Genomic DNA, 54,583 nt, shown 5'->3' on the forward strand with positions numbered 1-54,583 from the left:
TCATAAATAATGTTATTGGACTTGGAATCAGGAAAACTTAGGTTCAAATCTTGCTTCATATATTTACTACCTTTGTAACTCTATTTCCTCATCTATAAATGGGGACAATAATGGTACCTACTTCACAAGTGATGATGAGAATCAAATGAGATAATAAATCCAGTGCTTTGTAAGACTTAAAGTGCTATATGTGATGTTGTTGTTACAATTGTGAGTATATCAAGACCATATCTTGTAGGCTGTTGGCCTGACATCACTCAGAGTTTGTGATGTTACCACCTCACACTGACCCCTGCCTGAAGTCCAGCATCACCTCAGAGAGAATATTGATGGATGTAACAACATTTGTCAGCCCTAGAGTCATTATAGCACCTTGCTGAAATAGGGAAAGACACAAAACACCCAATTAGGAGGAAAAAACTCAATAAACTGGGAAAATAAGCATCTTAAGAAATTCAAACTTTCTTTGGTCCCATGTGCTCTGCTAGGAACATGGAAAGAGATTCCAAAACATATTTTTCCACTTCTATGTTGGTTCTCCCTTTAGACTCATGGATGGAGCTGCAGATGCCTCAGGCAAAGATTATCCCCAGAGCTTCTCCCTGGTGGAGGGTGGAATTGATGTGAGGGAAAAGCCAGTCACCTGTCCACTCTCAAAAGCAAGAGCATTAAAAGGGAAAATGTCCAATATAAGAGACAGTAATGTTTAACTATCTCTTTCCATCACTGCCCCAAACACAGGTGTGACTCCCATTCAAACATACAGAGTAGAACTTGGCACAAGGAGGTAATGTTTCAGCTGCTGGATAGTTCTCCATCAGAACAAGACCTAAGACAGTGCCATTGGGCAAGTGCTAACTGCTAGATGATCCCCACCAGGTTTGAAATTAATTCATGTTACTCATGTTCAGAGTGATGCTGCTAGACATTCAGAAAAAAAATTTTCCAGATGATTGCTGTCTTCCTGGTAATGCTCTCACAGCTCTCACCTTTTGTGCCTCAAACCAAGAAGCCCCCTTGTTTCCCAAAAACCAGTCCCAGTCTCTCCAGAGATGGAGACCTGGTGATTGGGACTTTTCTCTCCCTGTATTCAGTCGAAGTTAGCAGCGTCAGAGGAGCAGGGCTGTTTGAGAGTCATCCTGACAAGGGCTGTAGGGATTACAGGTAAGTACCTGACTGACTATATGATAAAGGGTTCGTTTTCACTATAATGATTGCAAAAAGGTCCTGAGAAAAGGGGCCCCTTCCTAGTGTCTCTAACATTTTCTCTGGGATATCTGCCAGATGTAGCTGTATCTACCACATGTAACAATCTTTGGTTTCGCTATTTGAGATTGTGGATGAAAAACATTTTGTAAACTTCAAAGGACCACACTAAACCCCTGTGGGCATGTTTCTTTACCATATAAAATGGAGATGATAATATCTCCAACCTCCAGAGTATTTTTGAGGCTCAAATGAGATAATATATATAAAGAATTGTACAAACTATAGAAATACTAGTCATTACTATTTCTGGGTCTCAGTTTCTTCTTCTGTTAAAGAGCACCTACCTTTCAGGGATTTAGTGAGGCATCTACTGTCATGCTCAGGTCTCATGAAGCATTTAATGGCTCTGTGGATGGTACAAGTTAATGGGTTTTTTTTTCTGATTTTGCTGCCACTGGGAAAATATGTATACTAGTATAGAAAGTATAGAGATGGAAATTCAAAAGAAAAATATTTAAGAATATTCTTTCCAGAACCAGAGTTTTGGTTTTACAAATCTAGACCCTTCAGGATTCTTGTTCTTACAGTGTGATGATAAAATATCTGGGGAGTCCTAGAGTTGACAGATATGTGTCCTAGTACACTGAAGTGGAGTGTGAGTGGAAAATGTGTGAAAATGATCAATGGGAGATTGGACCTCCCCTCATGAGTCTCTGTATCTGTGTGTCTGTGACTACCTACCTTTCTCTCCCCGCATCCATCGATTACTCTCTACTTTGGGTTTTCCCCAGTTATCTGCTTTTCTCTGCTCATAGATCTTCATTCAACAGTCAGAATATGGAAAAAAGTTTCTTTATTACATTTAATTTCATTGTTTCAATCTCTTTTAATGTTCTTCCTTGGCTTTTAAGTTTATTTTCACCTACTGCTCAGAGCTGATTCCAGTTGATTACTAGGGATGAAGAGTACAGCTTCCTCCACACATGGTGAATTTTTAAAATGTTCCTGCAAAATCTCCATTTTGATTGAGTTGTAGATAAGGGGAGGTCAGAGGTGTTAAATGGGGAGAGAAACTGTCCAATGGAAACTCTAATAGAAAGGAACAAGAATATGGGAATGGTGAAAATCAATTAATCATCAAATATGTATTTTAGATTCTTGTGAACTGTAAACCTTAAAATTTAGGGGGGAAACTGATAGAGGTAGAAATTAGTTTCTCTCTGCAAGGAGTATTATATTTTTAGAGGTTTATTGAAGATTAAAATATAAAGAAAATAAAAGTAAGAGAGGCACGTGTCTAGGCCCAAAGAGCCTATTCGCAACCATTCACATCTTGCCTGCTAGGTGGAGAGCCATGTCTGCTCCCAAGTGGAAGTAGGAAAAAAGGGCAGAGCCTTTTTACAACCAGGCTAAATACCCCATCTTGCTCTCAGCCCAGGTGAGGTTACAAGGCATTCTGGGGAAGTGGAGCAAGGACTACTGGGGATTAAAGTCCTGGATTCAAGTCTCCATTTTTACAACTCCCATTTGATCCTCTGGGAAGAAGGACTTCACCAAAGGATCATAAAAACATAATCAATTTAAAGATTACAATAATTTGAGGATAAGAGGAAAAAAGCAAAACCAATAATTGCTGGACGCATTGACAAAAAGCCAGTTAGGGGGCAGTCCCCTTTGGCATGAAAGTATACATACAAATAAATGTTCAATCAACCACACCCAAAGTTCATTTTTGTGCAGCTTGTGATCTGGAGGCTTCTTCATGGTGTCTTCTCCAACAGTTCTGTTTCTGGATTCAGGGAAGTATTGTCTTTCTTTACCTAAAATTCTTCTCAAAAGGAATTTAAACTTTGCAATTTAAAATAATGATATTTTTACATTCCCCCGTTAAGAGGGTGATTGAAAAAAAACACAGGATCACTTAGGGATGCATGGCTGAGGTATATGAATCAATTGGTAAGAGAAATTAAAAAGACATCAGAAAAATCCAAATTAAAAAAAAAACGTCTGGATGAAAATATAGACTATCAAAGTCTTATGTGTAAAAATTCTAAGTCAAGGAAAAATAAATCTATAATAGGTCCTTGAATCAGGGCCCAATTAAATGATATAAGCAATGATGTATTTACCCAGTCAGTAGCCAGGACTACAGAAAGTTACCAGACTATGAAAGACAGAAAAAAAGGACCAAATTATAAAAGCCAAGTAGGAGCCAAGTTTGAGATACTTGGTAGAATGGTGGAACAAGGAAGACCTGCCTTTAACACATGTTAAACAGCCGCAACCTCGAACCCCAAACATGTTCAAGTCCTCTTTGTCTAGGCTCAAAGTTACATAAGTTTCACTAGGATTGGTTGGTCTCTTTGACCTTGTGCTCGATTGGCACTATGCAATGGCTCTTTTGTGTATATCTTGTCCTGGAATTAGATAGAATCAAAGTCCCATAATTTTTTTTATCAATTAGTGGCTTCATATTTATAGTCTCTAGCTTTGGGGGCATGCATTGACAAATGTATTTTAAACTTGTAGTACTGAAAAAATCAAAAAGTTAAAGAAAATCTTAATGCTGGTGACATGTGCTTCAAATATAAAAAGGAGAGAAAAAATAAAAAAAACTGAAATAGTATATTGCACATGCAAGAAAAATATAATAATAAAAGCGCTTTAAAAAATTCAAAAATATAGCTTATAATCATTGACACACTGTGTCAGCTAAGAAAATATAGAATACAAGGCTTTCTCACCAAAAATGAGATCCATTCCCTCTTCATATCTGGCCATGATCCACTGTAAGTATAAGCAAATGAATTGAACAAGGTAATATTTTTCATTTTTAAAGAACAGTAGTACAAATATTTAGATATCAATCTCCCCAAAATTCTCAATAGCCCAATTAATTACAATAGCAAATAAACACACAATCATTTTTACATGAGTTGCGGTATGCCATTTTAAAAGCCTATGAACCGATGGATATTTGTCACAATTTTTACAAATGTAGGAAATCTTTCAACCTTGGTAATAAACATATTTTTAAACAAAGTAAAACTCATTTTGGGTTTAGAACATCATGAAAAAAATATCATTCTGGTGGAAGTAAAGTAGTTAGCTGAAGAGTATAAATGAGAAGTGCTCCTTTTTGGGAGGCTTTTTAGGGGTACAAATGCCCTGAGATTAACTGCCCCAACTTCTATTCACATATTTAGAAATGCGAGAAGGTTGGAGGTTATAAAATGTATTTTACTTCAGCTACTAGAATAGGCCTTATACCTCGTGTTAGGGGGCAGGCAAAACTGACCAGAGATTGTTAAAAAAAAGTTCCAAAAATCATATTTAAAAAACCCTTAAAATCAGTTGAGATACTTAGCACATTAAATTTTATAAAAGTTGTTACAGCAATTGTAACCAGTTCTGATGAAGTCCATCTATCCTCTATATGACAATTTACAAAGTCAAAATAGAAAGGCTGTTTTTTTCATATATGGGCTTAATTACAATGATATTTGTTCAATATAGTTATAGGGGGAAAACAACAGAATATAACAGTAGTCAACCCAGTATATTAAAATGATTCAGTATAACAGAATAATATTGAATGCAGTAATATATGAACTTAAAATCACAAAGTTAAATCTTAAACAAAGCAAATAGTAAAATGCAACAGAAAACAGAGATTTTTATAAACCATTGGAGTCTGAAATGCCTTAAAATTATATAACCTCCAGTCTTTAAAGTTCCTTGGGTTATTATCCATTTAAATGTCTATTGTCTGAAGGCAAATTGATAAGGGGTAAGCAATGAGGTCTGAGCGATGTGCTCAGGGCCACACGGCCATGAAGTGTCTCAGGCCAGATTTCAACCAGAGACCTCCCGTCTCTGGGCCTGGCTCTCAGTCCACTGAGACACCCAGCTGCCTCCCCAAAGTTAACTTAAAGGTTCTACAGAGCTGAATATTTTCCCTGACATGCAGGTGAAGTCAATAAAAGGATCAATGCAATTAAAAGATATCCTTGTAAAATAGCCATGCTTTTAAGTTTCTGCTTGAAAAACCCTTTCTTCTTTCTTGTCTCTCTCCCTCCTATGCTCCAATCTGCCCATGTGGAGCCCAATCTGCCCATGTGGAGCCAATATCCCTGTTTGTTACCAGCTGGTAGAAATGAGTCTTGAGTGATGAGTGGATCTGCTCCAAGGCTAGAGTTTGTTGGGCAGGCAGGTCACCAGGTGATTGCAATCTAGGTTGAATCAGGTGGGCCAGGTGAGCGAGAGAGAACACCTGAGTGGTCAGGGCCAGGAGCCAGAGGGTGGGCAGGTTAGCTGAAATCTGGGTCAAACAGCAAACCAGTCTGGAGCAGATGGCTGCAGGCAGGCAGGCAGGCAGGGAGAAGTAGCCGAGTCTGGTGGGGTGAGCTATCTAATGGCTAGAATGAGCAGCAGCTTTGTGAGGATAAAAAACCTTGGCTAGAGAAACGTGGCTTAAAAAAATTCTAGGCAGTAGCTATGAAAAGCTGAACTAAAGTAGAGAAAAAGAATCAGAAGATTGAGATATTTCATTTTCCTGAAGTGGTCTCCAAAATGTAAAGATTAAAATTTAGGGGGAAACTGATAGAGGTAGAAATTAGTTTCTCTCTGCAAGGAGTATTATATTTTTAGAGGTTTATTGAAGATTAAAATATAAAGAAAATAAAAATAAGAGAGGCATGTGTCTAGGCCCAAAGAGCCTATTCATGACCACTCACATCTTGCCTGCTAGGTGGAGAGTCATGTCTGCTCCCAAGTGGAAGTAGGAAAAAGGGCAGAGCTTTTTTACAACCAGGTTAAATACCTCATCTTGCTCTCAGCCCAGGTGAGGTTATTAGGCATTCTGGGGAAGTGGAGCAAGGACTTCTGGGGATTGAAATCCTTGATTCAAGTGTCCATTTTTACAGTACCAGGCATTGTTATAGGAGTAATTAAGAATATAAGCAAAAAATAATAATAATAAACCATACTACTTTACCAGAATTTAATGGAGACAACAATTATACATAAATGATAGGTAACAAATTAATATTAATAATTATAATATTATTGTTTAGGTATTTTAGTCATGTTAAAGTATTTATTCCATTTGGCGTTTTCTTGGCAATGGTACTGGAACACTTTTCCATTTCATTCTCCATCCCATTTTACAGATAAAGTAACTGAGGCTAACATGGGTAAGTGACTTGCCCGGCATCACACAGCTCATCTGAGGTCAAATTTGAACTCAATTTTTAGTGACTCTAGACCTGGAACTCTGTATACTCATTTTGAAGGGAAGCACACATTAATTGGAAAGATTTAGATAAGGAAAAACTCCATGAAGATGATCATGTTTTACCTTGAGCTGTATCTTACATGAAGAGAATGACCCTAGGAAGTGGAAGTAAGGCTGGGATATATTCCAGGGATGTGGGACTGCCAATGCAAAGGTACAGAGACTAGAGATTCATCACTTCCATTTGAAATTTTAGGAAGATTCTGAAGATCACTTGGCAAGAACAGGTATTAGACAGTGAGGTTCTACATAGGGCTGACCTTCCAAATGCTCAGGCTCTACTGCAGAGAGATCAACTCCAGTGGGCTCACCAAGTTGTTCAAATGTCAAATTTTTGCCTGAAAGATTCTTTTATGGAAAAATCATACAAGGCAAGAATACAAATGGAGTTCAAAAAATAATATAAGGACATTCTCAAAGTCTCTCTGAAGAACTCTGTCCACAATTGTGAGACATGGGAAGCAGTGACACTGCACCATTTTATGTGATATTTTGGCATCAAAGAGCTGTTGTCCTTTATAATCAAAGCAGAATTGTAGTAGCTCAAAAAAAGTGAGATGCACAATTTTAGAAACATTTCTATTGGAGGGGAGGAAGGGGCCACAGCTCAGTGAGAGCCAGGCCTAAAGGGTTCTGGGTTCAAATCTGACCCCAGACACTTCTTAGATGTGGATCCTGAGCCAGTCTCTTTAATACCATGACTTATCCCTTACAGTTCTTCTACCTTGGAATCTGTACATAATACTTATTCTAAGATGGAAGTAAGGGTTTAAAAATAGAGACATTTCTAACCCAAATGATCAGAAGAGTTATTTGTACCTAACCTGTGGTACAGTTTTATGAACTCCTATTGGTCTGACCAGCCAAACAGATACACTGTTGATTGATTCCAACATAGCAATGCTATTTTGGTCCTCTCTGAGTATAAAAAACAACCACCACTTCAAGAACCTCTTACTTGGTCTCCATATCTCAAGTGTGTTGAGGATATACTTCTGTATTTGTTCTCTATGTAGTTTATCCATAAATAGTTATTTATATGTTGCTTCCCCTATTAGATAGTGAATTTCTTGAGAGCAAGCATTGTCTCTGGCTTTTCTTTGTATGTCCCATACTTATCACAGTACCTAGAATGTAGTTGGTACTCAATATAAATATTTATTGACTAACTTACCCATCTCCACTTAACAACCAAAGTATTATTCCTAAAGAACAATCTGACCATATTCCCATTCTCAATGAATTACAATGGCTCCCTAATAACTTCTAAGATGAAATATATACATACCTCTTTGAATCAAAGTCACCATATATCTGAGAGAGTAGGTCCTTGTCAGAGATACTTCTTATAAATTTTCCTAATTTGTTGTTTCCTTTCTAATCATAGTTGCAGTTGTTTTGTTTGTATAAAAACTTTTTTAATTTAATATAACCAAAATTATGCATTCCATTTTTAATGGTTTCCAGGTCTTCTTTGGTCATAATTTCTTCCTTTATCCATAACTCTGACAGGTAAACATTTTATGTTCCCCTATTTGTTTGTTTATGCTTTCATCCTTTATCTTAAGATCAAGTGAGGGAGCTGGGTAGTTCAGTGTGGATTGAGAGCCAGGCCTAGGGACAGGAGGTCCTAGGTTTAAATCTGACTTCAGATACTTCCCAGCTGTGTGACCCTGGGCAAGTCACTTGACCCCCATTGCCTAGCCCTTACCACTCTTCTGCCTGGGAGCCAATACATAGTATTAATTCTAAGACAGAAGGTAAAAGCTTAAAAAAATCAAGTGTCAACTCTATTTTTGTATATGATGTGAAATGTTGGTCTATGCCTAGTTTCTACCATATTTTCCCCAGCTTTCCAGCAGTTTTTTGTCAAATAATGATTTTACTCCCCAGTTTTTGTATCTTTGGGTTGTCAAACATTAGATATCCCTGAGAAAGTCCTAATCTCTCAAATATAGAGAGAACGGGTTTACACAAAATGTAGTTTTCCCCAACTGATAAGTGGTCAAAGCATATGAATAGACAGTTCTCTATTTCATATGAACAAATGCTGCAAAATCAGGGTTGATTGGAGAAATATAAATTAAAACACATTGTAGATCGACTAACATGACCAAAAAGGAAAAGGACAACAGTTGGAGGGGATACGGGAAAACTGGCACATTAATACATTGTCGGTGGTACTATGAACTGATATAACAATTCTGGAGAGCAGTATAGAACCATGTCCAAATAGCTATTAAACTATGCATACCCTTTGACCCAGAATACCACTACTGGGGTTGTGTGCCAAAGATATAAGAGATAACAGAAAAGGACTCATCAGGACAAAAATATTTAAGCTGCCATTTTTGTAGTGGCAAAGAATTAGAAACTGAAAGGCATCCATCACTTGGGGGTTGGCTAAACAAATTGTGGTACATGGTTGTAATGAAATACTATTGTGCCATAAGAAATGACCAACAGGATGAGTTCCGAAAAACCTGGAAAGAGTTATATGAAGTGTGCAAAGTGAAATGAGCAGAACCAGGAGAACAATGCATACAATAATAGAAATTTTGTATGATGATCAGCTGTGGACTAAAACATTATCAGCAAAGCAAGTTTCCAAAATATCTACCAGAGATATATGATGAAAAATGATCTCCACAGTCAAAAAAGGAGTTACTAGATACTGATTGTCAATCAAAACACAATGTTGCATTTATTTCTTTTGTGAGTTTTTATTGCTTGTGAGTGCAAATCCACATTACATGAAATCACTGGTATAATCTATATCAGACTATATACTTCCTGGCTTAAGTGTAGGAGGGAGGGAGAGATTCTTCATTACAAAATGTCAAAAAACAACTGTCAAATTTTGCCTCCACATGTAATTTAAAAAAGAAAAAGAATAAAAATCTCTCCAAATCTCAATCCTTACCATATTTCCAAACTTTTTGCATGTTACTCCACCACTCCCCAACCCATGGATTCTACAATCTATCAATGATGCTTTACTTGATGTTCATCTCCATGGCTTTGTACTGATTGGATTTCTAAAAGATTAAGATCAAAAGATATCTTCCAGAAAGAAGTTTTTCTTAATTCTCCCTCCCAAATGAACTTCAATTAGGGCTTTCACTCCTAAGGTTATTTCCCCTCTATTCTGAACTAATTTTGTATATAAGTATTTATTAAAAGGTTGGTTGTTTTGTTTTTAACATGGAAGTTCCTTGAGGAAGGGAATGTTTCCTTGTATCCCCAGTATTCAACATAGTGTCAGATACATATCATTGATTGATTCTAATGCTTCATCTTCGAATGCTTTGTTCTTGGTTTCCTACTCTCTGTCCTTCAGGTGGCTACATAAAAATTACCAGCAAGTTCTGGCCCTGGTATTTGCTGTGGAGGAGATCAACAAAGATCCAAATCTATTACCAAATATTTCTTCTCTGGGATTCCACCTCTACAATGCCTACCACAGTGATGAGAGAACTTTGGAGAGCTCCTTGCATTGGCTATCTGGGCAGGGCCAGCTTGTTCCTAACTACAGCTGCAAGGGGCAGAAGAAGTCTGTGGTTGTCATTGGAGGAGCCACATCAGCTCTGTCTGTCCAGATGGGGACACTGCTTGACCTCTACAAGGTTCCACAGGTGGGGGATACTGAAACTACCACTTTCTGTACCTTTCTCAAACTTCTAAGTCTAAGGAATACTAGGTTTATCTTTTAGGAAAGACCAGATTATGGACTGATGATAGAATTTGTTGTCCAATTTTTGGCATGCCTATGGGTACTAGAGATAAGCTAGACCCATATAATTGGAAAATAAAGGGGCAAAATGAGAAGTATTTAATACTGTGTGCTAGGCCCTGGAGATAGAAATATGGAAACAGTACTTGCATTCATTGAGATCACAGTCAAAGAGGGAATACAACAACCTGAAGATTTTTATGGGATGAATTGGAGATAAATTCAGGGAGAATACAATAGCTCTAAAGGGGTTAAGGATGACCTCTTATAGAAGTAGAGATTTTAGATGAGAAATGAAAGAAACTAGAAAAACTAGAAGGTAGAAATAAGGAGGGAAATCATTCTAGGTTGGGCAGTCAGCCAGTAAAAAGACACAAAGATTGAATATGGGTGGAGGGTGGGCTTTGTGGAACAAACAAAAAAAGTGAATGTTACTCAATGCAGAGTTGCGAAGTGGAATAAAATGTCAGAAGCAAAGAATTATAGGAAAAGATCAACTTATAAAGTGCTTTCAAAGCCAGAGCATTTTGTTTTTGACCTTAGAGGTAATAGGGAGCCACTGGGGTTCATTGACTAAGAAGTGAATATAGTGCAGTAATTTTTCTAGAGAGGCAATATTTCTTAATTTTAAAATAATGTATTATTCAACCAGTCAAGATACCCTAATTATGATGAAATGACTCTCTCAACCATCATAAGACAAATGGAAACTCCTGGCTCATGTACCTCAATAAACTTTGGGAAGCTCATTATTCAACTCTTCCATCAAACATACCAAGACATCTCTAACTGGCAATCATCTAATTAGGAGGTGGTCAACCAGATCCTTACTTCTTCCCCAAACTGATAGGTGAAGTTTTGCACATACACCAGAAAAGTATCATCACAGAACTTTCCTCTCAGCCAGAGTCTATCAAACGGTCATATTCTTCAGGACTAGGAGAATGAAAAAACCTCTAGTCAGAATGAAGAATTCTCCCTAATATACAGAAACTGATTTGGATCCTTCATAATGTAGGATCCTTATATATAATAATACAGTATATGAAAAACAAATTCTCCCAATAGTTAGAACTGAATTTAGGAAGATTACTTTGGCTGCTATAGAGAGGATGGAATTGAGTGGGCAAAGTCCTGAGGCAGAGAGACCAACCAAAAGGCTATTCAAATGGAATAGATGTGAGCTAATGAGCATCTCTACTAGGGTGCTGGCAGTGTCAGAGGAAAGTATACAAAGAGATTAGAATGTTAGGATCTACAGGTCTTGACAACAGGTTAGATATGGAAAGGTGGAGGAGTGAGAAAGGGATGAATCCAAAATAACAACTAGGTTTAAAGTCCTTGGTGATTAAGGGGATGTTAGTTAGTGTCCCCAACAGTAACAGGCAAATTAAGAAAGAGGAAAAGGATCAAGGAGGGGAAATTTTATTTTGAAGGGCAGCTAATGAGTTCGATTTGAGATCCATTGGATTTAAGATGTTTATGAGAAATTCAGTTCACAATGTCTAATAGTCAATGGGAGATACAAGACTAAAGGTCAGGAGAGAGACTAAGGATGTATAAGTAAATCCAAAATGCAATGAAGGCAGAACAATTAAGACTTATCCACTAATAGGATATAGAGAGATTAAAGGAAAGGTTCCAGTCAAAGATGACTGTGAGGTTATGAATATTAGTGCCAGGGAGGATGAAATGGATGACGTTAAAAGAAAAAAGAAAGTATGGAGGAATTTGGGGCTAGGAGAGTAGTGAGCCCCATTTTCTTTTTTAAAATTATTTTCCATTATTTGTAAAAGCATTTTTTTGTTAAAGCAGCTTTAAATTTTTTTTAATTTTGTGCCAAATTCCTCTCTCCTTTAGTCCCTCCTTGAAAAATCATTCAATTTGATATAAATTGTACATGTGAAGTCATGAAAAACATATTTATGTACTAGTCCTGTTGCCAAAGAAAACATTTTCCAAAGAAAATAAAAACAAGAAAAATTAATTTAATTTTTTACTTTTGCTTCTATCCATATTGAGGCTCAATCAGTTTTCTCTGGAGCTGATTATCATTTTTTATCCAAGGAAATTCCAAATTGTTTTGGATCTCTGTATTGTTGAAAATAGCTAAGTCGTTAACAGTTGATTATCTTACAATATTGCTATTACTTTATCCAAGGGTCTCCAAGTTCTGCTTGCTTCACTTTGTAACAGTTCATGTAAGCCATTTCAGGTCTTTTCTGAAAGCATACTGTTCGTTTTTCTTATAGCAAGATAGTATTTCATCACAATCATATATACCACATCTTGTTCATCCATTCCCCAACTGATGAGCATGCACTCAATTTCCAATTCTTTGCCTCTACTCAAAGAGCTACTATAAATATTTTTGTATATTCAAGTACTTTTTCTTTTTAAAAAAATATCTTTGGGATATATACCCAATAGTGGTATTTCTGAATCAAAGGATATGCATGGTTTCATAACCCTTTGGGTACAGGTCCTAATTCCTCTTCAGAAAAGTTGAATGAGTTCACAACTCAATCAAAAGAGCTTTAGTGTCCTAATTTTCCCACTTCTCCTCCAATATTGATCATTTTCCATTTCTGTCATATTAGCCAATCTAACAGGTGTGAGGTGATACTTCAGAATTATTTTAATTTACATTTCTCTAATCAAGAGCTATTCAAAGAGATTTTTTCATATGAATATAAGTAGCTTTGATGTCTTCATCTGAAAATTGCTTGTTCATATCCTTTGACTGTTTATCAATTGGGGAATGTTTTGTAGTCTTGTAAATTTCCTTCAGTTCTCTCTATATATATTTGAGATATGAGGTCTTTATGAGAGAAATTTGCTATAAAAATTTTGTCACAATTTTCTGCTTTCCTTTTAATTTTGGCTGAATTGATTTTGATTGTACAACCTCTTTTTAATTTAATGTAATCAAAATATATTTTACATCCCATGCTCTCTCTTCTTTGGTCATAAATTCTTCATTTTTCTTGATAGTGGATATATCCCATATTCCCCTAATTTGCTTATTGCATAACTCTTTATATCTAAAGCCACTTTATATCTAATCCACTTTAATCATATCTTGGAAATACTGTGAATATTGGTCCTTGCCTAGTTTCTGCAAAATTGCTTTCCAGTTTCCCCAGCAATTTTTATAAACAGTGATTTCTTGTTCCAAAATTTTAGATTTGGGGTTTTATCAAACACTAGATTAGTACAGTCATTTATTACTGTTTGTTGTGTACCTAATCTATTGCACTAATCCACCACTCCATTTCTTAGCCAATAAAAGATTCATTATCATCCTTTGTAATACAGTTTGAGATCTTCCAAGTCACCTCCCAACACATTTTTTCATTGATTCCTTGATATTAATTCCTATTCTTCTAAATTAATTTTATTTTTTTAGATTTTTAAAATAATTTATTAATTTCATTGGTATGGTATTGAATAAGTAAAATTTAGGTAGAATCATGATTTTATCATATTTGCTCAATTATTGACAAGCTATTAATATTTACAATTGTTTAGATCTGACTTCATATGAAGTGTCTTTTCTTAATTGTGTTCATATAGTTCCAGGGTTTTTTCTTGGCAGGTAACAACCCCCAGATATTTATAGAATTTACAATTATTTCCAATACAATGTCTTTTTCTATCTCCTGCTACTGGACTCTGTTGGCAATATTTAGAAATTCTTATGATTTACATTGGTTATTTTTATAGCCTGCAACTTTATAGAATTTGTTCTTTAAACTTCTTGCTTTTTAATTAGATCTATTTTTACTTTTACGTTTGCTAAGATCATGATTGAAACCTTAGCTTTTTTCTTACATCAACTGAAGCATAATAGATTTTGCTCCAGCCTTTTCCTTTACTCTGTTATAAGGATATTGGAAATTAAGTCTTGCTATATTCATTTAGAGATAAGAAGTAGTGAAGCTGACTTGAGAGCATGAAACATATCTGAGATTTTCAGTTTCAAATATTGACAGTGTGAGTGGGAAGTTTAATGGTATATCTGTGGAAGTTACTCTCTCTTGGTGTGACTGTTTCTCTGGGGGAGTTGGAAGTGGATCTTTCAGAGTGCTGGGAGCAGGTGACATCTATTCTCTCTCTAGCCACACTATCTAAGATAGATAGAAAGGAGGGGAAAACCTGAAGGAGCTAAGTGATTTTATTTTCCAACTTGAGAAATACTAGTGACTGTCTATTGTTGTTTCATAAATTGTTTTATATCTGAGAAGACCAAGGAAAGACCTGGTCTTTGATTTGGGCCCTGAGTCTGCTCAGGCATAATAGATTCTGCTCCAGCCCTTTCCTTTACTCTGTGTATATCTCTCTTTTTCAAGTGAATTTCTTGTAAACAATACGTTGTTCAGTTCTGTTTTTTTATCTACTCTGCTATCGATTTCCATTTTATGGAGACATTCATCCTAGTCATATTCACAGTTATGGTTTCTAACTGTGCATTTCCATCCATTTTCCCAATTGTTCTTCCCTTTCTCTCTCTAGTATTTTACTCTGTCTTTCTTTAAAATTGTTTTGCTTCTAAACATCACCTTTCCAAATCTGTCCTCCATTTTATTAGCTCCTCTTTCTCTCATTTTTATCTTTTGCTATTTCCCTGTAATTCAAGATAGATTTCTTTATCTAACTGAGTTTGTATGTTATTCCGTTTTTGACCCAATTCTGATGAAAGAAAGGTTCAAATTTTACACACCACCCTCAACTTCACCTCCATTGTAAATTTTTTACTCCTCTTATAAGAAGTAATTTACCACATTCTAGCTCTTCCTTCCCCTTCTGACAGTGCCTCCCTCTTTCTCACCTTCTATTTTTTAATTTTTTTAATCATCTTATTATAGACAACATAGATCCATGCCTTCTATCAATGTAATAGTAGTAGTCTCTTGGTAACTGAGGATGACGATTGTCTTTGTGCGTTTTCATCTATGGTGAATAGATGAGTGTGCACAAAGACACTTGTGCATGAAAGAGATTTAAATGGAAAAGTCGGTGCACAGACAGTCCCACTCTCTCGGCATTGGAAGCCTGGGTCCAGTGGCACAAAAAATCGTTACGCCTGGAGACTTCCTCAGCTGCATTGAGTGGCCGTGTTGTCTTTTGTGCTCCAACACGCCCTGAGCACTCCACAGTGCTTTGCTGCATCGCCATCTCAGTCGTTGAACCTTCTTATTGGTTTCTTCCATCTGTTCAGCTGAAGCAGTATTCACATGCTGGGTGAGCAAAGCCTTAGTTCACCAGGGGTCTACGACCCGATGGCTACCCTCACAAGGTTTAGCCTGCCTGTCGAAGCCATTGCCCGGGCTGTGGACACTGCTGCATGCTAGCAGCTACTGGGAGCCACAAGTGAGATCTGGGTTTCAGGTGAGGGTCAGAGGCTGGAGAGCTGCCCTAGGAAGGCACGACAAGCCCTCCATACCAGAGATACTACCCCTCCCTGAGCACCCCATACACCCCACTCTATCAATATAGATTCCTTGAAACTGCACTAATAATAACAAAGTTCCTGGGAGTTAAAAGTGGCATCTTCTCATGTAGAAATATAAATAGTCTTTGCAACACTTGCCATTTTCTTTCATTGTTATTTTTACCAACCAGAAAATTATACGATGGAATGACATGGTTGCTTTCATTTACATTTCTCTAATTATTCCTAAGGTAAAAGATTGTTTATCATGGCCTTTTTAACAACTAACATTTTATCTTTTAATTATTTATCAGTTGGGGAATTAATATTATTCTTATAAAGGTGAATCTACTCCTAGGATATCTTGAAAATTAGACTTTTAGCCAAAGAAAATGTTTCAAAGATTTCCCAATCATTTATCTATTTCCCTTCTAATTTTATCTGACTTTTTTATTGTTTCTTCAAAAGCTTTAGTTTTATGTAATTAAAACTGTTCACTTTATCACCTGTGATCCCCTTTATTCTATGATTAGTCATGAATTCTTTCCTGATCCATATATCTGAAAACTATTTTACCTTTGTGCCTCAAATTTGTTTTTATTTCATATCTTATGTCTAAGATATGTACCTGTTTGCAGTTATATTGGTGCATAGTATAAGATTTTGGCTTATACCTTGTTGTTGAACAATCTGTTTTCCAGTTTTTGTTAAAGAGTGAGTTCTTACCCTAGTAGCTGGGGTCTTTAGGTTCATCAAACATAAGGTTACTGTTACCATTTGCTTCAGTGTGTAATGTAGTTCATCTATTCCACTGTCCAACCTAGATTTCTTAGATAATATTAAATTGTTTCAAGAATTACTGCTTTGGACTTCTGGTCAAGATGGCAGCTTAGAAGCAGCAAAAGTTCAGACCTCTGAAAACCCTTCCTTACTGATCACAAACTGAATGCTCCTAGGGCACTGAAATTCAAACTTAATGACAGAGCTGGGGGACCCTCCTTCTGGACTTAAATCAAAAGGTACACCCCCCAAAATCCAGAATCCTAGAACACTGGGTCTAAGGGAAAGGCAGAAGGAAGGTCCCAGGACCCCTCCCCCCAACCCAGAGAGCTGAGCCCCCAGCAGCAGCAGAAACCTCATGGCAGGCAAAGGTGCTGTTCTGAAAGCTGCACCTTGAAAGCAACCTGGGCCAGGCTTGGGGCATCCAACACTGAAGGCAGGGAAGCAGCCTGAGAGAGATGGGGGGAGCCTGTAGCCCCGTGGATGGGTCCTTTCATTGGAATTTCACTGGAGGTTTTTGCCTTGGGGCACATCCAGACCAACCAAGTTGTACTTAATCCCATCAGGAGCCCTCAGAGCTCAGGGAGGCCAGGACCCCTCTCCCCTTTGAGTGCAGGGCCTCCCGAAAGGACAGGGAAAGCAAAGGCACTGGGGTACCTTGAGGACAATGCTGTGCCAGGCTCAGCAGTAACACCCAAAACGCTGGCAGGCAGAGGCTTCCCCGGGAAGTGCAGATAAGGAGAATGGACAATTTGCCTGGGGCTAAAGCCTCAGATAATCAGAAGCATACACTGAGAACCAGACCTCCTCACTCAGATTTCTGACTGGAAAGGGGAGGAAAAGCCATAGAGATGGCAAACAGTGCAGAGGTGCAACAGCTCCCAAACACCAAGAAAAGCAAGAAGAAGGGGGTGACTTTGGACACATTTTATGGAGCAAGAATGCAAAATACAGAGGAGATAGAAAAGGAAACACAAACAATGGACAACATGGAAATTCTCCACAAGCTCTTGAAGAATTTAAATTGGAAATTATCAAAAATATGGTAGCCTTCTGGCAGGAAAAATGAGAAACAATGCAAAAGGAACTCAGCAATCTGAGGGACCAAAATATGCAAATGCAGAAACAGCTTGAAGCCTCAAAAAACAGGTCAGACCAAACTGAAAAGGAAAACCAGTCTTTAAAGGTCAGAATCAGGCAACTGGATGATAATGATCTTGCAAAAGAGCAAAAATTAATAAAGAAAAGTCAAAAGACTAAAGAATTAGAAGATAACATAAAATATCTCACTGACAAGGTGACAGACCTGGAAAACAGGAAGGAAAGCCAATCTGAGAATCATTGGTCTACCAGAAAAGTCAAAAGTAAGCAGTAATCTTGATATCATAATACATGATATCATCAAAAAAAAACTGTCCAGAGATTCTAGAACAAGGGGACAAAATATGCATTGAAAGAGTTCACAGAACACCCTCTACACAAAATCCCCAAAAGACAACTCCCAGGAATGTAAATGCCAAATTCCAAAGCTTCCAAGCAAAAGAAAAAATCTTACAAGAAGCCAGAAAAAGATAATTTAGATATAAAGGAACACCAATCAGGGTCACACAGGACCTAGCAATTTCCACTCTGAACGACCATAAGGCATGGAACATGATTTTAAGAAAAGCAAGAGAGCTGGGTCTTCAACCAAGAATCAGCTATCCATCAAAACTGACTATATACTTCCAGGGGAAAGTATGGGCATTCAACAAAATAAAATATTTCCAAGTGTTTTTAACAAAAAGACCAGAGCTCTGTGGAAAGTTCAACATCCAAACACAAAGAGCAAGAGAAACATGAAAAGGTAAATATGAAGGAAAAGGAAAAAGAGAAAAATGTTATCTTTTTCTTTTATTCAAACTCTCTTCTATAAGGACTACATTTATATCAAATTATATATATTAATATGTGGGGGAAATGTAATGTGTCATTCTCAAAAATTGCACGCATCATTAGAGTAGTAAGAAGAATCATGCATAGGGAAAGTTTGGGGCGTCAAGACAATATGGAGAAAGGGGGGATAGAAAGAAAAAGGGAGGGGGGAATTATTGATGGTACTAAGATATACTTCAAGAAATAGAAAAAAAACAACTAAAGAGAATAATCTTTCTCACACAAAGATAGACATGGGAAGGGGAGGGGAAGAATTCTCCTATAAGAAGGAGAGGAAGAGAGTTTTTACTTAAACCTTATTCTCAGTGAAATCAACTCTGAGAGGGAAGAGCATTGAATTTTATCTTATCCAACAGGGAAAACCAAGGGGAGTAGGGGGGAGGGAACACAAAAAAGGAGGTAAGGAGAGGAGGGAGGGGAAGGGAAGAAAAAGGGAGGGGCTAGAAAGGGAAGCATATCAAGGGAGGGGACTAGGGGGACTGACCTAAAGTAAATCACTGGTTCAAAAGGATATGGCTAAAGAAGAAAGGTCAGAATTAGGGGAGGATATCAAAATGCCAGAGAATCCACAAGTGACAATCATAACTTTGAACATGAATGGGATGAACTCACCCATAAAATGTAGATGGATAGCACAATGGATTAGAATCCAAAACCCTACCATATGTTTTCTTCAAGAAACACACATAAGGCGGGTAGATATTCATGAGGTCAGAATTAAAGGATGGAGTAAGATCTTTGGGGCCTCAACTGATAGAAAGAAGGCATGAATTGCAATCATGATATCTGACAAAGCCAAAGGAAAAATAGACCTGATTAAAAGGGATAGGGAAGGTAAATATATTCTGTTAAAAGGGAGTATAGACAACAAGGAAATATCACTAATCAACATATATGCACCAAATGGCATAGCACCCAAATTTCTAATGGAGAAACTAGGAAAATTGAAGGAGGAAATAGACAATAAAACCACATTAGTGGGAGACCTAAACCAACCACTATCAAATTTAGATAAATCAAATCAAAAAATAAATAAGAAAGAGGTAAAAGATGTTAATGAAATCTTAGAAAAATTAGAGTAAATAGACACATGGAGAAAAATAAATAGGGACAAAAAGGAATACACCTTCTTCTCAGCACCACATGGCACATTCACAAAGATTGACCATACACACAGAAACATGGCATACAAATGCAGAAAAGCAGAAATAATAAATGCAACCTTTTCAGATCATAAGGCAACAAAAATAATGATCAATAAGAGTACACGGAGAGCCAAATAAAAAATTAATTGGAAATTAAATAATATGATACTCCAAAATCGGTTAGAGAACAAATCATAGAAACAATTAATAATTTCATTGAGGAAAATGACAATGGTGAGACATCCTTTTAAACATTATGGGATGCAGCCAAAGCAGTACTCAGAGGAAAATTCATATCCCTGAGTGCATATATTAACAAATTAGGAAGGGCAGAGATCATTGAATTGGAAATGCAAATAAAAAAAAGTGAACAAATTAAAATTCCAAAGGAAAAAACCAAACTAGAGGTCCTAAAAACTAAGGGAGAAATTAATAAAATCAAAAGTGATAGAACTATTGAACTAATAAATAAGACTGGAAGCTGGTACTTTGAGAAAACAAACAAAATAGACAAAGTACTGCTCAATCTAATTTAAAAAAGGGAAAAAGAAAAGCAAATTAACAGCATCAAAGATGAAAAAGGGGAACTCACCTCCAATGAAGAGGAAATTAAGTCACTCATTAAAAACTACTTTGCCCAATTGTACGGCAATAAATATACCAATCTAGGTGATGTGGATGAATATTTACAAAAATATAAATAACCTAGACTGACAGAAGAAGAAATAGAATTCTTAAATAATCCCATATCAGAAAAAGAAATCCAACAGGCCAACAAAGAACTCCCTAAGAAAAAATCCCCAGGGCCTGATGGATTCACAGGTAAATTCTATCAAACATTCAAAGAACAGCCAATCCCAATACTATACAAACTATTTGACATAATAAACAAAAAGGGAGTTCTACCAAATTCCTTTTATGACACAAACATGGTACTGATTCCAAAGCCAGGCAGGTCAAAAACAGAGAAAGAAAACTATAGACCAATCTCCCTAATGAATATAGATGCAAAAATCCTAAATAGGATACTAGCAAAAAGACTCCAGCAAGTGATCAGGAGGGTCATTCACTATGATCAAGTAGGATTCATACCAGGAATGCAGGGCTGGTTCAATATTAGGAAAGCCATCCACATAATAGACCATATCAATAATCAAACCAACAAAAATCACATGATTATTTCAATAGATGCAGGAAAAGCCTTTGATAAAAATACAGCACCCATTCCTATTAAAAACACTAGAAAGTATAGGAATAGATGGGTCTTTCCTAAAAATAATAAATACTATATATCTAAAACCATCAGCAAATATCATCTGCAATGGGGATAAACTAGATGCATTCCCAGTAAGACCAGGAGTGAAACAAGGATGCCCATTATCACCTCTATTTTTTAACATTGTACTAGAAACACTAGCAGTAGCAATAAGAGAAGAAAAAGAAATTGAAGGCATTAAAATAGGCAAGGAGGAGACCAAGTTATCACTCTTTGCGGATGACATGATGGTCTATTTAAAGAATACTAGAGAATCAACAAAAAAGCTAATCGAAATAATCAACAACTTTAGCAAAGTTGCTGGATACAAAATAAACCTGCATAAGTCATCAGCATTTCTATATATTTCCAACATATCTCAGCAGCAAGAGTTAGAAAGAGAAATTCCATTCAAAATCACCTTAGACAAAATAAAATTGGGAATCTATCTCCCAAAACAAACACAGGAACTATATGAACACAACTACAAAACACTCTCCACACAATTAAAACTAGACTTGAGCAATTGGAAAAACATTAACTGTTCATGGGTAGGACGAGCCAATATAATAAAAATGACCATCCTACCCAAACTGATCTATCTATTTAGTGCCATATCCACTGAACTTCCAAAATAATTTTTTTACTGAATTAGAACAAAACATAACAAATTTCATTTGGAAGGACAAAAGATCAAGGATATCCAGGGAAATAAAGAAAAAAATATGAAGGAAGGGGGTCTTGTAGTCCCAGATCTCAAACTATACTATACAGCAATGGTCATCAAAACAATTTGGTACTGGCTAAGAGACAGAATGGAGGATCAGTGGAATAGACTTGGGGTAAATGACCTCAACAAGACAGTATATGACAAACCCAAAGACCTCAGCTTCTGGGACAAAACCCCACTATTTGACAAAAACTGCTGGGAAAACTGGAAGACAGTGTGGGAGAGATTAGGTCTGGATCAACACCTCACACCCTACACCAAGATAAACTCAGAATGGGTGAATGACCTGAATATAAAGAAAGAAACTATAAGTAAATCAGATGAACACAGAATAATATACATGTCAGACCTTTGGGAAGGGAAAGACTTTAAAACCAAGCAAGACAAAGAAAGAGTCACAAAATGTAAAATAAATAATTTTGACTACATCAAATTAAAAACGTTTTATACAAACAAAACCAATGTAACCAAAATGAGAAGGGAAGCAACAAATTGGGAAACAATCTTCATAACAAAAACATCTGACAAAGGTCTAATTACAGAAATTTATAAAGAGTTAAAGCAATTGTACAAAAAAATCAAGCCATTCTCCAATTGATAAATGGGCAAGGGACATGAACAGGCAGTTTTCAGCCAAAGAAATCAAAACTATTAATAAGCACATGAAAAAGTGTTCTAAATCTCTTATAATCAGAGGGATGCAAATCAAAACAACTCTGAGGTATCACCTCACACCTAGCAGATTGGCTAACATGACAGCAAAGGAAAGTAATGAATGTTGGAGGGGATGTGGCAAAGTGGGGGCATGAATTCATTGCTGGTGGAGTTGTGAACTGATCCAACCATTCTGGAGGGCAATTTGGAACTATGCCCAAAGGGCGATAAAGATTGTCTGCCCTTTGATCCAGCCATACCACTGCTGGATTTGTACCCACAAGAGATAATAAGGAAAAAGACATGTACAAAAATATTCATAGCTGCACTTTTTGTGGTGGCCAAAAATTGGAAAATGAGGGGATGCCCTTCAAGTGGGGAATGGCTTAACAAATTGTGGTATATGTTGGTGATGGAATACTATTGTGCTAAAAGGAATAATAAAGTGGAGGAATTCCATGGAGACTGGAACAGCCTCCAGGAAGTGATGCAGAGCAAAAGGAGCAGAACCAGGAAAACATTGTACACAGAGACTGATACACTGTGGTACAATGGAATGTAATGGGCTTCTCCATTAATGACAATGCAGTGACCCTGAACAATCTGCAGGGATCATGGAGAAAAAACACTATCCACAAGCAGAGGACAAACTGTGAGAGTAAAAACACCAAGGAAAAGCAATTGCATGACTGCAGGGGTTGAGGGGATATGATTGAGGAGAGACTCTAAATGAACACCCTAATGCAAATACCAACAACAAGGAAATGGGTTCGAACCAAGGACACATGTGATACCCAGTGGAATCACTCATCAGCTATGGGAGGGGTGGTGGGAGGGGGGAGGAAAAGAAAATGATCTTTTTTTTCCAATGAATAATGTTTAAAAATGACCAAATAAAATAATGTTTAAAAGGGAAAAAAAAAGAATTACTGCTTTGTAGTAAAGTTTGATATCTTGTACTGTTTGATCCTTCCCATGTTTATTTAGTTTATTTCCCTTGAGATTGCTGATATTTTATACTTCTAGGTGAGATTAATTATTGTTTTTTCTACATAGATGAAGTGAGCCTTGATAATTTGCACTACATACGTGAAATATTTTTTATATTGTAAACATAAGTAGCGAACCATGACTTCTCTTCTAACACAAAATAGCTTGCTGCTAGTTTGTACTTTCTTAAAATTTCTTCACCAATATCAAAGATGCAGAAACCAAAATGTCCCATTTTTCTTTCACATCCAGATCAGCTATGGTCCTTTTGATTCTATCTTCAGGGATAAGAGCCAGTTTCCTTTTCTCTACCAGCTGGCCCACAAGGACTCCTCTTTGCACCATGGTATGGTTCAATTAATGGTATATTTTAAATGGACATGGGTAGGTCTGGTGACCACAGATGATATGAGAGGTGAGCAATTCCTCTGGGACTTAAGAGGGGATATGGTCAAGCATGGCATTTGTCTGGCCTATGCTGAGAAGATCCCAGTCAGTGAGAGAAGACACACAGAATCTCAGGATATGTTCTTGATACGTATCATAGAATCCTCTGTCAGAGTCATTGTTATTCATGGTGACACAGATTCACTGATGATCCTTAGATATTCACAGCTTGTTCATATCTTCCTATGGAAGGTCTGGCTCTCTACATATCATTGGGACATCATCATGAGACCCCAGTGGCACTATGGCTATAGTTTCCATGGGGCACTTTCATTTTCACAGATGACAAAAGATGTGCCTGGTTTCAAGACCTTTATTAGAACCGTGAACCCAAACAAATACCCAGAGAACATTTTACTTAAGGACTTCTGGTGCTCAGCATTCAAAGATCAAGAGAAACTTGAAAATCAGGAGCAGACAGAATGTTCACCAAATGCCTCTTTGGCATCTCTACCTCTGTATATCTTTGACATGACCATGTCTGGTCTGAGTTACACCATCTACAATGCTGTGCATGCTGTGGCCAGGGCCCTCCATGAAATGCTCCTGATGGCATCAGAGAAAGACTCTATAAGAGATGGAGAAAGTTGGACTCCTCAGCCATGGCAGGTAACATTTAGGGCTCACTAGTTAACCATTACTATGGTAAGCAATGGATATACATGCATCAAGAACCTGTCATTTCATCAGTTTGGAAGCATCCCTCCTCAATTCAGTTCACAATTTTTCTATAACACATACTCTTAGAGTTTTCTTATACATCTATTAATGAATATGCAAGTATTTTTTGGTCTTAATATTGGCCAAGTACTAAGATAGGTGCTACAGATATAAGGAAAAAAGAATAAAATAATTCTGACAAGATAATAGAATCATGCTGACAGGACATTAATAGTTTGGAGGGGGAAGAGATCACCAAAATTGGTATGGAGAAGGAGATGTTGGGATTGTAACACGTGAAAGGGTTAGATTTAATGGTTGGGTAATAATTTTATGAAATTATGTGGTTGCCAATATTTATTATATCTTGAGTCAGAAAATGTATTTACAAATATTTACAAATAGAGAGAAAGCAATAAAGAAGAGAAATGTGAGGGAGATAGAGAAGTTATCTATTCTATCTTAATCCAAACAGAGATGAATTAGCTCTCAACCAGGAAGGCAAGCAGTGAGTAACTTTGGCCTCATCCAAGATGGAAGCTAGTCTCTCCACAAACTAGGAAAGGAGTCAGCCTTTCACTCACTCCAAGAAGTAGTCCAGGAATCAGAGGACAAATTGAAGCTTAGCTCCAAGCCCATGATCTAAGCCAAAGTCTCTAACAAAACTCCCCTCAAAGGCTCTCTCCAGTCAGGAGAATATCTCCTCAGGACTCTGTCAAACCTAAGTATTCATGGCTTTTGTGGTCCTACAACTGCCCAGGGGCCAGTGTTTGTGGGAACCAGTTCTCACCTTCTGGAGGGGTATATACTCATCAAAAGGGTTCCTGGCTGGTAAGAGTTTCTGAGGGTGTGAATTCTCTAAGTGGTTTGCTAGCTCCTCTACCTGGTTCAAGCTTTTGTTGATTCAACCAAAAGGTAGACAAGGGAGAGGTAATCCTGTCTTCACAATCTAGAGAAGTACTAAGTGATGGTATTTAAGTTATTGTTAACCAAAGTTTTAGCTCCAACTAAGCAAAGAGAATAAAGGATTCCCTTTCACAAGTAAACTCAAGGAGAAAAAGAATTCCCTTTTATATGTGGGAGGGATGGGATTCTGTGTGAAGGAAGTGAGCAGGGTATGAATTCCAGGCATGGGAGGGGATAAATCAAGTTTACTAAGGTCTAGAGATGAGAGACAAAATGTCTTGTGTTCAAAATGGGGTTGCAATTTGTTGAGAGAAAAGAGTGCATGAAGAGTCCCATCAAATGATACTGGAAAGATTAGTTGGGGTCAGGTTGTAAAGTGCGTTAAATGTTCAAAAGAAAAATTTACATTTTTTTGGTAAAAATAATGGGGAGCTACCATAAAAGGGCAAGGATGTGATGGTTGATGTGTGCAAGAAGAAATGTCAAGATTGTTAATTGATTGGCTAAGGATGTGGAAGAAAGTCAACCATCTAAGAATTATTCCAATGAAACAAACCCGAGAGCTTGGATTTGGCAAAGGGTTGTGATCTGTGGAGAGGGTAATATTTTCTATTTTATTTACCTCATGAAGCCGATCAATTAAAGAAGTGTTAGAGAAATTTTGAATTTGAGTCTTCCTGACTCCTTTTCCACCATTTTCCCAACTCTGCAGTTGCTGTGGATAACATGAAGAATGCATAACAACAAAAGAAATTAAGTCTTTACCTTTGTGAAACAGGATAAAAGGGTACAATGATGAGTAAATAGAAGATCATTTAATGTTGGCAAAATCCTAACATTGAGGGGGGGAATGTCAGGAAAAGTTCACAGAGAATACAGTTGATGAACTGAGACTTAAAGAACTCAAGAGTGGAAGGAAACTTTTTAACACCATACTTTGATTTTGAGGCACAAGACTACTAGAAACACTTTCATTGAACATTACTGGAAATCCAGCCATTCTAGTTTAGAGAGAGAAAAATCCCAACTGCCATAGTCTGCCTATGCTCTCAGACATCTCTGTCCCCTAGACAATTTCAGGAGATATCTTGAAGGAGTCTTAAACCAGAAAAAATGTCATAACATGTGAAATTACAGTTTGGGGTTAACACTGTGGAACAATATAGCAGATCCAGGTTAAGATGAATAAAGAATCTCTTGAGGAAGTGTCATGATTCAAATATGCATTTTTCATTTACTGGAAGTAATTACCATAATTTAAATATAACCACAGCATCAAAAACTGAAAATATGAATTTTCATTCATTGGACACCTTTATGTTAAGCAAGACCTACTTGTACTCACTACCCTATCCATTTCTTTTGTGAAGAGAGAATTAGATGCTCTTAGTTTATTTTTAATGTAATCAACAAGTAAATTTTAATTTAATCAAATCAAGAACTTAAAGTACCCCTACTTAGCACATAGTTAGCCATTAAGTAAGAGAGTTTACTAGTCACTTACTAAGAGAAAGTTCACACCTCCAAAGACCAGTGCCTTCTCCCCCTTCCCTGGCAGTGCTAGGCAAATTAGGAGCCTGTGATTGGTTCCCAGGAAAAGGGGGTGCTACAGGACTTGATGTGTAGAAAACTTTTAAAAAGACTAGTCTGAGGATTCATTCATTGACTCTGCATTGGTGAGCCAGGCTGAAGGGAGACTCTTGGAGGCTGGAGCATTTTTTCATGAAGAGGGTTGCTGAGTGAGTGACTCAAGCTGAAGGAAGAGGCTTTCCTTGGTGGATTTCTGGCTGAAGACACCACCAGGACTTCCAGTTGGAGATTGGGACTTGAGGGAGCCCTTTCTGGGGGCTGAGCCAGGCTTCACTAGAACAGCACTTAGACTGGTAGATCAGGCAATTCTCTAAATCTTTCCTATATTTCCCACTTTAATATCTCTATCTTGTCGTAAATAAAAGCTGCTAACAGTTTTTCTGACTTAAGAGTTAATATTTTATAAATAACAACCATAATCTTACTTTTATAACTCTCATATTTAGTCAAACCTAATTTATTTTTTATTTTTTTGTTATTGTTTATTCATTTCAGTCACATCTATCTCTTCATGACTCCCTCTGGGATTTTTGCACCAAAAATACTGAAGTAGTTTGCCAATTCCTTCTCCAACAAGTCTTTGCCTTTATCCATTCTAATGGGTTATGATGATTTATTTTTACAACAAAATCTGAAATAATCATAATGCAACATTTTCTGAGATATGTATTGAATCTGTCTTGAGTCTTAAAAGGCAATCCTAAACTCTATTCTACTGAGACATGCCATTCATTAGCTTTCATTTCTTTGAGAGTATTTAGAAAGCTTTCCTGATGATCTTTGGCTATGGGACCATTTACACTACATTCTTTCTACCCCTCCAAAATTCAAAATTTCAGAATGATTTTTTGCTTCAAACTCACATTGCTCTATTTCTTATCTAGCATTGTCTAGAAAAATAACTTCAAAAGGGCCAGATCTGTGTAATTATTTCTAGGAGAAAACTCAACAATAGGGAAATGTTAGGGGATTGGCCCAAGACACAAAGTAAATCAATTACAGACCTATTATTTGAACCTAATTTTTTTTAAATTTTATTTACTTAATGTGGTCATTCAATTTTCTTTGTGGCTAGCTATTTATACAATATTCTTCTCTGTCTGATTCTGACAATATCAGGATTAAATTATCTGGTATTTTGTTTCAGAAAATTTTGTGCCTTTTTTGCTCTGTCCTCTTCCCAGTTAAAAAGTTAATATATATCAAAACATACACATGTATATTTACATATAATATATGTTAAATATGAACATATATGTTATGTATACATATAAAATAAATATGCTGAGAGAGAAAGAGAGAGACAAACCATTGGTTGTTTTGTCTACATGATGCTAAACATCTGGTTTGATGGATTTTCCCTGAATCAACCACTTGTTCCATTCCTATAGACACAGCCATTTAGTCAGTTTCTGTTTCTTGTTCTCCCTCCGTCATACCTCCCTCTCCCAATCAAATATGCATGCATTATGCAGTACTTACAACCAGAAAACCTAGGCATGTTGACAAGCATGCACTACAAATAGAGAATATTTACAAAGATGGGCAAAGTGCCAATCTACTCTGGGCACATGGGTTTACAAATGTTAATGTGTCACTCAGAACACTGAGGAAAGACAAAGAAAGGTTTCAAATCATCTCCTAAAATCTTTAAGTTAAATTAGTTGATCTCTCAAGTATTCTTCTGCCCTGAAATACTATGATTCTCATGAAAATCTTGCTCTTTGGATAACAATAACAATTAGTAACCCACCTTAAGATAATATTGCAGTTAATAAAATGCTTCATCTGCATTTTAAAAGTTTCATTTCATAATAACTTGCATATAGTATGTGGTGAAAGAGTTATTCATCTCATTTTACTGAGTAGAAAACAGAGAACTGAAAATTAACTCTCTAACGCTACCCAAGCATTTGGTAGGTACCAATAACTGAATTTCTACTCTAGGCTTGTTGGTCCATTCTCATTATTTTTATATCATGATTTATATAAAAGGAATTCTAAAACAAAATAATACATATCACTTGCTCTCTTATACTGTGAAAATGCAATCTTATAGATTCAAATTAGATGAGCAAATCTGAAAGATAGATTTGCTAAAAGATTACTAACTACCAATCTCTATTCATGCCACAGATTATTTTTCTGTGGGGAATTGTGTAAACAAATATACTGACTTGGTTCATAGAACTTTTGAGTTCTCATGCTCCCAGAAATTATTTTCATTTTCTCATCTTTTATTCCTTTTATTTTTGCTAATTTTTTTCTTGTCTACTTCTAAATTAGACTTTCCCCTCAACCTTTTATGTCCCTTGTGCTTCCTAGTAGAATTCCTAGTACATAAGAACAATTTCCAACTAACTTCTCCTATCATTGCTCCATTTTGACTTATCTTTGACTTAATTTGCCTCAAGATCTTAGACTTCTTATGTAGTAAGAGGAAGGATAGAACCTGTCATGAGTAGTCATCATAGAGTAATATATTTCTTAGAGTAGGAAGTTACTTAGAAATAATATAGTGTAACTTCTCCATTATATCAAGAAACGTAGTCTGAGAGAAATAATGTGATTAACTCAAGACCAAATGACAATTTCATGGTACAGCTAGAATTAAAATACAGAACTCTAAAGTTTCAGTCCAGAACTACTGTAACACACTTGCCATGGACTTGTGGAATGAGAATAAGGAGCTGAAGCCCTGAATTACTGGAATGTTACCCGAAGATGATATGACAACTCTGTAATGATCCTTCATGATTAGGGGCACTTAAAATGTAGTCTTTGAGTAAAATTAAGGGTAATGATTGAGATTCCTTGACAGAAGTCCAAATTCCCTGACTCCATCACTAGTCGTCTTTGAGATAGTTCCCATTACCATTCAAGCTGCATTAGAAATTCACCATAAAAATCTAAGATCCCAAATATAGTGGATAGGGCTTTCATGCAGACCATGCCAGAAGTGATGATACTTCTTCAAACCTTCTTACAATAAAGCAAAAATGATCAGAGAACTGCATTTACTGGACTGGGTCACTTCACATTGAACAGTATATGTACTCTTTTTCATTGTTGAGGATTATGAGCCTTTCTGGGATGAAAAAGATGATTGGCATCTTTTGATGATTCTCTTGAGTTCTGTGCTTGGGCATCAAATTTTCTGTTCAGGTCTGGTCTTTTCTTTACAAATTCTTGGAATTCTTCTATTTTGTTGAATGACAATATTTTCCCCTGTAAGAATATAGTCAGTTTTTCTGGGTAGTTGATCTTGGTTGAAGACCTAGTTCCCTTGCTTTCTGGAGTATCATATTCCATGCCTTTCAGTCCTTCAGTGTGGATGCAGCCAGATCTTGTGTTTTCCTCACTGTGGTTCCATGGTATCTGAATGACTTCTTCTTGGCAGCTTGTAATATCTTTTCTTTGGTCTGATAGTTCTTGAATTTGGCTATAACATTCCTGAGTGTTGTCAGTTGGGGATTAAGTACAGGAGATGATCTGTGGATTCTTTCAATCTCCACTTGTCCCTCTTGTTCTAGAATATCAGGGCAGTTTTCTTGAATAATTTCCTGTAGTATTATGTCCAGGCTTTTTCTTTTGTCATGGTCTTCTGGTAAACCAATGATTCTTAAATTATCTCTCCTCAAACAATTTTCTAAATCCTCTGTTTTGTGAATGAGATGCTTCATATTTTCCTCAATTTTTTTCATTCTTTTGATTTTGTTTTGTTGTGTCCTGCTGCCTTGTGACATCACTTAATTCTAGTTATTGTATTCTGGTTCTTAAAGACTGGATTTCATCCCTGACTTTTTGGTCATCCTTCTCTTTCTAGTCTGATTTTCTATGGAGGTCATCTTTCATCGTCTTTACCTCATCTTTCATCTTCTTTGCCTCATTTTCCAGCTGCTTGATTTTAGCTTTCAAGATACTATTTTCTCATTTTAGTTCAAGTACCTCTGTTTCCAGATGACTTATTTTAGTTTTTAAGTTCTTTTCCCAATTGTCTTCAGCCTCTCTTAATTGTGTTTTGAATTGCATTTTGAGTTCTTCCAAAGCCTGTATCCAATTTGCTGGCATTTCTGATTTATCACTTGCTGATCCCTCCCCCTCTGTTCTGTTCACTATATAGAAGCTGTCTATTGTAATTTCTTTCTTCTTTTTCTGTTGGTTGCTCATATTCATCCCTTCTTTGCTCCCCATATTTGTCTGTGCTCTTGCTCCTCTAATTTTTTTGGTTTTGGGGGCTTTTGTCAGTCTCCCCTCTTGGAGCTTTGACAGAAAATCTCTTGGTACAATCTGTGGAGGAGGGTTGTTGGGGTTTGAGCTTCCCTGTCCTCTGGAGGCTTTTGATTGGATTAAAGTCCAGCAGTCAATGAGGGAGGGGTGTAGATTCTGGACTTCCCTGAGTTCTGAAGACTTTAGATGGGATTAAGTTCAGCTGGGCTGGGCTGGTGTGCTCTGAGACTAAAACCTCCTGGAAGGGTGGTGTAATATAGTGGATCTCCACAGCTCTGGCCAGGCTTCCAGCTCTATGCTCCCTCTCCAGCTCCTTCCCCACTGTCTGTGTTCATCGCTCTGAGCTTGGCACAGCCCTGCCTACAAGGTAGACCCTCCAGACCAGCACCTTTGCCCGCCCAGAGGTACCCACTGCTGCTGGAGGTTCAGCACTCTGGGTGGGCAGGGGGAGGGGTCCTGGGACCTTCCTTCTGCTTTCCCCTTAAACCTGAGTGTTCTTGGATTCCAACTTGTGGTAGGGCATACCTTTTGAGTTGAGTCCAGCAGGAGGGTTCCTTGGCTCTGTCTTGTTGTTAGGTTTGATTTCCAGTCCCCTAGGAGCATTCAGTTTGTGATTGTTAAGGAAGGGTATTCAGAGGTCTGAACTTCTGCTCCTTCTAGACCACTATCCTGACTCCCTCAAACCTAATTTTAAATGTTACATTAATTGGTGTACCACAAAGATTTTGACAAGTACTCTCAATCTTCTGATTATTTTCTTCACTTTTTACTATCTCTAAAATGATCCTTAAGTCAGTTCTTAGTAGCTAATTTTGGAGTTGGGAATTAAGGTAAGGTAAGCCATAACCTTCATCTGTTGATCTGTTTCCTGTGTGGAAAGGTAAGTTCTAAATACTGTAAAGATAAAATTAATATCCAAATACTCCAGTAATATATTCAATAATATTTATTAAATATTTATCTTGAAGTATAAGGAAGTAAAGCTAGCAAAAAACCAAGAGCCACTCCTCCTTCCTCCACATGGATACAGAGAGACCATGTGGGTTGAAAATGGAAACTGAAAGCTCTATCCATGTAAGGAGATACACAAATAGGAAAAGGAAAAGGGGATTGTGGGAAATGTATTCTCTAGGGTTCAAGATTCTACATCAATAATTCTCCCCTCTGTGATCCTTTGGGAGACCAGTCTCCCCAATGGATCATGAAAACATAACTAACTTATAACTTGAACAAGAAGTATATACAAATATTACAGTTTTTAATGGGAAATTACAATAATTTTGGGGGAAAGAGGAAAATAAAAGGGAAAAGGAACAAAACCAATAATAGGGGCACTGGAAAAAAAAACAATTAGAGGGTAGTCCCCTTCGGCGTAAGATTGTACATTCAAAAACAAAAGCATTAAACCCCTGAAAAGTTCAAATTCGCCACATCTCAAAGTTCACTCTGGATCTTCTGGTACAGTGTGTGGTCTCTGCAGGTATCTTCACAGCTCATTCTACGTTCTTGGAGGTAGTCCCTTGTTCTAAATTTGGCTCAAATTCAAGTCAAAGTTCACAACAATAACATAGTCCCCCCTGAGAAACATAATAATACATTCCCTCCCCATGGAAGAGGATACAGGGATGCATGTAGGAATTACACAGGGATACATACTTGAGTCATAAAGCATATGAATCAAGTATCAAAAAACATCAAGGAACCAAGCAAAATTAAAATAAAATAAAATAAAAACTTCTGAGTCAGATAAAAAAATATGAAAAGAAAACATAAAGAAAAAATTCTGAGAAGAAGGGGGAAAAAAGAGGAAAAAAAATTCACAACTTACAAGAGGTTCTGGTAGTGATCCATGTCCCATAAGTGTACAACAACAATTAGTTACTAACCCAATTTAGCAGTCTGGACTACAGTAAGTTGTCACATCATGAGAGAAAATGGAAAAAGAGACTAGATCTCGAGACAAATTGGAAGAAAAACTTCCCGGTTCAACCATTTTCTTCATTTTTTCAGGATAATGGAGCCAGAGCAATCGATGTTATATACTTGATATATAACAGGGAAGGCCTGCATTTAACACATGTTAAACACATATTAAACACCGCAACCCCATGATCAAGTCATTGTGCTTTTTGTGCAGAATGTCATCAATACAGATAGGATTGATTTGGTTTCTTTTACCTTTTTTTTTGCTCATTTGGCACTTTGCAAGTCAAGTTCTGTGCTTCTTTGTGGTCCATTTGTCCTTGAATTAGACATAGTCATTGAGCAAAAGTCTCATAATAGTTAAATAATTAGTGGCAGGTTGGTGTAGTCCAAAGCTTTTTGGTTATGTTTTTTTCTATATGTTAGGTAAATGAACATCTTGGGTTATGCTATTGCACAAAGTAAAAATAGTTGAAAATTATTTTTAATACTAGTGACATGTGTTATAAAAGCAAAAATGAGAAAATAAGGGGGAAAATCAAATACTGTATGACACATGGACAAAAAAAACAAAATGTAAAAAATGTGTATATTTCACAATTACAGAGGTAAAAAAAGGGCTAGTTTTTAAAAAATAAGATTCGTTTCCTCTTTGACTTACCATGATCTGCAGTATGAGTGTAAATAATGCAGATATAACAATGTGAATGCAAATGAGGTAGACAAAGCAATAATACATTCAAGAAAATACAAAAAATAAGTAAAGGCACAAAATGTTACAAAATTCACACCAGGTTAATATAGGTTACTAATAGATTTTCATCTATGAGGTAGTACATGTGTTGCCCTACAAGGCAATTTGTGCAAATACAAGGATCAATCAAATAAAGTGCAACAAAATAATACAAATACAGCAATAAAGAAGTTCAATCACAATCAATAGTCAAATATAATCAGCGCAAGCAATTATTCACCATCAACAGAAGGTAGTCGTTTTACATGGCTACAATGAATCCATGAGTCCCTCTCTCCAATTTTTATGGCTCTTGGTGTAGTTAATAGGACCTAGAATGGTCCATCATAAGCAGGTTCAGTCGATCCAGTATGTTTGAAATTCTTTATGTACACACTATCACCTGGATTTAAATCATGAAGAGAGAAATCAATGGGGACTGCTTGAACAACAGATCCAGAGTTGTGGAGTTCTTTCAATTTTGTTTGTAATTGTCTGATATATGTAGCAATGGTTGTATCCCCTCCTAACAGTGGGGCAAATGGTTGTGCCTGAAAAGGTGGAAGTCCAAATAGCATCTCAAATGGTGAAATGTGTAAATCACCTCTAGGTCTCCTTCTGAGATAAAATTGGGCTAGAGGTAGAATTTCAGGCCACTTCAAATGAGTCTCCATGCACAATTTGACAATCATGGTTTAAAGTTCTTCATTCATATGTTAAACTTGGCCAGAGCTCTGGGGATGATATGGTATATGAAATTTAGGAGTTATCCCCAGACATAAATAAATTTAAGATAACACTGAATGAATACATGCTGGCATGCCAAAACAAGGAATAATTTCTTTCAAAAGCATTTTAGCAATAAAAGTCGCCGTAGCAATAGGAAATGCTTCTAGCCACCTGGTCAGTTGATTGACTATAACCAGACAAAATTTATACTTTCCTGCTTTTGGCATAGAGAGAAAGTCAATTTGTAGGTGCTCAAATGGTGTGTAAGCAAGAATACATCCATCAAAGGCTTTTCCTCAAAAGGCATATTGATTAAAGGCCTGGAAGATAGGATAATGTGTACATACTTTGGAAGCAATTGTAGTTATTCCAGGTGCTATATATACTCTTAACAGAGACTGCAATGTCTTGGGTGCCAAAAATGGCCATGTTTATGAATAGAGTGACAAATCTGGTTATATCTAGGGAGTAAGGGTTTGCCGTCTGATGACACCCATATTCCATTTATCTCTTTTGCTTTAAATTTCTGCTTCCATTTTTCCACTTCCTTGTCATGATAAGAAAGGGATAGATCCAAATCATTAGTAACTGTTAGTGGCATAATTAATTCAGGGCCTTCTAAGCCTGCTAGTTTGGCTGTGATATCTGCTTCATTATTTCCCTTGGAGACAGGGTCAGTGCCACCTGTATGTGCATAGCAGTGAATAGACAGCTAGATCAGGGAGCTATATGGCAGAAAGAAATTCAGTAATAAGGTTACCATAAGGTTACCAATAAGGTTGGCAATACATTTTCCAGCTTTTGTTAAGAATCCCCTCTGAAGTCATAGCATGGCAATGGCATGATAGGCCAAAGGCATAATGGGAGTCTTTGTAAATAGTGACTCTTTTATTATTTGCAATGATACATGCCTGTTTCAAATCTGTGAATTCTGCACCCTATGTGCTTACATTTGAGAGCAAGGAATCTGAAGAGAGTATCAAATTCAATAACTACCATAGCTCCTGTATAGCGCACACCATCCCTCATAAATGAAGAACCATCTATAAATAATATTAAATCTTAATCATCCAAAAGGGTATCCAATAAATCATTATGAGGTTTATCAATAGTGGACACTAAAGATGTGCAGTCGTGTAAAGGTTCTCTGGAAATTGGTAAATCAGGGAGCAAGGTTGCAGGATTAAGAACTCCAAAGCATTTTAGTGTGATATGTTCATTATTTAGTAGGGTTACCTCATATCTAGTAATCCTTTGGTCAGCAAATGCCTGTGTCCTATTTCTTACTAACAATGCCTCAACATCATGTGTGCCCATTATGGTCAGAGAGCAACCCAATACCAGATCAGCTGATTTGGTTACCAGTAAAACTGTGGTAGCTACTCCTCTAATGCATGGTGGTGCTCCAGAAGCTACAGGGTCATGCTGGGCTGAATAATAGGCTACTGGGCATTGAGCAGGTCCCAAAAGTTGAGTTAGAAGACCTGAAGCTATCCCTTTTGTTCATAGATATATGTGGTAAATGGTTTATCATAATTTGAGATGTCTAGAGCCAGGGCAGACAGGATAGCTTGTTTTAAATTTGAAAGAACTGTTAGGTATTCTGTTTTCAATTTAAGTGGTTCAGGGACCAAGTTTTTTGTGAGTGCTACAAGGGGCTTAGTGATTTCCCCATAGCAAGGGGATCCACTGCCAACAAAATTCTGTTGCTCCAAGAATTGCCCTCAATTGCTTTTTAGTGGTAGGAGCACTTAACTTTTGGATATTTTCAATACACTTGGAAGAAATTAAATGGGACCCAGCAGTTAAAATAAAGCCTAAATATTGTACTTTGGGGAGACACCACTGAACTTTGTCCTTGGAGACCTTGTGGCCTCTCTTCTGTAGCTCTAAGAGGAGATATTTGCTATCCACATGGCATGCTTCAGCATTTGGTGAGGCTAAGAGTAAATCATCCAATATACTGAATTAAACAACTGTATTTAAATTTTATGGCATCTGTATCAGCAGTTAAGAATTGTGAAAACAGAGTAGGGCTATCCAAAAAACCTTGGGGCAGACAAGTATAGGTTTTTAGGGTAAGGGGTGTGGTTAGGGACTGCAAGAAACCAAAATGGAAGATATGACTACAAAATCGGGTGGAGACCACTAGATGGAAGTAGGCAAATTTGGTAAAGCAAGGAGGGGTAGGAGTTAAGCTGGGATGGTCAAAAGAGGTCCAGCCAAGGCAAAGAGACTGGTGGAACCTAGGAGGCAATCAATTGTCCAGCAGGGAAAGGGGCTTCCCTTCTGCACTGGTTGGGGAAAGGGAACCTGATACTTAGCAGCTGGAATGGGGATTAGGGCAGCAGAAGAGGCAGAAACAGCAGCAATGCAGGGGTGGGGGCCAGGCTAGAACTAGCTGTGGCTAAAAAAAACCCAACTGCAGATTTGGACTGTGGGTAGGAGAAGCCAATCCAGGTGCGACTAGGCTTCGGAAGCTGAAGGAGGTAGTAGTAGCACTGGGGTGGGCCTGGAGTGCCGATGGTGAGGTAGTAGTTTGAGGCAGTGGGGGAGGAGTGGGCCTGCCACTTAGCCAAGGATTTGCCAAGCTGCTGACAAGAATGGTCAATCAGGCTGATTGGGCTTCTCTCTAGGCCGTGGATGAGGAGCAGCTTCTCCACCAATCCCCTAAATTAAGGCAGCTGGGCCAGTAGGAGAACAGCAGGCAGACCGGGCTGTAAAATAGTCACAGCTGTCAGAGGCTCAGAAGGCAGGAGAGCTAGAGGAATGAGCCTCAGCTGGGCAGCTGGAGCAGGCATTTGAAAACTCCCAGCAAAAAAGCAGTTTTTGGTTGCAAACCAGTAGCAGGTTTAAACAGTGGGGTTCCTTGGCTGTAACAGGACTGCCTGCTTTAAAGAAAAGAAAAAAAAATCAGCTCAGTTGTAGAATCCCTTCAGGTCACCAAAATTGTAAAGATTAAAATTAATATCCAATACTCCAAGTATTATATTTAATAAGATTTATTAAATATTCATCTTGAAGTATAAGGAAGTAAGGCTAGCAAAAAACCAAGAGCCACTCCTCCCTCCTCCACAGGGATCCAGAGAGACCAGGTGGGTGGAAAAAGGAAACTCAAAGCTCCACCCACATAAGGAGGAAAAGGAAAACAGGAAAAGGAAAAGGAAAAGGGGATTGTGGGAAATGTAGTCTCTAGGGTACAAAATTCTACTTTTTTTTCTTTTTCTTTTCTCTGCTCCCTGATTCCTTTATGTTAAAACAGCTAAATGGTTGTGTTTTGTTTTGTTTTGTTTTTTACAACTATTAGCCTCCCTCAGGGCTTTCATCTTCCAAACTCCTTACTTGTTGCAAGGGGTGGGGGAAACGACCCTGCCCCCACAAACTACTATATCTCAGCCCAGAATTATGTAGTATTGGAGGAAGTTAATAAATTAAGCTCACCCTTTTGTCATTGGATGGTGATAATTATTGGGCTAAATTACCAAAGTTTAGTCTTATTCCTGAAACTCTGATCTTTTCTTTCTTTAAGGCCTTTTCTGAGTCCACATTTGTCTCTAACATTAGGTAAGTGGGAGGCAGAACACTAGAGCGAGTAGTCAGAGAGCTCAGGAGTATAGATAATTAAAACTGCTCCTTTAACCCTGAGAACATTTCAGAGCCTACTAAAGGAAAATCCCAACAGCCCACAGCCTATAGTCTACACCCAAAAACATTTTTCCATCCCACATCAACCCAGCAAAGGGGCACCCTGCCCATGTAGTGGTGGAAGCATGTGGCTTTTGGCATTTTTACCCCTAGGGTAGAAAGGAAAAGAAGAGAAAACTCTTCTAAACCTCTTAGCTAACATTTAGGCTGTACCCTGAGGGCTCTACCTACAAGAAAATGTGTTTTATTTTACCTAAAATAGAAAGTTTTTCTTGCTTTCCCTCCTAAATTTAAACTCTGACCAAACATTTTAGTCACCAGCCATAGAAAGGCCAGTTAATTAGGGTATGCCTGTACTTACACCAAATTTTTTTTTATCTAAAGTCCTTAAAGACATCCTACCTACTAGCCTTTTGAGACTCTAACCCCTAGCCAGTGCATACTAGGATATCACCACCTAAGTACAGAAAGTAGAATTGCAAGCAATTTAATAGTTAAATTAAAAAACAAATAGGCAACTGAGTATGATACTGAACAGTATAACCCAAACTGTGAAAATGCTGCTTCTCATCTATCTAAAATGGCTCCAGTTCCCAGAGAACATTTCATAATAGATTTATTTAACATTGTTCCTGGATGTATTTATACTAATAGGAGGCCTTGCAGTTTACCTATTCCTCCTCAAGAAAGAACAATGGAAAGATAGCTTGATTGACCTCAAGGCTCACCTTGAGAAAAAACTTAAAGATAGCTCGATTTCAAGACTCATAAAAAACCCCAAGAAAAGCTTGAGTAATCCCCAGATTCAGAAATATGATTCATATCTCTACACTCCCTCACCATCTAAGTCTACTCAATGTCTGCCTTGTCCAGGCAATCTTGTTTCCTTTCTGGTCCAGTGTATTTCTTGTCCTATCCTACTCATTTCTCATCCTGCTTGTATCATTTCTCCTCCTATTCAAAGCACTTCTGCTCCTACTCAAACCACGTTTTGCTCCACCCAAACTCCCCCTACCTGACCTATTTCCCCCTTACCCTCATTTCTCCCCCTGCCCCTAATACTCCTCCCCATCCCCTTACCTAATTTATTACAACCTAAACATTGAAACAAACAACAGAAATTGAAAATAATTCAGTTAAATTCATATTCCACTTAAGGGAAGTACCTACTTACAATAAAAACATAGATTTAGTGACCCTTAGACACCTGTTACCCCACAACATATTCAGAGATTCAAGGAAAATGTACCTTCCTTTGAGAATGAGTCCATCGTGGTTATAAAAAAGCTAGAAAGTATTTACCTCACTTATGATACCATGTTGATTGATGTGGAAAATTTGCTCCAAGCCTTTTTAATGGATAGAGAAAATAAAGTAAAATTGCTTCTCTTGTTAATCAGACCCAAGGAAGGAGAGCAATTCATTGGCCCAAGGAAGACCCAAAATAGAATTCAAATAAAGAACAAGACTACTTAAAACTATGCCAGGCTAGAGAGGTATTATTAAGAGCAATGAGAGCTTGTTCTAATGGGTTTGATATGTGGAAGAAGTTTGAAAATATTAAACAGAAAAATAATGAAAACCTATCCCATTTTATGGATAGACATATTGAGCTGGGAGGTAGATATATTTACCTGGATCTTTCCAGAGAAATGAATGTTCATTAATTCTGCATTGGTGAGCCATGTTAAAGGGAGACTCTCGGAGGCTGGAGTATTTTTCCCTGGAGAGGATTTCTGGGTGATTGACTCAGGCTAAAGGAAGAGGTTTTCATTCATGGATTTCTGGCTGAAGACACTACTGGGTCTTGCAGGTTGAGATTGGGACTTGAGGGAGTCCTTGCTAGAAGTTGAGCAAGACTTCACTGGAACAAAACTTAGGCTGGTTGACCACACAATTCTCTATAGATTTTCCAACAAATTCCTAAAGCCCTGCTCCTCCAGGGACACCAATTATTCCACCATGAGCTAATATGTTTTCTTCAGTATGATGCTCCCTTCCCAGATTTACAGGGTGAAGTGAGGGCCAACACACATGTAAGGTTTTTCTCTGTGGCCTTACTGATTCTGTGGCTAACAACTAAATACACAACTAGCATTCCATTAAGACTTTTATGTTTTCAAGGAAGTTACTCATGTAATCTCATTTGTTCTTTTTAACCATATGACATGAGACCTATTAGTATCCCATTCTACAGATGAGTAAAGTCATATCCAGGGATTGTGTGCCTTTCCCTGAGTCATATGCCTAGTAAACATCTTGAGTTTTAAAATCAATCTTTATTTATTCAAAGTTCAGCACATTCTCCTCTAGGCTACCTTGCTAAATGAGATAAAGTCTCCCAGAGAACCATCAACTTTATTTCAGAGAAATGATCACAGACTTATCTGGACCTGTGTGAAAAATAAGTTCAAATAGTTAAAGGCAATTACATTCAAGGCCTGAAAAGCCCCACTGGCCAATATGGTGGGGGACTTTACTAGGCCTTCTGTCAGCAGCATTCACTTCCACCAAAAGCCCTACACACTCCTGACTCTCTGCGCCTGTTCCCCTCAGAAATATAAAAAGCTCACAAATATAGAGACTTATCCACCTTACCACTGAGTCAGGTTTTCTTCATAGCATTTGATAGAAGAGTTGACTCTGGAAATGAGGATAGGCTAGACATGGGAATGAGAACAGTGAGACTTATTTTTCTAGCTGGAGGAATGTTGTTGTGAACACCATGTGAAGGATTGAATGGATCCCCCTCTCTCAGAATTCAATTCACGAATTACTGCTTGCTGTAAACAAAACCACTGCCCTTGGTGCTGAAAACATGAAAGTATCTTATAGTTTCTGTTTTCTAGAAGTATTCCCAGGATATACATTGCCCCCACTATGATCAAATAAGAGCACAACCTTCAGGTCATGAGCCCTAGGATCTCCTGTATAGCCCAGAGGGATTGCTTTGGGAGGACCCCTGTCATTGAGCACCAGGAAGTAACTACTATTTCTCTCCCTTTCAGCTCCACTCCTTTTTGAGGAACACCCAGTTTATCAACAGTGCTGGTGACCAGGTGCTTGTGGATGACATAGAAAATTCTGAGGCCCAATATGACATTATGAAGTACTTGTTCTTCCAAAATGGGACTGAAACTCTGGTGAAAGTGGGACAGTTTATCCCCAGTGCTCCCCTTGGTCAAGATTTCACCATTTGTGAAGAGGAGATAGTGCAGAGCTGGTTTGAGTCAAAGGTCAGAAACATTTTCAAAGTTGTACCTCATGGCATGGGGATAAGTATCAGCTAGATAACTATGTAGACATGTAAATACATCTTATTTCTCAGGTCATTTACATAAAGAGCTTTTTAAATATTAAAATCCCAAACAAAGGTTAGCTACTTTTATTAATTCATGCAGAGTCATATTTCTATAGAGAAAATGACCTGACTTTGGTTAAAGCAAAATCATTCGATCATCTTCAAATTCTTCCTAATGGAACTGAACCATGAGCTTGACTACTTCTTTTATAAAATTGGTGCCTTTCTGAATATTCCAAAACCGTTTGATTTACCAAATTGTATTTAGCAATTACTGTGGAAATTGCTATTTATTTTCCATTGAAAAACCAACTCCATCACATCCTTCAACTCTGTATGGCTTACTGCTTATGACGATAAAAATTAAGTATAAGTATTGTAGGTCAGAAGTCTGCACTCTCATAATCAGTGTTACTACAATGAGCAAAATTACATTTACAATTATTTAATGTTATTTCTGAAAGGGATTTTTCAATTCCACCAATTCCTTTTTCAGATAAAGAATCTGAAACTAAAGGCAGATATTCAATTTAATTGTGGATTGACTCTGAATATTCACATAGGTGATTGCCAGGGATTTCATTTCTAAATGCCAAAATTAATTACTAAAGTAAATAGAATTTATGGTAGTTCATTTACATTAGAGAGAAGATATTAAGCTCTTCTACGAAATAAAATTCCTTGACTAACCCCCACATGAGGTCATGAATTCTGACAAAATAATCTACTTTAGTATCTGTTGTCAGGGCCCAGATTCTTCAAGCACTTTTTTCTCTTATCGCTGTTCAGTCTCCCAATGCTGTGTGCACTGATAGCTGTGGCCCTGGATTCAGGAAAACTCCAAGGGAGGGAGAGCCCATCTGCTGTTTTGACTGCTCTCCATGCCCAGAGGGAGAGATTTCCCATCAGATGAGTAAGTATTTGCATGTCCTTCCCTAACAAACTCAGGGAAAATATAAAAGACTAGTATTGGGCTCTTGGGGGTCACAGAGAATTCTTGGGAATACTGGTGATAAAGTAACAAGATATGCATCCCTAAGGGAAGCTGATTAAGATTTCTTTTTCTGTGTGGATCTCATGCCCTTGGACTTATTCAGGTGTAGAATACCATGGCATGGACATAAGTATCAACTGGACAAATATGTAGGATAACAGTTTTAGAGCTGGAAGGAACCTCAGGAGGCATCTGATTCAACTCCCTCATTTAGTTTATCAAGTAGCAATCAAGGAATGGGATGTTACTGCTGAGTCATGGTGAGGTTAAGTGACTTGCCCAAGGTCACACAGGAAGTATCAGAGTTGGAAACACAACCCAGGACCTTTGAATCACTGCTTCTTCCATTGTACTATTGTTGCTGTTGTTTATCCTTCATTTTTGAGAGGACCAATAACATCACAGGATGATGTCAAGACTGGTGTATGAATTGAACTTAAGGGAGGCTGAGTTAAACAAAGTCATTAGCCTCACTCTCTTTTCCAGAGTCATCAAAGTCCAGTGACAACATAAGAGTCAGGATGACTAGAGATGGCGAAAGACATGGTAGATGACCTTGGCATCTTCTATGCCTGACTAATTTCTAAGTGCCTCAAAGCTCACATTTCTGCCACCTTGATGGCCATTGGAAGAAATTGTTGTCATCTACTCACATCAGTGAGAAAAATCTTAAAATGTTTGGGGTAGATCCCTGTGTAATTCACTGACAGGTCTGTGACCCATCAGTTACTCTCAACCTGGGTTATCCCATCTTCGATGGTTCACCAGGGGGTGGCTGCTGTGCATGCTCCAACTTCTTGGAGCCATATGTGAGAGTTGATTGCCAGGTGACCCACAAAGGTGAAAGAGGAGCCCTAAAAAGGACTCTGAAAGCCCTCATACTGGAGGTGCTAATCCTGCTTCAACACTCATATACTCCATAGCACATTCACTGTACTGTGCTGTAGGGAACAGAGCACTGGACCTAGAGTCAGAAAAAATGTTGATTGAAATCCCAGTCAAAACTGTGTATCTCTGTGTTTAACATAACTTCCAGAGGTCTCAATTTCTCCATACTTGTAAAATAATAGCCTAACAGAGCCCTTTTATACTGACTCCTATGATCTCTGAAAGGCAAAGTGGTTCAGTGAAAAGAACAGCAAATATAGAGTCAGAAGCCTGGGGTTCAAATACTGTCTCTGCTACTTACCATCGGTATGATCTTGGGAAAGTCATTTCCCCCTAATTTCCTCAACTCTCCAATGAAATGATTGGCATAGATGATATCTAAGATCCATTCTAGGGCTAAATCTGTGATCCTATGGAGGTGTATATGAGTATTAGGATGAAGATAGAGAAGTTCGCAGGATGTAAGGTTTCCAGCTGGATAAAATCTGCAAGAGAAAGTTCAGAGGAAGATAGACCTGAAAGACATATTCTCATGTGAAAGAGGTACAACCAGGCAGAAAGGCTAGGATAGAAGAAGCAAATTCCAGCTGGAGGTTTACTCTTGTGAGCAAGTATGAGGTGAAGAAATTTACCCTGAATTTTTGGGACTGTGGCATGATGAGCTCAAGTAATAAAACTATATCTGGATGGGTGAAAATAATAACAATAATAACAGTCAATATTTTCATCATAGTTTCTATGTACTAGAAACTGTTCTAAGCATTTCATAATTATGATCTCATTTGATCCTCACAGCTCAGGGAGGCATTTTGTCCATTTTACAGAAAAGAAGTGTGAGGTACAGGTAAAGTGAAAAGAACAGAACAGAAAAGAAAAAGAGAAGAAAAAAGGAAATGAACTGTATCTCATGACTGACTATTTAGGAGAAGCCTACCAAAAAAGTCTTATGAGCTGTGGTTTCAGAAGAGGGTCAGACTCTTGCTTCACCTTTAAAACTTGAGACTAGTTCCTTATAATCTGGGGGTTCAAGCTTCAAATGTGATTGTAGGTTGGGCAAGTAGGTGCCACCATAGATAGAGTGCTGGGACTGAGATCAGAAAGACCTGAGTTCAAATTTAGATCAATTGCCCTAGCTGTATTACAACCTGTATTATCCTAGGCAAGTCACTTAACTTACACATGCCTCAGTTTCCTCACCTAAACAATAGGAATACTAATAGTATCTACCTCCCAAGTTTCGTGTGAGGATCAGCTGAGATAATCTTAGTAAAACTCTTGGCACAATATCTGGCATAAAGAAAGTACTATATAAATTCTAGCTCATTATCATCATTATTATGATTAATGTTGAGGAAGTAGCACCCAGTACATAAGCAGTTTAAGTATAGATAGCCTGAGGAAAAGCTTTGTCCAATTGGGAAAGATTAAATACTAAAAAATAACAAAATCCAAGTCTTATAAGTTAAAAACTATGTAATCACAGTTGAACTATATTTGATCATCAAATTCCTTAACAGTAATATCTTTCATTATACCCTAGAGGGGCACATGTTACTCTCTAGAACCAAAAAGCCTGCAGAGAGATATTATTGAGGTTTCTTAGGTCTGAGAATATGAAGAATTAAAAAAAAATAAACAATAAGATGGTTCTTGTCCCCTACAGATATGAAACATTGTATGAAATGTCCTGAAGAAGAATATCCTAATCCGGAGAGGGATCGCTGCCTCCCCAAAGCCGTTACCTTCCTGGATATCACAGAACCTTTGGGGATGACTCTAGCCTGTGTGGCTCTTTTCTTCTCTGTGCTGACAGCTCTGATTCTCGGGGTGTTTGTGAAGTTTCGTGATACCCCCATAGTCAAAGCCAATAACAGGACTCTCAGCTACACTCTCCTCATCTCCCTCACCTTCTGTTTCCTCTGCTCCCTGCTCTTCATAGGCCATCCTACCACTGCCACCTGCCTTCTCCGACAAACAACTTTTGGGCTTGTGTTCACTGTGGCTGTTTCTTGCATTTTAGCAAAAACCATCACAGTCATTCTGGCCTTCAAGGTCACAATACCAGGAAGGAGAAAAATGATTTGGCTGCGACCTGGAGTGTCCAACTGTGTTGTACTCCTTTGTTCTGGGATCCAAGTGATTCTTTGTGGTATCTGGCTGGGAATCTCTCCCCCCTTTCCAGATGCAGACTTATATTCTCAACCTAATCTGATCATCATTGAATGTAATGAAGGCTCTGTTCTTGGTTTCTACTGTGTCTTGGGCTACATTGGCTTCCTAGCCTTGGGGAGCTTCACGGTGGCTTTCTTGGCCAGGAGCCTGCCTGACACCTTCAATGAAGCCAAGTTCATCACCTTCAGCATGCTGGTGTTCTGCAGCGTGTGGGTCTCCTTCCTGCCCACCTACCAGAGCACCAAGGGCAAAGCCATGGTGGTAGTGGAGATCTTCTCCATCCTGGCCTCCAGTGCTGGCTTACTGGGCTGCATCTTTATTCCCAAGTGTTATGTGATCTTGCTGAGGCCACATGAGAACACTCAGGAATACATAAGAAATAAGAGCGGGCAGCACTCAGTAAGAGAATTTGAGGGGATTAGGATAGCAAGTAGTTAATTGTGGGAATCCAGTGAATCACACTAACTCCATATTGTGACTTCATTCTGGGGCTGGTTTCACTTCAATTATGGGTCTAGTCCAAATTCTTTTCTGTGAAAAAAAGTTTATTCAATTGTGGGAGCTGAGAGACAACTTTATTGCATTGTTCAAGCATGTCTCTGCATGGCAGGGATACTGGACCATTTATACCTGCTGTTCAGATACCCTTAACCAAAGACCTAAGTGATGTTGACCAGAAACACAATCAGACCATAAAATCCACGTAAGGAGATTTCTTAAAATTGTACATTTCAATCAATCCAATATGTCATATCCAAAAACTGGCCCCATAGTGATCAGTTTTTCTTTTCATGTTCGTTTGATTGGATGTAGACAATTGGGAGGCATTGGACACCTCTTTTTCTGAATTCAAGGAATTGTGCTTGTTCACTCTCCTCCTCCCAGCTTGGAAAGTCCCTAATCTTCCATCCAATTAGAAATCAGATTACCTAATGTTATATTGCTTCCTTTTCATTTTCATTTGCCTTAAGTGATTGTTTTTACTATAAAAACAGTCTGTCTCCCCCTTGAAGAAATAAATGTGGATCAATGATTATATTTGAGATAGGAAATTAGTTTGGATACTCTGTTTCCTGTCTACAGAGTAATCCCTTCATTTTCTGAAGGGAAGGCAGAGTGAGCTTTCTTTCCCTGGGTCAGTGCACAGAAAAGATCTTGGAGATTATCTTATAGAAAATTATCTATATTTATTTATAAATCAAATGTAGAGTGTGAGGATCAAAACACCGGGATGCTCTAGCACTAAAAAACTAATACTTCAACCCCAAAACTTCACCCATCACAAGATGGATTCTTCAGTACTTGCTGTTATCCTGAGCTGCCTGTCACTAACTAATATTCCCACCAAAAGCTAACTGATCTACCTGACTAGATCCTCAGTCATTGGTTTGATTATTTGTATCAGGAGTTGTCTCCAAAATTGCTAAGAATGAGCCCAAGATGGCTGAGCTCACTCAAAGTTGAATTTTCAGGTAATCTTCCTTTCAGGCTAAGTTGATAAAGCAGCAAGTATGAATGAATTCTTTTTTCAGGTGTTTTCTTCCAGTGATAAAGGAACCTCCAAAGATAGGTTTAAGGTTTCCTTCTCCAAAACAGACCCACAATTCACAGCCACAGAAGCAGAGCATCTCCTCCCTCCAACTGCCAAGGCAAGGAACTGTCCATTTTTCACACATCTCCCCCTTCTCTCTGTGTGCATTCTAAATCCTTTTACATAGTTCTTGGCATGAGCCTGCATTCAGCAGCTCTTTGGAGACAACATCCTTATCTTTCAAATTTAATCTTATCTAATTTTATCTTTCCATAATCCCATTCTTATGCCCCATATTGGAAGTTCATCCCTAAACTGATGAAGGGGTCCTGGTCCTGATTTGTTAGGTGATTGGTATGCAGTGCTTAATAAACTGATATGTTTAGAAGACCAAAGCTTTGTTTATTCAGTTATTCATCTTTTTCTAGTGAGATCTAGAACACTGTCCCAGAATTCCTTCACAAGGCACAAGAGGTACCTAAGAAATGATCTATATCATTCTGGGATATCTATGTTTCACTAACTTGGAAACTTGGGAACAGCTGAGTCTTGCCTACATTTTTGTTTCACTGATATTTTCCCTCAATTTCTCTAGTTTTACAAGTGGTAGCACACTGTTAAATCCCCTTATTTCAAGATTTTGAAAATATTTCTCTTTATCTATCTTTTGTGATACACATTTAATGCTTACTTGACTATTCTTAATTTTACTTCTCCAGTTCTTTAGCCATCCTCATTGATAAGATCCTCAATACTTCCAATCTTGATGATTGAATCAATCAATTGGTCTACCAATAAATGTTTATTTTTGTTGTTCAGTCATTTTAGTAATGTCCAATTCTTCATGACCTTATTCACATAATCAAAATTATTCATTTCATTTTTCATAATGTTCTCTATGACTTATTTGATCACACTTTCTTTCCTTATCCCTAAGTCTGACAGATAAACTACTTCACATTTTCCCAATTTGTTTATGACATCACCCTTTTTTCTAGATCAAGTATTCACTGTGACTTTATCTTTGTAGGTGGTGGGAAATGTTGATCTATGTCTGATTCTACTATCTAATACCAGAAATTTGTCCAATCTGTAATAAAACAAATGAGGGAGATCCTTGAACCAATAATATTTTATATCTGGCCTCCTTTAATGAATGGGATCTCAGACCTTTCTCACGATGTGAGATAATCCCTTACTACATCATGCAGACTATATAATTCTCAGATCTTAGATAGTCCAGATAATGTACCACAATATACAAATTCTCATTGGTTGTCCCATGTTCACATTGGTGGTCTTTAGGCAATGTGATATAACTGTTGGGTTTAGGGGATGAGTTTTGTAAGGGTGAAAAAAGGGGTAATTTTAAAAGGATTGGACTTATAATTTATGAGTGTGGTCACCAGGAATTTAATTAATTCCAAAGAGATTTTTATTTACAAATTATTTTTTTAAATGTATAAAGAGTGAAGCAAGTAAATCAGAGAGAGGATAAGGTAAGATATCTAGCCTAAACACTTTTGGTGTTTGGTCCCAGCCCCTGGGCAGGGAGAGTTAGTTCTTAGCCTGAGGGGCCTCAGCCCTTGTAGCCCAAGTGCTAGGGATACAAAGAGCCTCTCTCAAGAGAATAGGCTTTTTCTGAGGCTAGTTTCTTCAGAAAATCCAGCAGTTAAGAGTCAACTTTTTAACTCACCACATGTCAGTCCAGTCAGGAACAGTCTCAGGTCCAGTAAACACTCCAAAGAATCAAGAATTTTTTTTTCTCTCACTGGAAATAACAGCTCCTTTTAAAGACATTTTCTCTTGTGTCACTTCCTGTGCCTTCCCCTAATTCCACATCTACCAATCACAGTTGAAGTGCTGCTCTAGGACTGCCCAGGAGGTAGTCAGTCGATTCTGATTCATCCTTCACCCACTATCACACATGTGGGTCAGAGATCTCCCACTTCATGATTAAGTGGGATGTTTGCACTTTTGGTGATTAAATCTAAAAATGGGCTGATCTCCATACTGAACTTTAAGTACCATGTTTACTTTTATGGGGATTAAATAAAAAATAGTCAGGGGTTACAATTTAATGTTTACAATCAGGGGAGAGTTAAGTTTATTCTTCCTAGTTTGGATGTTAATTTAGGCCAGTAACCTGGTTTGGGAAGGTTATTCAAGCCAAGTGCTGGCAGAGCCAGACTGTGATATCACACACACACACACACACACACACACACACACACACACACACCTATGTTATAAATTACAGATGTTTAATATAATAAAAATAGGTTGGAAGGGATTTGGATATACCTTACTCTATTAGTAAATATCTATACCTCCCCAGATCTACAAATCTCTCCACAGAGATTGCTTCTGAGTGGTTCCCTAATCTATTCCCTACACTTACTATATAACACCAAAATTACTATATTTAATTAGGCTAACACTAAATTCCCCCCTTGGATAATCTAAATAAAAGGGTCTATATGCAAGTCTGACAGGGTCCAACGACGGTCTGACAATCAGCTGTTAGTTGTTGCAGTACAGGAACTCAGTAGGTATCAAAAGACCAACAGGTACAGGATAATCCAAGCAGCACTAAGATGTGATGAACAAGCAGTTAAATACCCAAGGAGAAAGCTAATTCTCCTCAGGTCCACCCTGATGGAAAAACCCACATCCCTAGGCTTAACTCTCTCTCTCCAACAGCAGTTGCTCTCTCAGAATTCCAGAACTCTGCCCTTTGCTGTCAGTCTGAAAACTCACTATATATTTAACCTTTACTCAAAACAAATGGGAAGAAGTTGGCCTATCATCCAGTGAGAAGAATGCTACCCAATGTTGGACAATCAAGGAAAATGACAAAAGTTCATGGAGCCCCTAAAATAATGTGGAGACTTTCCATGGCCAGTCACAATTTCCTCTTTGGAAATTGAATATTGTATATATCTATAGTTAGAAGTGCATTTAGGACTACAAGATGATTATGTTAAATGATCAATGGGGAGACTAGTCTCCCAATGATCATCAGGGGGGATTGTGAATCTTAAAAATTCTCAGACCCCACTTCAGAACATTTGGTTAAGACCATTCCCCATTTAAACAATGAAGGTTCTTGATCAGGAATGTGAGACCTCTACTTCACCCATACTTAAGCATGCCTTAGGGGAAGATAAAGTTGTAAACTCCTTGCTGAACAATGAAAAATACTTAATCCATACTTATAGTAAGGCAAAAGCTCTTGATTTGTGCCTATTTTTAGATCTAATGCAAAAGGGTGCTAAGTACCTATAAAAGGTCAGGCAACTAGTAAACTTACAAGTGGCAAAGAGGTGAGTACTTACTTAGAGGTTTTAGTCTACTCAGGTGTGAATTACTCAAAAGTTTAGTCTACTCAGCTGTGAACTAAGAATGGTCTGTCCTTTGGAAAATGTCTACTGTGATTGGTAGATGTGAGAACTTAGGGGAGGTGACATAGGAGAAAATTCTCTTTAAAAGGAAATGAGAAGCTGAGAGCAAGGAACTCTCTCAGAGAACTCTCTCTGGAGATTGAGCTGGCCAAAGCTGAATTGGTGTCTCCCTGAACACTAGAATCTTGCTTGGGACAAATCTTGTGGTGAGTGGATAAAAGACTGACTGATCTCTCTCTTAAAGGCTTAAAAACTTAGGCTGGCCTAGGCTAGCCTAGGATGGCATATCTCTTTTCTCATTGTTTCCTCTTACTCTCTCTCTCTTTCACTAATTCCTTATTTGTATTAATTAAAATCTCCATAAAAACCCAGCTGACTTCGGTATATTTCATATTTGGGAATTTTCCCCTGGCGACCACTTTATTTTTAATATAAAAAACATATCTCTGCGGTCACAGTTTAAGGCAACCACTCTTTTATCTGTAACAGTTTATGACTCCACTACTTTAATTGTTACAAAGGATCAAGTCTGCTCAGAGGATGGGCAGGATGTACACCCATTGCAGATGAAGGGAACATAACCTGAACAATGGAATACTTGTCCCTTGAAGTTGGGTGAGAGGAAACCATCAATTGGTTTAAATTCAGATGATCTCCTTCATCATGTTGGCATTATCCATCAGGCCACATGGGTGGAGGTCCTCTAGTTTGGAATTATCCTGGTTAAGCAAGTATACTCATGACTCATACTATACATTCTTAAACCTTATTCTTATTGCCTAAAAAGTCTAATATAAGAAAGAATTCCTTGCACTATCTGTGAATATAATCTAGATCAATCTCTGTATGATCAACCTTCAATGACTCCATATGAATAGGAGTACATTGAACAATCTCTTATGGAATCATGCTGAACTACATGAAACTGATTGTAAATAAACTAGGGCTAGATCATAACAAACTATAGATGATAGATAATGGATCAATAAATCAATTCTTTTTCATAGCTATACTATATTCCAGTTTTCCTAGCAATTTTTGTCAAATAGTGAGGTCTTTGCCCCAAAACTTGTATCTTTTATGTTTATCAAATGTTAGGTAGTCTATGGTCAATAACTACTGTGTTTTGATTACCTAGCCCATTTCATTGATCATCTACTCTATTTCGTAGCTACCAAATTGTTCTGATGATTATTGAATTGAGATCTGGAATTGCTAGGATTCCATCCTTCATATTTTTTCCCACTAATTCTCTTGATATTCTTGATCATTTGTTCTTCCAGAAGAATTTTGTTATTATTTTTTCTAACTCTATGAAATAATTTTTGGATAGCTTGATTGGTGTGGCACTGTACTATGAAGTGAAGTAATTTAGGTAGAATTGTCATGTGCATTATATTGGTCCAACCTAACCATGAGCAATTAATATTTTTCCAATTGTTTTAAGTCTGACTTTGTGTGTGAGAAGTGTTTTGTAATTGTGTTCTTATAGTTGCTGGGTTTATTTTGTTGGTATATGTTTTTTTAATTCACTTATTTGTTACCTTAAAAAATTAATTTAACTCCCTCCCTTCCTCCACCCATTAGAGAGGGCATCATCTGACAAAAAGATATAGATAGATAGATAGATAGATAATAAAAGTCTTACTTATTTCTATTTTTCAGTTTTTCAGAGGTGAACACACACAAGTCATTCTTCAAATAATATTTCTGTTGCTATAATGTTCTCTTGGCTCTGCCATAATTTCATATAGATCTTACCATGTTTCTAAAACTAACCCATTCATCATTTCTTACAGCAGAGTAGAATTTCATCACAATCATATACCACAAGTTGGTTAGCCATTAACAAAAGCCATTAACTCTTTGAGCATAATTCCAGATTGCTCTTTATAAGAATTTATTTTTCACATACTGCATTAATTCCTACGTCAAGATCTAGATTAGAAAATCATCAACAAATTCCTCTGTAATAGAAAGAATTACTGTGTATTTTTATGTCTGGGTTCTGGGTCAGAGATTCTATCCAGTAAATTTTTGGAATTTTCTTTATCCTTAGGAATCTCAAGAATGTCTTCCTTTTAACAAATTTGGTTAATAAATGAAAGAAACAAGAGATCTTTTCTTCTGCATATGTTTCCCTTCATATGAGAATGGGAAGGGGAAGATATTTTGATGAACCAACCCCTAATTAGCTATTCACAAATTAGAGATGTCTTGGCATGTTCAAAGACTGAGCTGAGTAATGAACACCTAAAAGTGAATTTATTGATCTGCCTGACTGAGCATCAGGGTCACTGGTCATCATGAGGACCATTGGCCTACGTCACTTTACTGATTATGGTGCTGACCTAACCAATGAATTGCTTTCCTTATACCAAAATTAGACTTGAAATAATTTTTATTGTTTCTCCAAAATGGTTGGGTCAGTTCACAACCACTATCCGTGTCCCCATTTCCCCCATTTACAACATTTGTCATTTTGCCCTTTAATCATTTTATCCAATCTTATAGGTGTACAATGTCTCAGAGTTGTATTGATTTGCATTTCTCTAATCAATGATGTAAAGCTTTTTTATATAGTTATATATCTTTGGTTTCTTTATCCAAAAACTCTGTTCATATCTTTTTGCCATTTATCAATAGAAGAATGGCTCCTGTTCTTATATATTCAACACATTTCTCTATATATTTGAGATACAGGACTTCTGATAAAGCCTCTATAAAATTTTTTTCTCAACTTACTAATATCTTTCTAATCTTGGCCACATTAGTCTTATTTGTTCAAAAACTTTTCAATTTAATATATTCAAAATTATACATCTCACAATGTTTTCTCCTATTGATTCATAAATTCTTCTCCACCAATTGTTTCCTATTGTCCACAGTTATTTTGAATAGAATTTCCTTTTCAATCTCCTGACAGTGGTAAATAGAAATGCTGATGATCTGTGTTGCTTTGTTTCATATTGTGCAACTTTGCTGAGGTTGCTCATTGTTTCTATTAGTTTGGGGGGCTTCTCTGGGGTTTTCTATTTATACCATCACATCATCTACAGAGTGATAACTTTGTTTCCTTGTTGCCTGTTCGAATTATTTCAATTTCTCTTTCTGAAATTATTGCTATAGCTACTAGCATTTCTAGCATTTCCAATGCATTATTAAATAGCAGTGGTGATCATTAACATCCTGGGTGAAGGGTTCTAATTTATCCTCATTACAGATAACACTTGCTGGTGGTTTTAGATAGATGCAATTTATCACTTTAAGGACAGCTCCATTTATTTAATGTTTTTTTTATCCCACATTTAGCTGGGAAGGAAGCTTGCCAAGGGAACAGCTGGTCACATGTGGAATATCTATTACTGAGTCTTTAAGATTTTATAGAGGGCTGGGAAGACAGAAGTATGGATTAGAGTAAATGCCTTCATTAATCCATTAGAACTCACAAATACTCAATAATTTGTCACTTAAGAATAGCCACATGTCATGATGGGATAGTAGAGTCAGGAAAAATTCTAGTCCCTTGAAGCTATCCTAGAACCTTATGTTACTGATAATAGTTGTCATTCGCAGTCGATCATCATTTTTATTGATTTTGCTGTGTACGGTGTCCTCCTGGTTCTGATCATTTCACTTTGCATCACTTCATAAAAGTCTTCCCAGGTTTTTTGTGATCATTTTGTTAATTTCTTATGGAACTATAGCATTTCTTCACAATCATGCCACAAAAACTGTACAGTGTTCCCCAAGTTATGGACATGCCTTCAGTTTCCAGTTCTTTGCCACCACAAAAAGAACTTCCCTAAATAAATTTTTACAAGTAAGTCCTTTGCCCCCTTATTTGATTGTGAAACTAGAATTCCCTTTGAGGTATGGATTAGAAGAGATGCCTTTAGAAGTGCCTCATAACTCTAAAAATCCTCAAGGCTTGGTCACTTCTCAGAGACAGTCACATGTGTAATGATGGGCTGTCAGACTTCCATTTGTATGAAGCATTCCTAAGAGGGAATTCAACCCTGGATATGGGCTAGACCTGACAAACTCAGAGAGCCCTTTTGTCTCTGATAGTATCTTCTATGTAATATCCTGTTATTGCAATGTAGGGAAGGACAGTGAAGGAGACTTGTGATTCAGGGCCCAGGACAAGAATGAGAAAGAATCACTGTGGCTCCCTACTTGTGTCAGGCTTGGACTGCATAGCCAAAGGTGAGCACAAGTGGAAGACAGTGAGTATCATAATAATAGCATTAGACAGAGTCAGGAGAA

At 37.5% G+C, this 54,583-nt stretch overlaps 1 pseudogene; it reads left to right on the plus strand.

Annotated features, from left to right (window-relative positions):
* VN2R540P (vomeronasal 2 receptor 540 pseudogene) lies at positions 950–45,778 on the plus strand (annotated as a pseudogene).

This window comes from Monodelphis domestica, chromosome 3 (genome assembly GCF_027887165.1).
Source record: "Monodelphis domestica isolate mMonDom1 chromosome 3, mMonDom1.pri, whole genome shotgun sequence".
Classification (NCBI taxonomy): Eukaryota; Metazoa; Chordata; class Mammalia; order Didelphimorphia; family Didelphidae; genus Monodelphis; species Monodelphis domestica.